Source organism: Phodopus roborovskii, unplaced genomic scaffold, assembly GCF_943737965.1.
Source record: "Phodopus roborovskii unplaced genomic scaffold, PHOROB, whole genome shotgun sequence".
Taxonomy (NCBI): Eukaryota; Metazoa; Chordata; class Mammalia; order Rodentia; family Cricetidae; genus Phodopus; species Phodopus roborovskii.
This window is the reverse complement of record NW_026126651.1, coordinates 863861-935177: the sequence shown is the minus strand read 5'-3', so window position 1 is coordinate 935177 and position 71317 is coordinate 863861. Positions and strand designations below refer to the sequence as shown.

Genomic DNA, 71317 nt, shown 5'->3' with positions numbered 1-71317 from the left:
CCAGAGTCACCCTGGAACATCTCTGACATAGTAAAACAGATTGGCATCGCATCCCAGCTGCAGGCTGTGGCAGCCAGGTGTAACACGAAACCCCACTCCAGTCATCTGTACCCCGTCATTAGGAACTGGGGCTGGAGAGATGGCTCAGTGGGTTGCAGCACTGGCCACTCTTCCTAGAAGATCTTGGTTTAGTTTCCAGCACTCACACAGTGGCTCACAAGCATGTGCAACTCCAGTCCTAGGGGAATCCAACGTCCTCTTCTGGCTTCAGTGGGCACCAGGAACACAGGTGGTGCTCAAACATACATGAGGAAATCACCCATAACCATAAGATAAAGATAACAATTATTTAAAAATTAAGACCAAAATCTTTTATTTTGAAACAGGTTCTCACTATGGAGCCCTGGCTAGCTGGGAGCTCACTCTGTAGACCAGTCTGGCCTCAAACTCAGAGATCAGCTTGTCAAGTGCAGGGACTCCATCACCACACCGGGTCAATTTGTTTTTGAGACAGGGTCTCATGAAGCCCAGAATGACCTCAAACTCACTATGTGTTTCTGGATGACCTTGAACGCCTAATCCTCTCCACCTCTTTCCCCTGAGTGCCAAGATCACAGACCTATGCAACCAAGCCCAGCAACAATTCCCACCCGTTCTGATTTCCCCCCAGGGTTAAACTGTACATTAAACAGACAGGTGCAGCCCCTTCCCTTGATTGTATAATGTTTATTCCAGGGTTTCCCAGCCCTGGCTCCACCATTGAGGTTTGAAAAAGTTCTCTACACCAACAAGTGTGGGAGCTTGGAGTGGTGAGGGAGATACATTGTGCTCCGAGGGTCAGAGAAGCCCCTAGGCAGAGCTGCATGGAGACGGGAATTCAGTTAGTTGTCCCTGATGACTGTTCTGATCCAGCGCACATATTTGCAGATCTTGGTATAGACCCCTGGAATGCCCTTTTGTCCGCAAGGGCCAACAGATCCCCAGGAAACCAGACCTTGAAGAACCCCTCCACACACTAGGGGGCCTCCAGAGTCACCCTAGAAGACAGAAGCAAGACAGCTACTTAAACTAGTGGCTCCAAGCCAGGTCCTGGGAGAAGGGAGTACGGCCAACTCATTGGGAGAGCATCGCACAAGCTAGCCAATAGGAAGGAAGATGCCAGACTGGTTCTGGTCAGTGAGTGAGGAGAATGCCATCTTCCATGCCCAACCCCAGGAGAGGAAGGCTGGACTATGAGAGTACAGAGTGCTCTGAGGGAATTGGTTGGTCTCTGGGACAACCAATTGGGTGACAGAGTGGCCTCCTCTAAGTTGCCCAAGAGACTAAGGGCACAGAATCACATGTTGACACAATCAGCTGGTTTACCCAATCCCTCTCTCTCTCAACATGGGGTAGCCGCAGCTGGTTGATGGTGTGGGGAAGCCTTGGGTACCCCAAGGGGCCCTGACATATCCCGTCCTGGCTAGTTCTCTGCCTTCCACTGCTTGCCTGATTCCCCTTCCTCTTCTCAGCCTCCTGTCCCTCCATCCCCTCCCTCTCCTGGTCCTCCATTCTAGGCCCCTCCCTCCCATCCCCGTCTCTTCCTCCCTTAGGCAGAGTCTCTCTTCCTGTCTAGAGCCATCTTTCCCATCCAATTCCTTCACCTCCATCTCCCAGGCTGTAGTGTGAGGTCAGAATCTAGCTGCGGCTTGAGGCAGCAAGCATCCTCTTCCCCTCACAGACACCAAAGGGCATTCTACAAACATACTGTCTTCCAGCCCCTAGCTAACAGAGTTCCAGGTGCCAGGATTCCTTACCTGGGAAGTGAGTTTATGTCTGAGTTAGTACTGGTGGCCATACACCCTGCTGCCATGCCCCTTCCCTGTCTTCTGCCCGAGAACCAGAGCGCCTGGCTGCAGGGGCTTGCTGTGAGACCTTCCCCACTCTCGGAAAAGCATAAAAAGTAACCCTCTTATTTTTCTCTCCAGAGTCCCATCATGCTCTCTGTCTGTCCACGGCATCAGGAACTCTATTAATAAACTCCTTACTCTGCACCCAGTCTAGCTCAGTGTCCCTCGTGAGCCTTCCGCCTCTGAAAGCTTTCATCGTCCTTTCTCCATTGCCTGCTCTCTGTCCCTGGTGGTCATCACCACCCTGAGTTGATTACCTGGCAGGCATCCTTCCCGGCTTCACCACCAGCACACACCATGTTCTCTGTCACTCTTCCAGGGAACACGGCTTGGCATGTGTTATTGGAGACGATGGAGAGGTGAAGGCATTGGAGCCGGTCTGGAAATGGGTCTGGGGATGAAAGATGGGTGACGTAGGTAGGTGATGTAGATGATGAGTGCTGTGGACCCTCTGAGAGTCCTCCTTTGAGACTACATTCTTCCCAAGGACATTTGATCCTAATTTATTCCCTCCACTCACCCTCACTGCCATCCTAAACACTTAGTTGCATGACTCAGTTCCATAGTGGCTCTTTCAAGGTCATAGGCCTGGCCCCTTGACCTCTGACCTCATTACCTTTTGATCTCAGCCTCACTTCATGTCTTCCATCTCCTGAACCCATGTCCTTGGTGTCACCTCAGACCCCAATTCCACATCTTCCAAACTTTCACTTACTTCATCTCAACTCAAAAAAAAAAAAAAAAAAAAAAAAAAAAAAAAAAAGTCTTCTGATTTCAGGTCATTTGACCACAGACTCCATGCCACAGAAACCCTGGTCCAAACCCTATGACTTCCAAATGTTACATGAGAAAGATTCTGACCAAACTGTGATTCTGTGACCTCAACTTCTCCCCCAAGTAGAGACAGAACCTAGGACATAGGGCCAGACCAGTGAGCCACATCTACAGACATTTTGATTTTCATTTTGAGACAGGCTCTTACTCTGTGGTGAAGGATGGCCTTGACATTTTACCCCCTCACTGCAGCCTCCACAGTACCTGGGATTAGAGCCCAGCAGATATCAGCTCTGTAATGACCTCTGCCATCTGAGCCATGAATCAGATGCCCCAATGACCCCTGGCATTATTCTGACCTCTGATCATAGCTCTAACCCTCTGATCCACATTCAATCTCTTAACCTCTGTGGCTCTAAAGACTCCCACTCACCATGACCCTGGACCCGGATGTTTACCTCCATACCCATACTCCCTCTGAAGCGAACAACTTGACCTCTTACCCTCCATCCCTCACTCCCAACCTCAGGACCCTCTTACCCCAAGGCTTGTTGGTGATACCCCATCCTGAAATATGACACTTGGTCCCCATTGGTGCACAGGAATTGGGCAGGGCCAGGGGCCTGACAGCATGGGTCAGGCGGACGGGTCTGCTCAGCCGCAGGAGTCGGAGATCATGCTCGTGGTTCTGACGGGCGCCCTGGTAGCTGGGGTGTGTCATGGAGAAGGTGGTGAACCTCAACTGTTCTGTCCAGTCCAGCTTGGTGAGGCTGTGCTCCCCAAGACGTACCACATACCTAAGGGTGCAGCCGGTCAATGTGTGGCAGATGGGTCACCCCTTACCTCCGTCTGTGTCTCTCTCAGCCTCTGGGCCTCTGTCCCCTGTCATCTATGCATGTTGGGTTAGTCTTCTACTTCCACGGCCTCTCTCTACTGCTCGTTGACAGCAGGTGTCATGGTCTCCTGCTATGCCAGCTGCCATTTTATCCCCATAGCCCCCACCAGCGATGTTAGCCGGGCTGTCGACGACTGAACAATGGGTAAGGGTACACCTGTGTCCTGCATGGGGCCTCACCCTGGAGACTGAGGTCCAGACAGTGACCGGGCAATGGTGGGCGGCACCGCGTCTTAGGCGGCTTAGATGTGCACATCCTTAGCCTTCTGTTTACCCTCCAGGCTCACTTCAGGGCCCTCAAGGTGGGCTAGAGGGGTCACCGGATCTCTTTGCCCTCTTCCCAATGGGGCCAGGGTGAGGGAGTCAGTCTCCTTTCTATTATTTCGTCTGTTTTAACTGGCTTCTCAAGGAAGCTTGGCTGAACTTGGCTTCTTGGGGTACAGGCCGTGACTCAGGTTCAGAGACACCCTGAGTCTAGCCGGGGTCAGGGGATGCCTGGGGCTGGTGATAAATGCTGTATAGGGAAGGAAATGGCACACAAGGAAACGGGAGAGGAACAGAGGCGCCGTCCCAACTCCTCCGCCCACTGCACCCTCGTCCCACCTGGCGGCACCCAGTTCCAGCCCCAGTCTTCTGCCTCCTACCCCCGACACCAGACACCCTCGGGAAGACCTAAGCTCCCCCTGCACCCGCCTCTGCTCACCCCGGGGGCCTTACTTGCCACTGCAGTGAGCAGCTGTCAGGACCCACTGGCTGTCCACAAGGACACCACCACAGCGCAGGTATTTGCCACGGAACAGCCCCACCTGCCAAGGCTGCGAGTTCTTCACACACTCCACACCATTAAAGATCTTCTCCCTGTCAGCCTGACTGAGACCTGAGGCCCCGCGTGGGCCAGAGAAATGGGGTTAGACGTGAAGATTGTGGATGGGAGGAGGTGAGGTGCAGGAATGTCAGGGAAAGAGACACTGTCTGAGTGTGTGTGTGATGGTCCATGCTTGCCATCCCAGCACCCTGGAGGCGGAGGGGGTCTGTCACAAGTTTCAGAAAAGCGAAACAAAACACACAAGAAGATGGGAGATGAAGAAGACAGAGGGTGGCCTGTATCATGGGGGAAGGGAAGGACACAATTGCAGGGCTGTCACCACCCCTCCCCCACCACTTCCCACCCCACAGAGGCTCAGAAAACTCACCCACAGCACACAGGAGCAAGAGGATGCTGGGTCTCATGATGGACTGCCTCCAGGGTCTGCCAGGAAAGGTGGGGTGTCCGAGTTCCCTTTCTCCTCTCTGCCCCGCTTCCCCCAGGCCACTCCCTCGCTGCCTCCACCTGACCCCTTCCCACCTGTTTGCCAGGTCTCGGATGAGATGCCTTCCTCACCCGTTCAGCCTGTCCCTCTGTCTCTCTCTCCCTGCCCACCTACCTGCCTGCCCTTTCATCTGCCGGCCACCTGAAAGTCAGCTGTCCAGCTGTCACACCCGATCCCTGTGTCTCAGCCCATCCGATTTCCGATTTCCGCGTGGCGGTGGGGTGGCAGAGGATGAGGAAGCCGGGGCAGGGCACGGTTCTAATCCTGCGGAAACTCTCTTCAGCTAATGACACTTAATTGAGCTTCATAGCCCGTGAAGACCCAGCCCCACTCCCCCAACTTCAACCTGCCCAGGGGATGGGCCCAGGGGACAATGACTCAAGGTGTCCATGGAGCTGGATTCTAATCCCCACTCCAGGCAGGACTGAGCCGGGAGGGTGGGGCCCTAGGACATCTTGAGCAGGGAAGGGCCCCGGGAAGAGGCTGGGGATAGAGGAGTATCCTGAGGGCTCAGCGGGAACTGAGGTTGGGGTGGGGGTGGGGGTGTGAAAGGGTGGGGGAGGAGGGGATGGGGGATGGGGTCGGGATGGGTTGAAGAGCAAAGGCCAGCCTGGAGGTTCGGGATGTACAACGTGGGCTCCTGACCTAGGCCTTTCAGGACTTGAATTCTAACTGAATTCCCCTCTAAAGAGGTTTTTCTTCTTTAAATCATTTTATGTGTCTGGGTGTTTTGCCTGCACTTATGTCTGCATACCTGTGTGCCTGGCACCGGTGGAGACCAGAAGAGAGTGTTGGATCCCCTGGAAATGACTGTGAGATGCCATATGCAGGCCAGAAACTGAACCTCAGCTCCTCCGGAAACAGCCAAGGCTCTTAACTCCTGAGTCATCTCTCCAGCCTCCTGAATGTCTTTTTGATCTTGTTGTTTGTTGTATTTGTTTTGCTTTTGAGACAGGGTCTTGCCAGCCCTAGCTAGCCCTGGTCACACACATGTGCCTTCACCCTTACCTGCTGATTAAATTCATTTGTGAGTGTACCTTGGCGAAGGCAGAGGCCGCAGGTGAGTGCCAGGTGTCACTCTGTCTCAGACTGACTTGTCATTTTTCAGCCCACGAATTCCCATCTGTTTCAGAGCTATGCCATTGAGTTAGCTTGGGTCTCCATCCATGCATGAATGGAGAAAGAGTATCTGCGCAATACACTTTGTTTCTGTTTTTCCAATACTCTTTATTTTTCTAATTTATTTTATTTCTTTGACAATTTCTTACTAAACTTGGCCATTTGACACATGCCTCCCACATTGCCCACTCCTACTAAAACAGCCTGTCGTTCCCCCCCCCTCCCTGTCCCCCGTCACACACACATTTTGGTGTCTTTAATCAAAGGGTGGGGTAATTTATTGGAGCACTCATCAGTGAGGGAATGGCTCCTCCTCCCCAGGAAATCCTTACTGCCCACAGTGCCCTTGAAGGCTGGGACAGGACTGTGCTCATCTGGAATGATCTACTGACAGGTCTCATGCAGTTAACTGCAGCAGCAAGTTCAAAGCAGTGGCTTCATAAGTACAATGGCCTTGTCATGTCCCGAGGACACTGTCCAGCAGCAGTCACCTAGCTTCTGACACTCTCTGTTTGTTTTTGTTTTTCAAGACAGGGTTTCCCTGTTGCTTTAGAGCCTGTTCTGGAACTCTCTCTGTAAACCAGGATGACCTTGAACTCAGAGATCCGCCTGCCTCTGTCTCTTGAGTGCTGGGGTTACAGCGTTCGCCACCACTGCCTCGCTTCTTAGGCTGTTGTTGTCTTCTCTTTTGCAATCTCTCCTAAACCTTGAATGGATGATATAGGCATTTCGTTTAGAACTTAGCAGAGTATAATCCACCCTATTCTTTTTCACACTTTCAATTTTTAAAATATATTACTATCTTTAAAGTGTGTGTGTGTTTCAGTCTGTCTGTCTGTCTGTGTATGGGTTTGTACAGGTGATTAGGAATACCCATGAAGACCAAAAGAAGGTTGGAGTTACAGATAGTTGTGAGCAAACCGTGTAGGTACTAGGACTCAAACCCAGGTCCTCTGGAAGAGCAACCAGATCTCTTAACCACTGAGCCATCTCTCCAGCCCTAAATTTCTGTAAGCGTCCTATAGGGTACCTCATGCATAAGTAAAGCCAACAAAGAAGAAAGACATGATGCTAAATGAGGATTAATCAAGGAACTAGGGAAGTCTGGATTTCGCTGGCAGTGGTGATTGTGGTGGTGGTGATGGTGGTGATGGTGATGGTGATGGTGGTGATGATGGTGGTGGTGATGGTGGTGGTGATGGTTATGGTGGTGATGGTGGTGGTAGTGGTGATGGTGGTGGTGGTGATGATGGTGGTGATGGTGGTGATGGTGGTGATGATGGTGGTGATAGTGGTAGTGATGGTGATGATGGTGATGGTGGTGGTGATGGTGGTGGTGATGGTTATGGTGATGGTGGTGGTGATGGTGATAGTGGTGGTGATGGTGGTGATGGTTATGGTGATGGTGGTGATAGTGGTAGTGATGGTGATGATGGTGATGGTGGTGGTAGTGGTGATGGTGGTGGTGGTGATGATGATGGTGATGGTGGTGATGGTTATGGTGATGGTGGTGATAGTGGTAGTGATGGTGATGATGGTGATGGTGGTGATGGTGGTGGTAGTGGTGATGGTGGTGGTGGTGATGATGATGGTGATGGTGGTGATAGTGATGGTGGTGGTGATGGTGATGATGGTGATGGTGGTGGTGGTGATGGTGATGGTGGTAATGGTGATAGTGGTGGTGGTTCCTCCCTAATCCATGTCTCCCTCTATCAAGATATCTCTTCCATTGCTCTCCCTCTCTATCCCTCCCCCAACTCTCTGTGAATATGGTGGTGGACTTCCTTTTCCCCATCTGAGAGCCTGGGTCACATCAATCAGTTCTGCTCTTCAGGCTGAGGCACCTGGCCTGGGCCCAAATCATTTTGGTTAAAGTAACCGCTTTACCGCTACAGCTCCCATGTACCAGGTTTCATCTTTTGTCATGACAGTTAAGGATGAGCACCTGCGGGCTGTCATTAGGCAGGAAGGCAGGAGGGTTAATGGCAGAGGTTTCTCAAACTGCTCTTGAGGGCACTCCAAGAATAGAGCCTGGCACTGAGTCATCCGGACGTTCGACAGCCATAATCCAGGTGTTCCTGAGAGGGGGCCTCGATGGATGGGGTGCTGTTAGCATAAGCTCTTGACCCAGAGTTAATGTGTTGTTTTTGTTTTTGTTTTTTTCTTCCGTAAACTAGCAGTAGAAACCATAGCTCTTGGATAGGTGAGCCATCCTGTGGGTATAAGGCCCAGTTGTTTGGACAAGTATGTCTCAGGGCATTCCCACGGCCTCAAAGTTGGGTTAAAGCCCCTTTTGTTTTTTGTTTCATGAACAAACAAATGAAAACATTTTGAGACATCTGGAAGTTTTAGGGCTCAACTCAAAACGAGGTGTTTTTAAAGCCTCAAATTAGGGGCTCAGTGCCTCCCCTGCTTCATGCTGGTGTATAGAGGCCATGCTATTCCACAAACTCTGGAATCCAAAGGCAGCAATACCTAGCTGTACCTAGGAACCTGTCTCTTAGTTTTTGGAGCTGGCATCTGAAGGATGTCTCCTACTCTGCGATGGGCTCCTTTTGCCTCCCCTGAGCTGGTGACCAAAATAGGCTATTCAAATATTATAATATATATTATTTCGAGACAGGATTTCTCTGTGTAGCTTTGGAGCCTGTCCTGGCACTCACAAAGATCCACCTGCCTCTGCCTTCAGAGTGCTGGGATTAAAAGTGTGCACCACCACCAGCTGGCTGAAGTTGGGCTTTCTTTGCTAACATTCTGTAGCTCAGTCCCTCAGTGGCCCTTTTATAATGCATTTTCCCACGGAAACTTCAAGTGGAAGGGCAGGGAGTCTGCATTACCAAGTTTAAAGATGTTATTTTTAAATCCTGGTGCAACCTGGTCTATATAAGTTGCCTGCTGTAACCTTCCTCTGGAACTGTCCATTTATAAGCAAAGATGGGTTGACCCCATCTTTCAGACAGTGTACACCCATTTCTCTAGAAGAATCAGACTCATGAGAATCAGAGGTCCTAGGTTTCTTCACAGGCAGGAGAGGTGGTGTATTCCAGGGTGAGGGGCGGGCACCAGGATACCCTTCTTTCCAAGCCAGGCAATATGGACTGCAATTCCCCCTTGTGTTTCAGAGTCTTCTTTAATCTGGATGGGGATGGCTGAGCTGGTTAGTTGAACAATTATTGGAAGTTGATGTTGGGCTAGTCCTGTGGGATGGTCTCTTCTGACAGGGTGCAGGACACCACAATTTTGCTGCATCTCACCATCAAAGAAGGTGACAGTGGCTTTCAGTTTATGCAGAAGGTCTCGTCCCAGTTAGTGCTCTGTGGTTAAACACCCGTTTAACTATTTCCAGCAACCGGGACTATTTATACCTTTAAAATTTCTAACTTTTCTAACTTTTTTCCCTAATATCTGGGGCTGACTGGGGGACAAAGAAAATGAGCAAACATTGTTTCAAGTCTCCTAGGTGATGGGAGATGTCATTCTGTATATATGTTTCTCATACTGGTTAATGAATAAAGCACTGTTGGCCAATAGGAAAGGAAGGTAGGAGGGACTAGGAGACAAGGAGGAAAGAGGAAGTAGGAAGGAGGAGTCAAGATGGAGAGTCTGAAGAGAGCAGGATGCCAGCTGGCTCTCCCGTAAGACCACGTTGAAATACACAGATTAGCAGAAATGGGTTAATAATTAAGGCAGCTAGCCAATAAGAAACTAGTACCTGGCCAATAGCATTATATCAAATACAGAGTCTCAGTGTGTTAATTGGGGCTGGTGGGGCGGTGGGACCAGACCAGCGGCAGGCGGAAAAACTTTACTCCTTATACCTAGGTCAGTCTTGGATAGAAAAGCGAATCTGTTCTGTCCAGGATGCATAGTTTGGTAGCGATTTCCCTTCCCTGCCTAAGAGTGGCTTTTTTCTACTTTTTTTTCCCCCAGAGAATTATGGGTTTTGAGTTCTTTAATTATATGGATCATTGGTTAAAAAGAGAGAGAGAGAGACACACACACACACACAAATACACAAATCATGGAAGAGAAAGGAGTGGAACTTTTCCTTTGGGCTTTGCTTCCTTGGGGCTGCTTAGAGAAGGCACAGGGTGGAGCAGAGGGAATGCTCACAGCGTTGAGGGGGAGCACACTAGTTCCCTGTCCTTGTTTGCACTTGGCTGAGATGGCAGGGGACTCTGGATGAGAGGCCTGGCCCCTCCTTACCTCCACACAGGGACTAATCCTGACCATGAGCAGGCACAATAAAACATGCAAGCCTTCCTGCTCCTAGAGTAGGACAGGTGGAGGTTTCTGAGGTTTCTTTAAGTGACCTGGCAGAGTCAAAAGGATTCAGGTCTCCAACAGGAGGTGGCACAGGTCTTAAGCCAGGTGTGGGGGGAGTCTCACATCAGAGAAAGCCATTAGTCAATACAATGAGGTGTGGCATTTGTTGGAGTAGGTGTGGCCTTGTTGGAGGAAGTGTGTCACTGTGGGGGTGGGCTTTGAGGTCTCATATGTGCTCAAGCCATGCCTGGTGTAGTAGACTTTTTTCTGTCTCACCTGTCAGTTCTCAAATCATGACACAGAGACTTATTATTAATTATAAAAACTTGTCTGATAGCTTAGGCTTGTCTCACTAGCTCTTATAACTTAAACGAACCCATTTCTATTCATCTACTTGTTCCCTCATGACTCATGGCATTTTCCTGTCCTCCTGCATGCATGTCTTGCTCCCTCTCTGGCTGGTGACCCCTCCTTCCCAGCATTCTCTCTGCCCCGAAAATCCTGACTAGTTATTGTGATTGATTTTTATTGAATCGATCGCAGTAACATATCTTTACACAGTGTGAAGGAATATTCCACAACAGCCCAGCGCCTCAGTCTACTTCCTTTGACTTCTGATCAAGATGTAGCCAGCTCCATGTCTGCCTGCACGCCACCATGATAATGGACTGAACCTCTGAACTGTAAGCTGTCACCTTTATAAGAGTTGCTGTGGTCATTGTGTCTCATCACAGCAATAGACCCTAACTAAGACACAAGGAAACAAAACTGATGGAAACGCATAGAAAGACACACAGAGACACACAGTAGAGACAACCAGGGGTGGTCACTACTCATCCATACACCTGAACAAACAGAGGGATCCAGTAACATCTCAGCTGGACCCCAGATTCTGGATCACTTTTCCTATGTGTGCAAACAAAAGGTGCCTTAACTGGACTCACCTCCGTGCAGGTGACAGACCAGGAGTTCTAATTTGTTTCCTTTCAGGGGGAGATGTCACAGCCCCTTGAAGTGTTAGGCAGCAATTGATCCAAGGGAGCCCTGGGGACCTGGGAGTGTACCTCCTAGAAGTTCCCATCTCCACACTCTCCCTCACTCCAAGATGCTCTGAGACACCAAGTGTCTCCAGATCTGTTTTCTGGGATCCCAGCGGGGCCTCCAAAAATGCTGTGGGTATTTGCCAAAGAAGACTGCTCCGACATTGGTTTAAGCCAGTAGAAAGTCTTTATTAGTCAGATGGCGACTACACTGGGTGTTTGGAATCTCAGTGTTGCCCCGAGTCCTTCTCACTTTTAACCACAAAAACCATGTTCAGGACTGAGATACTTTAGTTAACAAGAGCAGTTAGCCAGAAGCAGAACTGCAGAAGCCAAAAAGCAAGGCCAGTATATTTAGAGACTTTCCCAGAACTGTGGACTTGGGAGGGTTAGATCCTTGTTTTAGTTTTGGCAGGTGGCGTTGTCTACATGCTAAGTTTTACAGCCCGAATGATACTTCCATCATGGAGTCAGTTGTGCTAAGGTGTCAGGGCCTACTAAGTTTTGGGATCCTATTATGGAATAATGCCTCTGTATGCAGTGTTCTGGAACTAAATGTGTAACCTGAAAATCTTTTATCTGGGTTTAATATATATATATATATATATATATATATATATATATATATATGGGTTTACAGTGTTTATCTCTAGTTCATAAACAGGCTTTGGGAGCCCATTCACATTCAGCCTAGATACACAGGGGAGGGCCTTGGTCTTGCCTCAATTGATGTGACAGATTTTGATGATCCCCCATGGGAGGCCTCATCCTCCCTGAGGACCTAATGGGGGAATGGGGGTGGGAATAGGACGATGGAAGGGAGAACGAACTGGGATTGATATGTAAAATAAGGTTGTTTTTAATTTAAATAAAAAAATAAAAAAAAATAAATGTGTTTATGGGGCCAAAGCTGGTTCTGGTGGTCCATGAAGGTAGGGTGTGTTGAAGTAGTGGAGGCCTGCAGTGGCTCAGATAAGAGCAATGGCTGCTCTTGCAGAGGACCTGGCTTCAGATCCCAGAACTCAATGGTGGCTCACAGTGTTCTGTAGCTCCAGTCCCTGTGAGGCACCCGTGGGCACTGCATGAGCATGGTACATAGGCACACACGGGCAGACGCCTATATATACAGAATAACAAGATAGAATAATGGTTTGTTTGTTTGTTTGTTTTTTAAAGCAGAAGGGCAAATAGCCAGGCATTGTGGTACACACCTTTGATTTCAGTTCTCAGGAGGTAGAGGCAGGTGGATCTCTGAATTTGAGGCCAGCCTGGTCTATAGAGCGAGTTCCAGGACAGCTAGGGTTACATAAGAGAAACCCTGTCTTGGCCCTCTCCCCCACCAGAAATGATAACCTTCTGGTTTGATCATTTCTAAGAAACCAAATACTAGCTCAGTTCCTTCCCTGATTTTGACAAATCAGGTTTATTGATTCAACAAAATTCAGTCTTGACTGCAGGTAGGAACTGATGACAGGTGGCATGTATGGTGCTGCCAAGAGCTCTAACTTCCCAAGACTGGCTTGAAATTTTCAGTGATGGTGAGTCATTTGCTGACCTTAAAATAACCAATAATGAGCAGCAAGGTGGCCCACAAGGCAAAAGGCCCTTGCTGATAAGCCTGAGGACCCAAGTTCGATTCCAAGGGAAACACGGTGAAAGGGGAGAACTCTTTCCGGAAACGTCCCCTGACATCTACATGTATGCTGTGTCCCCACCCACAGAAGTTAATAAGTAAACAAATAAATGCCATTAAAAAATGAAAACAAAAGCAGATAAGTCGGACCTGGTAGTGCACACTTATCTCAGCACTCAGATGACTCAGATGAGAGGATCAGGAGTTCAATTCCAGCCCCAGCTACTTACAAAGTATGAGGCTCATGTGGGCTACATGAAAACCTGCCATAAAAACAGAGTGTGCGTGTGTGTGTGTGTGTGTGTCGTGTGTATGTTAGCACCGTGAACACAGCAAAGTCTCACCTCTTACTCTCCTTGTGCTTCATTTAGAGACGTAAAATTTACGTATCAGAAAAGTTAGTGTTTTAGCCAATTTAAAGCCAGTGGGGGATGTCTATCGTGGCCACAATTTCAAAGTATCCAAAAACCATCACTGCTGTTAATTACAGAACATCCCATCACTCCCCAAAGAAACCCCGTGGCCCATCACCTGAGGACAAATGTGGCACGTTGTTCACTAGTTTATTAGACAGACGAAAGGAATGATGCTGTGATATAAGCAATACCCTGAATAGACCTTGGAAGCATCACATGGTCTGACAAAGGACCACAGAGATGGTGAGTCTACGAGCACACAATACAGAACAGGCAAATCCATGGACACAGCAGTATGTGGTTACCAGAACACCAGGGAGAAGGAAGTAATGGCTCTCTTCCTTTTGAGCTCCATGCTTCTAGCTGATGGATTCTGGGTAAAGCTAACCCCTTCCTTTTTCAGGAGGAGTAAGGTCCCAAGAGGGTCAGGACTGGCAGGCAGCCGACACCTCTCACTCTTGGAGAAGCCTCAAGGGGCCCTCTGCTCCCACATCTTGTGCATCACCTAAAACCCCATCTGCTGGAGAGACGGCTCAGTGGCTAAGAGTATTCGGTGCTCTTCCAGGGACCAGAGTTCAGTTCCCAGCACCCACGTCAGGTGGCTTACAGCTGAATATAACTCAACCTCCAGGGGATCTTCTGGCTTCCACATGTTCTGCACTCATGTACACAAACCCATACACAGATACACACATGTGATTGAACATAAAACAAATTCTTTGTTTTTTATTTGTTTGTTTTTGAAGACAGGGTTTCTTCATAGCTTTGGAGCTTGTCTGCAGACCAGGCTGGTTTCCTACTCACAGAGATCTGCTTGTCTCTGTCTCCCAAGTGCTGGGATTAAAGGCATGCTCCACCACTGCCCAAAACAAAAAATAAAAAAAATTTTTTGAGATAGGGTTTCTTTGTGTAACAGCCCCAGCCATCCTGGAACTCACTCTGTAGACCAGGCTGGCCTCAAACTCTACTTCAAAACAGATTCTTAAAAAATTAAAAACAACAACAAAAATGTCCTTGCTCTTTACAGAGAATATGGACACATTACAGTAAGCACTTGGAGAGCCTCATTAAAAAAAGTAACTGAGCTTTGGTGCAGAGAAATCAGTTGTCCAACACCATTCAGCAGACAATTGGCCAGTCAGGAACTAGAACCAGAGCCTTTGTTCCTAGTCCCTACCCAAATAGATGAGTAAACAAGGGTTTACTCATGAGTCAGTGAAGAGGTTTGTCAGGCTTTTAGAATCTCACAGACCCCCCCCCCCAACCTTCAGCTGGACTCCTCACTCACCAGAGACCAGAGTCTCTCTCTACCTCCCCTATCTCCCCCAGGCTCAGCTTGCTTATATATGAGCACCCTCACCCTCTTAAGAACCCAGGACACAAGAGAGCTGAAGTTAGATGGCATGACATGGTCCTTGTAGGCCCGTTGTCATGGCTACTGGGGAAACCGAGGCAGGATGATTACAAATTCAAGGCTAGCCTGACCTACAGAGTGAGCTCAAGGCCAGCCTGGACAACTTAGTGAGAGCCTATCTCAAAATAAAGAGTAAAAACCAGGCAGGAGATATATCTGAGTGGCAGAGTTGGCCTAGCATGCTCTGGGCTGGAGGTTCAAATCCTAGTCAGGGATGAGTGGGTGGTTAGCTTACTAGAGATATTACCAAAATGGACCTTATTCCTTAGGATTTATTTATACAGTGTTCTGCCTGTACACCAGAAAAGGGTACCAGATCTCATTACAGATGGTTGTGAGCCACCATGTGGTTGCTAGGAATTGAACTCAGGACCTCTGGAAGAGCAGCCTGTGCTCTGAGTCATCTCTCCAGCCCTATTAGGTTCTTTAAAATGCTTTGTTTTGAGACAGATCCACATGTAGCCCAGGCTTGCCCTGAACCCCTTATGGAGCTAGCGGTGACCTTGAATTTGCTAGCACCAGAAGATATCTTTAAATTCCTGATCCTCCTGCTTCCACCTCCCAAGTACTGGAGTTATGGTGCGTCCTGTAAGCCTGGTTTAGTACTGGCGACTGAACGCTGGGATTTGTGCATGCTAAGCAGGCACTCTGCCTACCGGGCCGTATCCTCAGCCCTCAAACAGCTTTAAAACAGTCACTCGTAGGCTGCCCGCTGGACCACTCAGCCCACAGACAGCTGAGTCGCTGGGCCCATACTCCACGGGACATCCTCAGAGGCCGATGGGAAGTTCTTTCCACCATGATGACGACCTACACCCACAGAGTCCCAGTGAGGAGCTGTCCCTGCTGTTCAGTCTGCTGATTCCAAGGGGCCCCAGGGTGTCCAGTCTGATGGCTAATCTCCTTTGTTAATTTGATGGTGTATCTGTGAAGGCATTTTATTTTTTTCTTTACCAAAAAAAAAAAAAAAAGTATTGTTTGGGGCTGGAGAGATGGCTCAGGGATTAAGAGCACTGGCTACTTTTCCAGAGGATTTAGGTTTAACTCACAGCCCTCTCCCAATGGCTGTTCACCACCATCTGTACCTCTAATTCCAGGGAATCTTTACAGGCACTGCATACATGTGGTACCCAAACATATGTGCAGGCAAAATATCCACACAATAAAGTAAAACTAAAATGATTTTTTAAAGAGAAAGAGAAAGTCACCTTTTCAAAAATTTTTAAATGCTCTAATTTTCTGAGAATTTCATAGTGTATTTTAATTATGTACAACCCCTCCTCCAGCTCCTCTCTCTCTTCCCTTCCCACACAAGTTCGTGCTCCACCCCTCTCTCTTTAAACATGATAAGTCCAGATTGTACTGGCTGAATACTCTGTACAGGAAGGTGGCTGATATACCAGGAGTCACCAAAGAAAACATTTCATTTAAAACATTACATCAAACGCTAACAGCGCCTCAGTAGGAGTGGGATTATCTTCCTCCTCCCTGTCTGGCTTGAGCCTGAGCGGGTGCTGAGCATGGGTCACAGGAATCCGTATGTGAGGCCACTCTAGTGTGGCTGCAAAATTGTTCTCTTGAGGTTATCTGCATCTCTGGCTCTTTTGATCTGTACCAGCGGGCTTATGTGCAAGCAGGCCATTGTTTCAGCTTGTAGGGTTCACGGATGGGTAAGACTGATGGCCACTGCTCTTTTCCAGCAATGTGCATAGCTCCTCCCACATGATGAACACCAGCTGGTAGGGACCAGCTTGATTCCTTCATGTTGCATGATTCAAGTGTGTGGTGTCTTTAATTATAGCATCTAACTGTCAATCAAGTTTGGGGGGAATAATCAAAAGCATTGGCAAATAGTATATAACGTTTGAAGCATCTAGGGGACCCAACTGGCAAACAACTCAAAAAGAGGTAACTCTTTCTTAATACTTGTATTTTTAGTTGCTGGCAAAAGGTGTCCAGTTGGGGTATTAGCTTCCCATTTCAGGGCAACACTTTTTGAATATAAGTATGTATGGTTTCTTCAAATGTCCTATTCCTTCTCATATTCTCATCTCTACTCCACCCTCCCATCCCCCAGTGTACTTAGCCCTTCTTGATAATTTTTCCCTTTCTCCCTTTATGGCACTATATTTTATTTTCCTTTTCTTGAAAGAGCCCACCCTGTTAAGGTATCTACTGGCTAATTTTTGTGTCAATTTGACACAAGCTAGAGTTATCTGAAAGGAGGAACCTCAACTGAGAAAATGCCTCCAGAAGATCTGGCTGTAAAGCAATCTGCTAGTCTCTGATGGAAAAAGAGATAAAGTAAATGCTGGATAAATGAGACTGAAAGCTGGGGGTGTGGCTCAGTGGTAGAGACCCTGCCTAGAATCCCCTAGTGAGAGGTTGGGGTATGGCTCAGAGGTAGAGCATCTGCCTAGAATCTCCCATTGAGGGGTTGGGGTATGACTCAGTGGTAGAGCACCTACCTAGAATCTTTCAGTGAGGGTTTGGGGTGTGGCTCAGTGGTGGACTATTTACTTAGCTTTCATGAAGCTCTGAATTCCATACCCAGTACCCAGGTAAAAACAAACAAAACAAAATAAACAAAACACAAAGAAATCTGTATGCTCTGTAGGGTGGATGACTCCAGCTGCTAAACATAGTTATCATTGTATGACGGTGAGAGCATTTGCAATCTCCTTCTGGCTTTCCTCAGTAGCTAAAGTCAGCATTCTGTACAATGGAGTTCCTCCCTCTAACTTTTAAAACTTTGATTTTTAAATTGTTTGGTGACTGGATACATGTTGGGGTGGGGTGGCCGCCTCTGACATGCTTATATTGATACTTTCCTATTTCTCTAGTTAACCCCAAGTCAGTATTGTCACAATTGTCACCTCTCACAGCTGTGGAGGATGTATTGAATTCGGGGTTCAGTTACATTTAAATTTCCTGGCCAAGTGCTGTGTGACTTTTCTGGAATACACTGGGATGAGGCAGCAGAGGCATCTTGTAGGGTCTCAGTAAACCATCACCCTCTGAGGACTTTGACCTTGGTCTGTGACATAGGTACTGCCCTTCAACAGTTGTGGCCATGGTATCTTATGACTTTTCCTAGGGAGACACCTCACACACACACACACACCACACACACACACACACACTCACACACACACAGACAGGAAACCCACAACAGACCAAAGTAAGATTGCACCAAAGTCCAACTTGGCAGACCAATGAATAATGGGTTATTTCCCAGAGTAGGGATGACTTAGAGATAGCTTCATCACCCAGCTCTGCTATAACCCTGGATCTCTCTGCACAACTTGCAGGCAACTCCACAGGCCAGAGTCTCTTTTCTGTGGCTGGCCTGGTGTGTGCTTGCAGTGGGAGGTGAAGACAAGCCCCGCGCAGTCAGACTAGCTTATCTGTCAAGTCTAAGACTACTGAGAAACTGGGTGTGGTGGCGCACACCTTTAATTCCAGCACCTGGGGAGCAGAGGCAGGTAGGTCTCTGTGAGTTCAAGGCCAGCTTGGTCTACACAGTGAGTTCCAGGTCAGACAATGATACTTAGTGAGACTCTGACTAAAAACCAAAAGAGAACAATAAAACAAAAACAAAACATAAGATGGGGTAATTAAGATGGGTACCTAAAGTGCTTGAGGACCCAAGTTTAATTCCTGGGACCCACGTGGTCAAAGGAGGGACCTGAGACTTGAGATCTGACCACCATGTCGCCCACTTCCCCAAAATTAGTACAATTAAAAAAAAAAATTTGAAAAATGTAAGGTAAGTGGTGTTAGGAACTAGCAGCCAGTTGATCCCCGCCCCGACGATGGATGATGGGCGGGACGTTCATGGCCTTGTCACCGCTACCTCAAGCTTTACCTGGCTGCCAGAGGACTCAGTTACGCATGCGCAAGCCCCCCTTTTAAAGCAAGCGAGCCAAACGTGCCTATCTCTCTTGCCCCCTCTTGCTCACCCCTCTCTCCCTCTCTCTCCTGCTTTCGGTTGGCCACCAGCTACCCCCTCTTTCTCTCCCTTCTCTCAATAAACTCCATGTGGGCGCTGAGTCTCATGTTTGTGTTTCTTAGGCATTAGCTGCAGCAAAAGAACAAGTGGCCCTTGATGAATGACACCTAAGGTTGTCTCCTGGCCTTCACATGCAAAACATTCTTAAACACACACACACACACACACACACACACACACACACACACACACGCACGCACGCACGCACGCACGCACGCACGCACGCACGCACACGTGTGGTAATGCATGACTGTAATCCCAGCACTCAGGAGGCTGAGGCAGGAAGAGAGAGACAGAGCATAGGTTTTACAGAACAAGATCCCAACTGGAAAAAAAAAAAATCCAAGCAGCCAGGAGGTAGCAGAGGCAGAAGTGGCAGCTCACGCTTTTAATCCCAGAACAGCGGCAGAGGCAGACAGATCTCTGAGTTCAAGGCCACTTGGTCCACTGATCGATTTCCAGGACAGCCAAATCTATTCAGAGAAACAATGTCTCAAAAATAAATTAATTAATAAAATTAAATAAAATCAAAATGAAATTAAAGGAAACCAAAACAAAGATACACACAGAATGCACAGGGTGTCTAGCCAAGCAAGACCCAAGGGCTCCCTGTCGTCCTACGTCTTCTAAATTCCCTTGGTTCAGTCTATCCCAGAGAAAACTGCACAAAGCACCTGGGAGCATCTTCACACAACACAGGGACCTGAGGTGACCCTGCTCAAAGCACCCCACGGGAGCGTTGCTGGGCTCCTGGCCATCTCCAGACCCACCTCTGAGATAACTTTGTAAACAGTCTGGCAGGAATGAAGATACTCTAAAGAGACACTGAGCTCCTCCCTTTGGCTCTCAGGCCAAAGGGCAATGGACCTCAAGAAACTTGGCATGCCCAGGAGTCTCCTGCTGGGAGAAGGAAGGGGAACCCTGGTGCAGACAGAGGCAAGCTTGACTCTTGGAAACAGATTAAAAAAAAAAAAAAGACTTATTTATTTTTATTTTACTTGTATTGGTGCCCTTAGAAGTCACAAAAGAGTTGGGTGGTAGTGGCATACACCTTTAATCCCAGCACTCAGGAGGCAGAGGCAGGTGGATCTCTGTGAGTTCAAGTTCAGCGTCGTCTACAGAGCTAGTTCCAGGACCATCAGTGCTACACAAAGAAACCCTGTCTCCAAAACCACAAACAAACAAACAACAACATCAACAAAAACAAATCAAAACAAAAGACTACCAGATCCCCTAGAACTGGATATATAGGCAGTTGTGAGCCACAATGTCTGTTCAGTTCAGGGAAATGAACTCTGGTCCTCAGTGAGACCAACCAGTGCCCCAAGAGACTTTTACATTTTTAATTGTGTGTATGTGCATGGGCGTTCATGTCCATGTGGAAGTTAGAGGATAGCCTTGAACAGCACTAACCTTGGCTTTTTGCCTGTGTTTGAGACAGAGCTCTCATTGGCTTGAGGATAGCTAGCCAATGTACCCGGGGGATCAGTCTGCACCTTTCCAGCTCAGGGGTTGCATGGGCACCACCTCTGCAGGCTTTTTATATGGGTTCTGGGGATGGAACTTTGGTCCTCACAGCAAGTGCTTTACTGACTGAGCCACCTCCCTGAACTGATTTCACACAGTTCTCACAAACTGTCAGAACACGCAGGCCTGGAGCACAGACTACAGGAGACACAGTTTTGGGAGGGGTGTACTACTCAGCTACGAACGCCTCCTGTCCTCTATTAAAGCATAAACCTCACATCACCCGGGAGGGGGTGAGTGTCATGGAACCCTTTGTCCCTCTCCCCAGGGTGGATGCTTTTCCCATGACTTGTGTACTTTGAGAGTAATCCTAGGACCTAGGCTCTGACCTTCTCGGCCTTCCTGGTTTCCCCAAGTCTCCTACAAGCTGGATGTTTTTCTTATCTTCTCCTGACCTCTTAAAATGGAGCCATGGACCCATTTTTCACCTCTCCTCACTACCCCTCTCTTGACTCTTCTGTCTAAAAAATGTTGTGGAATGTGACCCCATTAACCTTGATGGTCCCAGGCGGAACCTTCCTTATCCTAGGCTGATCCTTCAGCAGAACAGGGACATGACATCTCACCCTTGGGAGAGAAAAGGAGAAGGGCTTCTCATGCTGTAGGAGCTGGACACGTGCCAGGAAGTGCAGCTACCCTTTGACAACGCCATCTGGGAGGAAGTCTTTCCAAGTTTCTCTTCCTCTGCCTCTTTGCAACTCTCTCTAGGTTCCAACCTCCCCTGTACAGGCTCCCTTTGTTATTAAAACTCCCTTGGGCAAAAACAGGAAGAGGGAGGTTCGGTGTCTGTGAAACTCTTGAGAAGGAGGTAGGAGGAGGAAACCTGTCACTTGGCCGTCTCTCCAACTTACCTATGTCCTTATTTTCTGTTCCACAAGAAGGATTTGGGCGGCTGCCTCCTACTTGCTCAAATCCCCAGCTGTCACTCATTGCTGCTGGCTCTGGCCCTGGAACCGTGGAGACATTGGCATCATGGCAATTAAATCCATAAGGGCAACTGCTACAATAACAATAATGATGACAGCTACCACTTACTAAACAGGCACTCTGTGCAAGGCGTTCTCTGTGCTTTCCACACCATAATAGTCCAACTAATCCTCCCAGCAACCCTCTGAAATCTGTGTTATTATTTTTTTCCAATTAAAAAAAATCTACAGAGGGTGTGGTGGTTTGTACCTGTAGTCCTGGCTACGATGGAGACCAAAGCAGGTGGAAAACCAGAGCTCAGAAATTGGAGACTGGCCTGGGGAAACTAGCAGCAGAGACCCCCATCTCCAAACAAGAGCAACAAAGATGATTTATGCATCTGTTTTGTTCAGGGCTAGCTGCTGGCATTCTTTGTCATTAGTGACAGTGCTAGAATCTTCATTTATATTGTTGCCCTTTATCTTCATTCGATACTGCCTTTATCATTGTGTATCTTTCGCAATGGCCTTTATTAGTGTGTCTCCCTTGGTATTGTTTTTATTAGCCTTGACTACTTATCTTCATTACTGTGTATCTTTACCTACCTTGGCTTGGTGTCTTTCTTTTATTAAGATGTGGGCTGGGGCTGTAGCTTAGTATGTAGTGTGTTTGCCTGTCATCCAACATCCGGGTTTCAATTCTCACCACTGCATGAACCCAGTGCGCTGATGTGGGCCTGTGATCCCAGAACTTGGAAAGCAAAGGTGTGATAATCAGTTCAGTTATCCTTAGCTGAGGTCAGCCTGGGCTACATGAGTGTCCTGGTTACTTGTATGTATGTATGTATGTATGTATGTATGTATGTATGTATGTATGTATGTATGTAGTTACCTGACACAAGCTAGAGTTATTGGAGAGGAGGAACCTCAATTAAGAAGTACTATCTCTGACTGACCTGTAGGCAAGACTGTGGGGCGTTTTTTCTTGACCAGTGACCGATGTGAGGCCCAGCCCACTGTGGGCGGGGCCAGCCCTGCTCAGGTGGTCCTGGATAAATAAGAAAGCAGGCTGAGCAAGGCATGGAGAGCAGTCAGTAAGCAGTGATCTTCCGTGGCCTCTGCGTCATTTCCTGTTTTGATGTTCCCGCTTGAGTTCCTGCCCCGATTTTCCTTACTGTGTGTGACCCAGATGAGTGAGCCAAATAGACCTTTTCCTCCGGGAATTGCTTTTGTTTGTGGCATTTTACCACAGCAATAATACCCAATTAGGACAATGAGACTCTGTCTCAAAAATAGCAATTGAGGTTAATTTCACCTAAACTGTTAGCAAAACCCTAGGTGGTTTACATTTTCAGTTTTTACTTCTGTATGTGTGTGTGCATGCACAGGGAGGCAGAGATCCTTGGAGCTGGGGTTACAGGTGATCGCGAGCTATGCCAGTACCGGAAACAGAACCAGATCCTCTGCAGGAGCAGTGCCGTCTCTCCATCACTGCGATGGCTCTCTAGTCCAGTTTGTATGTTTTTTGTTTTTAAGATTTACTTGTTTATTTTTATTTTGTGGGTATGGGTGTTTTGCTATAGCCCAATGTACCTTGTTTTTAAGAGTATGCTTACAAATTGCACATTTTCCCCCAATGTGTGTATATTTTAAATTTATAGCAATGATGGTAAGGCACATAGTTTTCTGTATTTTTTTTTCATCCAGGTTTGTGGTTTTTATTTTATTTATTTAAAACAATTTAGATTTCATTTTACATACCAATCCCAGTTCCCCATTCTATCCCCACACACCTCCCACCCTTCCCACCCCCATCCACTCATCCACGCCTCAGAGGGGGTAAGACCTTCTTTGGGGCAGTTGAGGCAGGACCAACACCCCCTCCCCTGCCATCACACCAAGGCTGATCAAGGTATTCCACCACCGGGAATGGGCTCCAAAAAGCCAGTTCATGCCCTGGGATAGGTCTTGGTGCCACCGCCAGACCCCCTAACAGATCAACTCTCATAACTGCCACCCACATTCAGAGGTCCTAGGTCTGCCCCATGCAGGCTCCCCAGCTGTCAGTCCTTAGTCCATGAGCTCCCTCTAGCTCCAGTCAGCTCTCTCCGGCTTTCCCTATCATGATCTTGATCCCCCTGTTCACATGATCCCTCCTCCCTCTCTTCAGCTGAACTCCAGGAGCTCAGCCCAGCGCTTGGCTGTGGGGCACTGCATCTGCTTCCATCAGTCACTGGATGTAGGTTTTATGATGACAATTAGGGTAGTCACTAATCTGAGTAAAGGGGAAGGTTCAAGGCCCCTTCCAACAGCCTCTCCACTATTGCTAGGAGTCTTAGTAGGGGTCATCTTTTTTATTTTAATAAGTTTGTATTTACAATTAAAAAAATGCTCTGATCCATTTTAGACCATGCTCTTATCTGATGGGAGATGTCATTCTGTAAATATGTTTCTTTTATTGGTTAATGAATAAAGCCCTGTTGGCCAATAGGAAAGCAAGATAGAAGGGACTAGGAGACAAGGAGGATTCTGGGAGATGTAGTAGGGAGATTCATGATGTAGAGATTTGAGAGAGAGAAGAGGTCCAGACCCTCAGGTAAGATGAGACCACGTGAAGACACTTAGATTAATAGAAATGGGTTAATGTTTAAGACAGAGCTAGCCAATAAGATATGCTAGTAACTGGCCAACAGCTTTATATCTAATACAGCATCTCTGTGTGTTATTTGGGGCTGATGTGGCTGTGGGACCAGGCTGGGCAGGAAAACAGATCATAACACTTGTCAAAGGTGTGACAGTGCCCATCCCAACCTCATTGTTAAACAGTCCCCTCCTCACCTGGCTCTAGGCAGCCAGGGGTTTACTTTCTGCTTGTCATGTTTTGAACCTCGCATAGATGCTAGGCTTCCTTCTCTAGCCTTGTGCATATCTGATCTGTCCATGGACCTGCAAGCATCATCTGCTGCATGTTCTCTCTTTCCTGTTACTAGGCATTATCCTGATGCACAGCCTTCTGGTTTAACGTGTCTGTTCATGGGTCAGTTGTTGGATATTTTGAATGGCTTTACAGTTTCTGATTATTAGAAATAACACTGCCTGAATGAACATTCAGGTAGGGATAGTTCTGTTTTCTTTCCCCTTTGATAGGCACTAAGCAGTGATGCTTAACTATTTAAGTGCATGTCTTAGCTATTTAGGAGATCGCCATGTGCTTTCCAAAGGAGTCCTCCCATGTTTTCGGTTGCCGCCAGCAGCATGTAAGCTTCCTATTTCCGCCAACCATTGGCATTTCTACCTCTGTTGTTGGTAACACCAGACCATTAAGATTTGATTCATGAGACTCATGTGGTGGTACATGCATGTCATCCCCACACTCCAGGAGACTGAGGTGGTGGGAAGATGAGGCATCTGAGGGCGTCTGGGCTATATGGCAAGACCTTATTCCCAACAACAAATACCAACAAATGTTACGCCAAATATTTATTTATTTATTTATTTATTATTTTTCTTTTTTTCCCCATAATTAAAACTTTATTGAAAAACTGACACCAAAATAGGAGATCATTGTTGTATACTTTATAAAATCAAACATAGTTACATTGTCTTGGTAGAGTACTGAACTTGATAAGGCTTTCTGTGAAAAAACGCCAACTCAGGAACATGTATAGACGATTAGTGTTGCTTTCTTCTAAAAGAACAGCCTTCTGTGAGCCTGGTTTTCCTCCTGTGGGCTGGCACAGTACCGTTGAACAACCTACACAAAGAACCACTGTCTGAGCATGGCTGAAAACTGTAGTAATCTTGTAGCAACCTGGACATTTCACATCCATGAAATAAGAATTTGGGCTCTGAACCAGCCGTTTCTTCTTATGTTTCTTCTTTTCCTCTTCCAAGGAAGGGTGTAATAGGTCTCTAGCCAGAGGCATGGTGACGGCTCGGCCAGCACCGGCGATCCAGATCTCTGAGGTGAGGTGCTCGCTGCTGAGTGCTCGGCTACTTTTTTTTTTTTTTTAAGATTTTATTTTATTTATTATGTATACAGTGTTCTGCCTACATGTGTGCCTCCATGACAGGAGAGGGCATCAGATCTCATTATAGATGGTCGTGAGCCACCATGTGATTGCTGGGAATTGAACTCTGAACCTCTGGAAGAGCAGCCAGTGCTCTTAACCTCTGAGCCATCTCTCCAGCCCTATTATTTTTCTTTATGCATGCCTATCCACCGCTTGCATGCCTATGGAGGCCAGAAGAGAGCATCAGACCTTCTGAAACTAGAATTACAGATGGTTGTGAGCCACCATGTGGTTACTGGAAATCACACCCAGATCCTCTGAAAGAGCAGTCAGTGCTCTTAATCATGGACCTAAATGTCCAGCCTCTATTTTTATCTTATTTTATTTCCCCAAATATTTTTTGTCCTACACACCTATACACACATGCCATGGCACACATACACATGATAAATAAATGTGAATTACACAAACTGGGGTTGGAGCTCAGGCTATCCCACCTCAGACACGGGATCCTTGGCTACTTTGTCATGTGCTCCTATGATGTAGATAGTCCTCAGTGAGACTCTCTGTCAGGATGATTCTAGATTGTGTCAAGGTGACAGAACTAAATATCATCCCATCCCTCAGTGTCTGAGGGTGGCATGTTCTAAGGTATGTGCACATGGAAGTCACTTGCATGAAATAGTGCAATATTTGCACAGAATCTGCAGATAGCTCTCAATCGCCTTAGGATTTAAGTAGTATGTAGCTGACTCATTTTACAGGTAACACAAGGATGTGGTGTGCATTGGATAGTTTGCTGATTTCTCTGTGTGTATGTATATGTGTGTGTGTATTCATGTGTATTTGTGTTTGCATGTGTATATATGTGTCTTTCATGTCTGTGTATATATGTGTGAATGTGTGCATGTTACAGTGTGGGAGCACCCGTCTGTGTGTATGCTTGTTCAGGTCAGAGGACAACCTCTTGGATCATTCTTTGTGACTGTCCACCATATCTTCTGAGACAGAGTCTCTCATCCAACGTGAAGTTTGATTAGACATTAGAGTGACTGGCTAGCCATCCCCTGGGATCTTCCTGTCTCCTGGAGTTGCAGGTGTGTTCTACTTCCTCTGGCTTTTGATGTGAATACTGGAGATCTGAACTTAGGCTCCTGGGCTTACATGGCAAACTCTTTATCAACACAGCCATCTCTCTAGCCCTGTTCGTAAAGAGATTAGTGTGTGTGTATGTGTGTGTGGGAGCATCTCTCCAGCCCTGTTCGTAAAGAGATTAGTGTGTGTATGTGTGTGGGGGGCATGGATGCAGAGATCTGAGGTCACTTTGAAAGAGTTGGTTCTTTGCTTTCACAATGTCTGCTCTGGGGATCAAATTCAGGCCATCAGACTTGCCGGCAGGGTGACTTTATACACCAAGCTGTCTCTCTGGTTCCTAGTTTGAGAGAGGCTCTCATTGTTTTAATGAGGTCTAGCTCACTCAAAGCCAGGATCCCATTGTCTCAGTGTCAAGACTGCAGCACCACACACAGCCAAGTTCCTACACTTCCGTGTGCGCGTTGTGAGTGTGTGTGTGTGTGTGTGCGTGTTGTGAATATGTGTGGGGGGTGCGCACGTGTGTGTGCGTGTGTATGCAAGCGTGTGTGTGATCCCACTCGTCACATTGCTCTACAGACACGCTGTGATGAGCTGTCTAATGGCATTAGAATAAGAAGCCTGTAGTGTGCATCAGAGAGGAGCACACGTCAGATGAGTCTCTTCTAGTCTGAGTTACAGAGCCTTGGGCTCTGGGTCTTATGTGACCAGATGACAAAATATATCCGGTAAGTTGTCTTTCAGCAGAGGCATGTGGAATCCTGTATTTGGGCAGTCGACAAATGATGCTGTGGCTTTCAGGACCCTAGCCCTACTTTCCCGCTTGAGCAAGGCTCAGTGTTTGCTGATTGGATGTTCAGGGAGGTTTTATACAACAGACCCACTATGAAGACCAAACTGACTGTATTGCCAGTTTCTTTGCTTTTACTGCAAAGCTTTTTGTATGTGTTGTGAAGTGGGTGTCCTGTAAGTGTGTGCATGTCTGTGGGGGCCAGCCGTGGTGGCCAGAGGTCCACATTAGGTGTTCTCCTCAATCACCCTCCCCCTTAGTTTTTGACAGGGTCTTTTGCTGAGCCTGAAGCTCACCAATTCCATTAGGCTTCTGGCCAGCAAGTCCCAGGGTTTCTCCTGCTGCTGCTGCTGCTTCCCCCGCTCTGGGATTTCAGGTGCACACCATCACGCTTGACATTTGTACCTGGATTCTCATCATCAAATTCTCATCTCAGATCCTTGTGTTTGTACAGAAAACACTTTACCATGGAGGAGGAGCTATCTCTTCAGCTCTACAGAGCTGCTTCCCCCCCCCCCTTCGATTTATTTTCATTCTGTGTGTACTCCTGTTTGCATGTGTGTATTCATGCAAATCACGTGTGTGCCCTCAGAGGCCAGAAGAGTGCATAAGATCCCTTGGAACTAGAGTTACAGACAATTGGGAGCCACCCAATAAAGGCGCTGGGAACTGAACCTCGGTCCTCTGCAAGAGTGTTATTAACCACTCTACGTCCTGCAAAACTTTTTAAGAGGTTTTAAAAGGTTTTCTTTGAATCCCCCTACATCAGCACCCTGTGTTTAAAGCATTGCACCACCCTGTCTCCCAATCCTCTTCAGCTCCTAATGGGCCCAAAGCTGTCCGCTTGCCTGGCCTGGCAGTACAGAACTGTCCACTCATCTGTGTTTCCCATAGTCCTTGCCTCCCTCAGCACCCAGAATGGTGCTGGACCTCAGAGAAGGTTCTCCCATGACTGGGGTCTCCCCAGTCTTCTCAGTGCACCCTAAAAACATTTTGCATATTTGGCCTCATGGAGTCTTCCAATGCTCTGTTAGGTACAGGCAAAAGCAGACTCTATGACTCTTACACTTGTGTCGGGGGAGTGGATAAAGTCCTGAGTGACAGGAGCTCAGCCATGTCAAGGACCTTTCAATGCCTCAAGCCCATGGGATGACAAAACCTCCTCAGATGATTCAGGCTCAGAGAAATGACAAGGCTTCCTCTTGGTCCTTGTGTAGATGTTGACAATGTGGACAGAAAATGTCAATGACATCTTTCTCCCCCTGGGTCTTTACAGCCCGAGACTGCTTGCATACAGAGACCTCCCTACTGAGATTAGCTCGACTTAGCTTCTGGTTCAGCTGGCTGCTGCTGTTATTGAGTTCCCATCAGAGTGCATCATGGCCCACCCAATCCCAGCTTTCCTGTATGTGCCTGTGTCTTAGTTACTCTCCTAGTGCTGTGAAGAGACACTATGACCAAGGAAACTTTTGTAAGTTGCTTGCTTACAGTTTTAGAGGGCAAGTCCATGACCCTCATGGTGGGAAGCCTAGTGACTGGCAGGCAAGCGGCTGGAGCAGTAGCAGAGAGCTTACATCCTGATCTGCAAGCGGGGTGGGGGGAGGGGTGGGGGAGGGAGGGCCCAGTGGGGTGGAGGAACTGAGGGGGCCTGGGCTTGGGTTTTAAAACCTTAAAGTCCATCCCCAGTGACGCATCTCTTCCAATGAGCCCACATCTCCTAACCCCTCCTGAACAGTCCCCCTGAGGACCAATCATTGGAACAGGGAGTCTCTGGGGTTCATTACATTCACACTACTACGATGTCTGTACTTCCTTCCTTCCCTGTCACCCTAGTTGGGCAGTCCCTAAGCCATGCATATAGTGCCATGCTCACTCAATGATAATCATTCCAGAAGACGTCTGCCTCCCTCAGAAGATGGAATCACCCCTCCCCACTCAGTTCTGCAGTCAGTGCCAGCGGTATATTGCATTAGTTGTCGTATTTCTTATCTTTGGCATTGCTGTGACAAAAAACAGCTTGAGGGAGTTCAGGGTAGCGAAATCGTGGCAGCGGGAAGTTGAGAGACCGGGCCACACTGCATTTGCCATCAGAAAGGGATGGATGCTTTCTCGGCTCACTTTGTATTCAGTAGGGAGCCCCAGGCTCTGGAGTGCTGCTGCCCGTGTTCAGGATGGATCCTCTCACCTCAGATAACCTAGTCTGGAAACCTCAAGGATGTGCCTAAAGGTTTTTCTCCAAGGTGATTCTAGACTGTCACATTGACAGTATATATTTACCTGGAAACAGCATGAAAGCCACACGCGTCCTCCATCGAAACCATACAATTGCAAGATCAAGGTTGTATGTGACCAGGTGACTATAGACCGGGGGTTCTGGTTTTATTTCTGTCACTGTGACAAATACCCTGGCCAAAAGAAGGCGTGTACTTGGCTTATAGTCAAAAGTAGAGAGAAATGAGTGCACTCTTACTGCTCCTCATCTAGCTCTCCCTCGTCTTGCACAGTTCAGCAATCCTTTGCTTAGGGAATGGCACTGCCCACAGTGAGCTGGGGCGTCCTACATCAATTAACCATCAGCTCAGTCCTCCAGAGACAGGCCCACAAGTCAACCTGATAGAGACAATTCCTCAGCCGAGGCTCTCTTCAGGTAAGTCCAAGTTGTGATAAATTGACAGTGAAAATTAATCAGCACACCGGGCTTATGTGCACGTACTTCTGTAGTATGTTAACTTGAGTCCATTAGGCAAATGCCCAGGAGTGGTACACTTGGGCCATATAGGAATTCTGCTTTAGTTTCCCGGGTTTCTCACCATCTCCTGGCTTGTTAGAACAGTTCATGAGGTTCATGGAAGTACTACATTTACTGGATTATCACAAAGGATATTTTAATGTCAGCTTATGTCTATTGTTACAAATTCATTATGACATTTTGACATTCTGTGTGCCTCAATTGGTCTCAGGCTCCATTTTTGTCTCTCATCCCCACTCCTGGTTCTTTTTACTTCAAAATACTCTATTTCCACGTCCTAGTTCCATATTCCAACAAAGCCAGCTTTAAGGTAATGCATGGTGACGCATGCCTTTAATCCCAGCGCTTAGGAGGCAGAGGCCACCCTGGTCTACACAGCAAGTTCCAGGACAGCCATGGCTACATAGAAAGAGAAACAACACAAGAACCTTTCAGAGGAAAAGGGTTTATTCAGCTCACAGTTCCAGGTTTGTAGTCGATCGCTGTGGTTGTGGGGCAGTCAGGGCAAGAATTTGAGGCAACTGGCCGCATCCACAGTCCTAAGCAGTAAGAAAAAGCATGCACGCATGCATGCCTGCACTCTGCTCACCTTTTCCTCTTTTAAACAGTCCAAACCCAAACCTGGAGGAGTTCTGCCAGCAGCAGACTGGGTCTTCACATCTCAACTGATGCTATCCAGATACTTCCCTGAAGACATGCTTACGAGACAACTTTGGACAATCCCTCACTGAGACTCTCTTCCAGGTGACTAGGCTGTGTCTTTCTAAGTCTGGCTTACTTCATTCATTTTCCTGCAAACGGGGTGATTTCATTCTTTCCAGCTTAACAAAAAATACGATGAACACATTTATCACATTCTCTTCATCTGGGTGGACTATGAGGTTAATCCCACACCGAGGCTGTTAGGAATAAATGTGAATGGGCAGGGCTCTCTGTGGTATGTTTTCTTAAAACCCTTTGGGAATACACCCAGGATTTAGGTAGAGTGGGATCAAATAGTAGTTCTAATTCAGTTGGTCTGCCCGCCTGCCTCCCCCACTCCCTTCTCTCTTCTTGTTTATGTTTTTGAGACAGGGTCTCATGTAGCACAGCCTGTCCTTGAGCTTTCTATGTAGCTAAGGACCACTCTGAACATCTGATCCTCCGGTCTACACCTCACAGGTCTACAGAATGAATACAGGTGCGCGCCCACATCCATTTTCTACTGTGCTGGGGCACAAGCAAGCCCAAGGCTTCTAGGATGTTAGATGATCATTCCATCTACTGAGCTTCATCCCCAGCCTGAGGTTTTAACTTCTTCAGACATCTCCACACTGATTTACACAGTGACTGCTACCTTCCCTCCAGAAGCAAAGAATACACAAGATCTCAAGCGAAAGCACCCCTTTCTCATAGAGTTCCAATAGTTTCCTCACACTCACCTTTGGGGGGGGCTTTCAAGTGTTTGGCTACCTGTAAGCTTGGTTGTTAGTGTGGGGGTGGGGGGTGGGGGTTGGGGTGGGGGGTGTATGGATACTTGACTAGGTGTGATTGGCGTGATTAAGCCATTGGTGATCAATTCCTACTTAAACCAGAAGTTTCAGCCTTGAATCGGGAGGCTTGTTCCTCTGATAACTAATCTTGTCCCCACCCTGATTTTCTAGAGACTTTTCACGAGCCTCTCTAGTAATGTAACTTGAGTAATGTTGAAGCTGGGTGTGGTGGGGTACACCTGTAATCCCAACACTCAGGAGTTAGAGGCAGGGATATTAGGAGTTCAAGACTAGCCTCTTCTACATGATGAGTTTGGGGTCAGCCTAAACTACCTAAGGCTACATAAGACCCTGTCTTATGTAGTGTGTTGGAGAGAACTTGTATGCATATTTCTCCTGTGTGTTATAGCTAATAGAGGACATCTTCAGGAACCAAGAATAATGGGATAAACACCTTAAGAAAATCTATTTTTATAGATATGTTCAGGTAGGAGATGCCATGGTTTTAGGTCTCCATGAAGCAGGAATCATAGACAAAAATAAGACAAAATACAAACCGGGTATGGTGGCACAGGTTTATAATCTCAGCTGAGGCAGGAGGATTGCTCCAAGTTCAAGGGCTGCATATGTGAGTCCAAGGCCATTTTGGGATGTGTGGTAAAAACCTATCTCACAAAAAGAAAAGAAAGCCAAAATATATACACCATAATATCCTATATCCCCAACCTGCCTCTGTGTCATTGTTCTGTAGTCATGTCACACTGGTCATCTCTTGGTCCCAGAACAGCAGAGTTCTAGTACTTTCTCAGAGATATAGTCCCCACACTTTATAAAACCAGCCCCCTGGGGCTGGCAAGATGGCTCAGTGGTTAGAAGCATTTGGTGCTTTTTCAGACGATCAGAGTTCTGTTCCCAGCTCCACAATTGCCTGCTACTCCAGCTCTAAGGGATCCAATGCTCTCTTCTGGTATTTGTGGTCACTGCACTCATGAGCACACACACACACACACACACACACACACACACACACACAAACACACACACACACACAGAGAGAAACATAAATATAAAATATTTCTTTTTTAAAAACCAGTTCCTTTTATACTTGGGATCTTTGCCCACGTGTCTCCTACTTGAAAAGTTCTCAACTCACCTTATTTGAACCAGCTTTCCCCTAATTCCAGAACAAAAGTCCTGTCCTTATTCTTTGCAGAATGACATATTTCATGATCCCATAGAGATTATCACAACACATGGCATGTGGGTACAGCTTTCCAGCTGAGTGTCAGATGGTATTCAAAGCAACAGCCTGGAATCTTCTCCCCCACAGATCGGCCACTCCTGTTTGGTTACACCAGTTGTTATTGGCCACTCAACTTTTAGCCTCCCTCGTGCTGCTGGGAAAAATTTTAGCCTTGAAGCAGGTGGCTGGTTCCTCTGGAAACTGATACAACCCTTAGCACACATCAGGTTTTCTAGGGACTTTCCAAAAAATCAACTTAATGTCATTATTATTTGCTATTATCTCTTTTCTTTTTTTGAGACAAAGTCTCACCTTGTAGCCCTAGCTGTCAAATTCATGGAGATCTGACCACCTCTGGTTTTCAAGAGCTAGAATTAAGGGTGTGAACCACTATGCCTGACTATCTTTTTGTTTTTTTAAATTAGGTTTATTTTAGGTATATGAATGTTTTGCCTGCTTTCATACACTTGTACAGTGTGAATGCCTGTTGGATCTGTTAGAACTTGGGTTAAAAATCAGTGTGAGTTGGGCTGGAGAGATGGTTCAGAGGTTGAGAGCATTGACTGCTCTTCCAGAGGTTGTGAGTTCAATTCCCAGCAACCACATGGTGGTTCACAACCATCTGCAATGAGATCTGGGGCCCACTTCTGGCATACATGCAGGCATACGGGCAGGTATACATGCACTGTATACATAATAAATAAATAAGATAGAGAAATCAGTGTTAGCTGGAACTAGGGTCTTCTTGTTCTCCACTGAGCCACCCACTAGCCCTTCTTTTAAATGTATGTGTGTGTGCATGCCTGTGGGTGTGTGTGTGCATGCACGCATGTGTACGTGTGAGTGACAGGTGTGCACCAGGACACCTGTGTGGAAGTCAGAGGACAACTTGTAGAGCTGGAGCTCTCTTTACATCATGTAGGTTGTAGAGACTTGAACTCGGGCTGTCAGGCTTGGTAGGAAATGCCTTTATTGCTGAGCCATCTCACTGGCCTCTGCTATTATTGTTTGAGACGGGTTTTTGCTTTGTAGCTCAGGCTGGTTTCAATCATCATCCTCCTGCCTCAGTCTCTCAAGATGTGTGCCACCACATTCAGGAGCACCTCCCATTTTGGGAAATGCTTGCTCTCTCTTTCTTGCGGCTCAGAATTTACCCTTGTAATAAGGCTCTCAGGGTAAATTATGAACCCATTTTAAAGGCAAGAGGTAGAGAGCTGGATGTGAGTCACAGACATCTGTCATACTGCAGGGTGAGGCAGGATGATAGTCAGGAGGGTTTCAGGCCAGCTTAGGCTGCCAAGCAAGACCATGTCTCATGCAAAATAAAACAAAAAAGCAAGCAAGGAAGTTTTGAGTTTTATGACTTATTCAAAGCAGGGATTAGCATTAAGCAGATGCAGGGTCATAGGCGAAGATATGAAAACAAGGACTATTGAGTAAGAATATTCATAGAGGAGATAAAGGGAGACTCATGGGGGTGATAACCTAGAAAAAGAGGCCTTTGGCTCCTGTAACTGTAGGGACCAGAGAGCTGTTGATCTGTGGTGGTAGTGACTCAGAGAGGGGCAGAGTTGACAGGAATTGGGCCTTGTAGAATGTTGGATATAGTTTGTGTCAGGATATTGGAGTAGGAATGAGCTAGGCAGAGGGTCTAAAGTAGCTGTGGTGAGTCACCTTGAAGTGCATAGGATGTGGTCATGGTAGAAGATTCTGGACAAGAGAGACTTGCAGAATGAAAGGAGTCTAGAACTTTCTTGAATATAAAACCAACAGTGTTGTCAGGGGGTAAATATTTTGACGGTTCCAAGAAGCTGTTGGGTAAGGTCTATAAGCAAAATGCTACTGAGATGAGTTCATGAAGTGCCTGAGTAGCATAAAATGAATTGGGATATGCAAGATATCCAGTTCATGGTGAACACGATGTTGTAGCTGAGGACTTGGATGGTATTTGGGTTGGGATACTCAAGTTATTGATGTATTTCAAAGCTAGTAGAGGGGTGTAGCTGGTAGTGGATGTGAGTCTGAGGTTCTAAAGGGACACGTAGGGCAGAGGGGACAGAGAAGGAGGAATGCACAGTGTGATAGGCACAGGAGGGGAGGAAGACAGGCAAATTAACCCAGTTTTATTGTGTGCTCTTTGTCCATCTCTGCTTTGGAGTATTTCTGATGGTCTCCCAGATCCAACGCAGATATTTTGAGACTCGTGTGTAGACACCAGGTCTGTTGGGCTGTCCACATGGAAAATCTCCCCACGAGATGATGCCATAGAGTTTGCCATTGCAAACCAGTGGACCCCCGGAGTCACCCTAGGTTGAGGAAGAGAAAGAAGGACTCTTGATAAAGCTGAACAGAAGGTAGAGATGGGGGAGATGTGGGGAGGAGAATGAAAGATTGAGAGAGACAGATGTGGAGAGTCAGGGGGTTGGAGAGTCAGGGAGATGGAGAGTCTGAGGGATGAAGAATCAGAGGATGGAGAGTCAGGGAGATGAAGAGTCAGAGGATGGAGAGTCAGGGAGATGAAGAGTCAGAGGATGGAGAGTCAGGGAGATGAAGAGTCATAGGATGGAGAGTCAGGGAGATGAAGAGTCAGAGGATGGAGAGTCAGGGAGATGAAGAGTCATAGGATGGAGAGTCAGGGAGATGGAGAGTCAGAGGATGGGGAGTCAGGGAGATGGAGAGTCAGAGGATGGAGAGTCAGAGGATGGAGAGTCAGAGGATGGAGAGTCAGGGAGATGAAGAGTCAGAGGGGTGGAGAATCAGAGGGATGGAGAGTCAGAGGGATGGAGAATCAGAGGGATGGGGAGTCAGGGAGATGGAGAATCGGGGAGATAGTCAGGGAGATAAGAGTCTAGGGGATAAAGAATCAGAGAGATGGAGGATTAGAGGGGTTGACGGCCTTTTTTCAACATTCTCCATATCTCACCTCACAAGAGTCCTTCCCGCCTTCTTTGGTACCAGCACAGAGCATGTTGGCAGTGATTTTCCCAGGATACACTTGCCGGCACTCCTCATCTGAGCGCAGTTCAATGTTGGCACACTGCAGGGTTTTAGGATAATTCACTGGGGGGGAGAGAGACCATCTGAGGAGGCTTGTCCTGGATGTTAGAGAGTCGGAGTGGGCAGGAAATTGAGATGGGATAAGATGAAGGGAAAGATGAGGCAGAAAGTAGTAAAGAGACAAAAATATGGACAGACATGTGAAACAATGAAGATAAAAGGGGGGGGAGGGTGGGAGGGCTGTGGCAGGGGGAGACAGAGATGGGGAGAGGTAAGAGATCTGAAGCTGGGGTACTGGGGAGCCACCCTAGTCTGTGGGAACATGAGGACCCAACCAGAGTTCAGATCCCTAGAATATCTAAATTTTGGGAGCCGGCAAGGTGGATTGCCTATAATTCCAGCTGGTTAGCAAGGCCAGTCTTGCCGGCAGGTTTGGGTTTGATGGCGATACCCTGCCTCAGTGAGTAAGGTGGGAGGGTGGTCAAGGATGTCCCAGCATCAACCTTGAGACTCCACATGCACTGGCACACACGTGTGCCCACACACAAGCAAATGTGCATACACACAGGCACACCACGTGCGTGTGGAAATAGAAGAGGGGGAGAGAATTGGAGCTGGGTAGGGGGCAAGAGGAAGTGAGAGACCGGGTGTGGTGTTGGGGGAGGGAGACGGGGCAGAGCGAGGCATTCCTGTGGAGATGCCTGCTGACATATGTCATGCTTCATGTTAGCCACACGTGAAGCACATTCTCTACTGCTACTCTGCATCCTCAACACTTCTAATTTTATTTTGCTCTTTAAAAATTTTGTGTATGTGTGTATGTATGCTAAAATAGGTGTGAGGTCTGGGAACAACTCTTGGAGGCCAGTCCTCTTCTTCCACTAGGTGGGGGACTGAACCCAGGCGCCGGGTGGTGGCAAGCCCCAGCACCTTTATCCCCGAGTCCTCTGGCCAGCCCTTTTTACTTCTTTAAAAAGAAATCTTGAGACAGAATTCTCTGTGTAGCCCAGGCTGACTTCTTCTCTATAGCTTTGGCTGGCCCTGAACTTGTGATCCTAATGACTCAGTCCCCCAGGTAGCTGGCACCATAGGCCTGTGCCACCAGGCCAAGCTTATTATATAATCATTTTTCTGAGTCTGAAGAGATGGCTCAGGAGAAAAGAGTTTGATTGTCAGCTCTCATGTTCGGCAGCTCACAACTGCCTGTGATGCCAGCTCTAGGGGATCTGACACCCTCTTCTGGCCTCTGTGGGCACTGCACTCACAGGCACAAACACACACACACGCAGAACAAAATTAACTGTGTGTGTGTGTGTGTGTGTGTGTGTGTGTGTATTTGCAGTACTTGAGAGGCTGAGCCAAGTGGATCTCTGTGAGTTCCTGGCCAATAAGACTACATAGTAAGACCTTGTCATAAAATCCCAAACTCTCTCTCTCTCAACATATATATGTATGTATGTATCTATAAAAATACTCATATATTTGTAATATTAATATTAAGAAGATACATGATATATGTCTTCATTTATGTAAACTTAGTTTTATAAAGGGACTGGCAAGATGGCTCGTTGGGTAAAGGTATTTGCAGCCAAACCTGAAGACCTGAATTTGATACCCAGAACCCAAATGGTGGAAGGAAAGGACAGGAATCCTGCAATTTGTTCTCTGGCTTTGTTATATGCACCTTCCTTCCAGCACACACCCAAAACCAATACAAATGTAATAAAAAGAACCCTCCTCTGACTTCCCCTGCTTGTTGCTGCCCCAGATTCCTCCAGCAGCCAGTGCAGGCGCTTACCCTGGGGGCTGGTGGTGGTGCCCCAGCCAGAAACGCGACAGCAGGTGCCAGTGGGTAGGCAGTCGTCCGGGGAGAGTGGCAGAGTACGGATATGGCTGCTAAGCTGGACTGGGGACTTCAACTCCAGGAGCATGATATCATGGTCGTGGTTCAGGTGGGTGGGGCTGACCTGGTATTCAGGATGGGGGATAGAGCGGACCACCTCCATTGCCTGCTCGCCGTTCTCCACACGCCCCAGGGCATGCTTGCCTAGGTGAACTGTGTACCCACTGTGGGTGCAGGAAGTGGTGGGAAAGAGATGGATGAGCCCAGGTCTGTCCCCGCCCCAGCCCCAGCCTCTTCCCCACCCTGCACTCGAGGCCCTACGTACTCTTTCCTGCAGTGAGCTGCTGTGAGTATCCATTTGGGGTGAACCAGAACACCTCCACAGAGAAGCCGTCCATGGACTAGGAGAGCTGCCTGCCAAGGCTGAGAGTGGGGGAGGCAGGTGTAGCCACCTGGGAGAAAACCGTTGGTCCCATTGGTACCATTGAGAATCTTGGGATAGTCCCGGGAGATTCCTGTCAAAGACAAGAAACGGTTAATTAATTTGTCTACCCATCAATCCATCTACTATCTATCCATCCACTCACCCATTCTTCCAGCTATCAACCCCCATCCTTCTGTTGATCAATTCACCAGACATCCATATACATACCTTCTCATACATTCATTCATCTACCCACCCACCCATCTATATATCGACCAACATGCCCACCCATTCATCCATTCACATGCCCATCCATCTACCCATGCATTTACGTATCCATCCATCCATACAGACATATATACATACATCTATCCATCCATCTACCCACTAATCTACCTAGCCACCACCCCATTGATTCACATGTCCACCCATCTACTCATTCATCTATGTATCCATCTATCCACTCACACACCCATTTCCATATGTTCATCCACACATGTATATATCTATCCCTCTATCCATCCATTCATCCGCCAACCTACCATGTATCCATCCTCTTAACCACCAATCCATTCATCCATCTCTCCATCCATCTTCCATATCCCACCTATGTATCCATTCACCCACTGCTAATCCATCCAACCATCCACCTAGACTTTCAACACATACTTACTTTGGTGCTTTTCCAGTTCTACAGACCACCTACAAGTAGCCATGCCCAAATTCACATTTCCAACCCCAACCTTTGCAGCTGGAAGCTCAAATGCTATCAATCCAAACACCTCTAGAAATTGATCTTTCTCACCCCAACCTGTTCCTTCCAGTCCTTCTCATCTTGATGCTTAGCCCAAACTTTGGGATCAACCCTTGCTTCCTTCCTTCCCTTCATTATTCACAGTAGTCCAGTCTATCTCCTAAATATTCAGTTTAAAATGTTTAATATTTATCTATTTTATGTGTGTGAATGTTTTGCCTGCATGCATGTATGTGCACCATGTACATGCCTGGTGCTCAAGGTGTTAGAAGACATCAGATTCCCTGGAAATGGAGTTACAGATGGTTTGAAGTCACCATGTGGGTGCTGGGAGCCAAACCTAACCCTCTGCAAGAACAGCCAATGCTCTTAACCACCGAGCCATCTCTCCAGTTCTCTGATGTCCAGTTTTTTTTACCAACTTCCTGCCACCACCTTGGAGGGAAGAGCAGGTTGCCTGTAATCTCAAAGCTGGGCAAGCAAAGACAGGAGGATCCCAGGGGTTTGCTGGCAGCTGATACAGTTGAATTGGAGAGCTCTAGGTTCAGTTGGAGAGATTGTCTCAGAAAATAAGGTGGAGAATGATAAAGCAAGACACCTGATGCTCACTTCTGGCCTACACACATGCATGCGCACGTGCACACACACACACACACACACACACACACACACACACACAGAGAGAGAGAGAGAGAGAGAGAGAGAGAGAGAGAGAGAGAGGCGTGTCCCCTGGAAGTCTATTTGGTCTATTTGTCTGAATCTCCACCTCTCTCCTCTTGGACCACTCTGCTGTGGCCTCGTACACCTGTTCTCCCAACACACTGGAGCCTCTCCTAGTACCTGCTGCTCCCTCCTTCTGCGTCCTTCTTCCTTATGTCAATCATAGACCCACATGTTTCATTATGCCAGTCAGAGCCACATGTAGGTCTTGAAGACAATTAAAATAAAATCCAAGTCTCGGTTCCTTGGGGACGCCACACTCATCTCAGATATTCGTTTATCCACATGGCCAGACATAGCACGTGGTGCAGGCAGGGAACACTTGAGCTGGTGCATGGAGAACCCAGAGGCGCGTGGCAGGGTCCTGCTTCCCTGTGAGATGTAAGTCTGTATATTACTTCTTCAGCAAAGCCTTTTGGGACCCCCGGTCTAAGGTTCCCCTCCTGGGCCTCAGGCATTCTGTGAGGATGCTCATTAAAGCCTCAGCTCTCCATCCATCTCTGCAGGCTTGTGGGTAATTCCCTCTCCCTACCCCATCCCCATGTTCCCTATTCACTCCCCTCTCTCCTCTCCTCTTTCTTTCCTTCCTCTTTTTCTTCCCTGTTCTCTGCACGCTGCTCTCTCCCCTTTGACTTTCTCTTAGTTCCCCTACCTTTTGTCCCTCTCCCTCCGTCTTCCTTCACCTTCACCACAAGCTGCACTGACAACAGCCATCTGAACTCTGTTCAACAGTCTCATTCCTAGGACCTAGCTAGCATATGTGGCCACAACAGACACAGCTGTGGGCGGTGGGGCAGATCATCTAGACCCCAGTGGGCTACTTTTTTTTTTTTTTTACTTTGCTGTGTCCTGCAAATGACCAACCTCAGCTTCCCTCTCTGTCAAGTAGGAAGAACACAGTAGCCCCTCTGTGTCTGTGGAGAACTGTTTCTAGGGCTCTATAGGCATTGCAACCTAGGAATGTTCAAACCCTTTACATAAAGCATCATGGTATTTACATATAACTTCTACACATCTTTCCATCCCATTAAACCACCCCCTGATGATTTTATAATAGCTAATAAAAGCCAAATACTGTATAAACAATGACTACACCTTATTTCCCCAGGAGTAATGTCATAGTGGGAAAGCCAACATGAGCTCAGCACTGGAAAGAATAGATTTTTTTTCTTTTTGCTGCTTAGTTGGTTAATCCTCAGAAGAGGAGCTGTGAATACAGCTGTGGGGGCTAATCACAAATGGATTCATTAAACTTCCAGCCTAAGCATCTTACAAATGCTTAGCTACAAGGGAGGCCCCTTGTCTGACAGCCTGCTTCCTCGCCTGCAGGGGATGGGCCCCATAATTTTGAGAGTTAAGGGCAGAAATAGAGGGTCATTTTAGGTGGGACCAGAAAATGAGACAAGGGTGACATTAAGAGGTAGATACAGGAGGATGAGAAGTTCAAGGTCATCCTTGGCTGCATAGCAAGTTTGAGGCCAGCCTGGGCTACTTGAGACCCTGTCTCAAAAATGAAAAAGTGAATAAATAAATGGTGAACTCAGAAGCTGAATTATGGCTCAGTTCCCTTTTAACTCTGGGTGTGTCCGTGTAGAAGACTCATGAGGAGGCTGGACAGATTGAAACCCCCACTCTCATCAAATTCTCTCTCAGTACCAGGGGAAGCAGATCCTTACCCTGCACCTGGACTTGGAAGGTCCCAGCATCTTTAGTAGCTATTTTACAGAAGACAAAAAGAGCCAGTTAAGCCAAGCTTGGTGGCATAGGCCTGTTAGCCCATCTCCTTGGGAGAACACAGGGGGATGGCAAATTCAAGACCTGCCCGGGGTACAGAAGTTCAAGCTTGTCTGAGGAACTCAGTGAGATTCTATCTCAAAATAAAACGTAAAAAGAGATTAGTGGTAGAGAATTCCTTAGCTCTCATGGGGCCCTGAGATTGATATGCACATGCAGACACACACTAAGGATCTAACCTTTCCCCTTTTTCAGTTCTAAGGATTGACCCTAAGGCTTCAAACATGCTAGAAAAGCACTCTACCCCTAAGCTATATCTCCCGCCAATAAACTTTAGTTTTCAGTGTGCGCACAGGTGCAAGCACACACACACAAATCAATCAGTCAGTCAGTCAGTCAGTCAATCAAATAAAGTAAATAGAAAACATCAGGAAAATGAAGCAAAAGAGTTGAACTGTAAAAGCCCTTTAGGTCAGAAGTTATGCAGGCTTTCCGATGGACTTCCAGAACAGGGCACGGTGGACCGGGTAGACAGCCTGGATTAGTGTACTGACTCAGGTGTGGCAGTGTCTTTGGGACAGGATCCTTCTGTCCCTGAGTCCTGGGAGTAATTGCAAAGCACCTACCTACTTCACTGGGCTCTGGAGGGTTCCACAAGATGCAACATGTGGGGCTCCTGGCCCTGGGCAAGGCACCAGGAGGGCCAAGGGCGTGGATCCTAGGTGTGGTACCAAAGCAAGGCAGCCACCCCACCTCCAGGCAAAGGCTGGTGCAGGGTGCTAGGCTCTGTGACCCTCCTCCTCTAAATCAGAACAAAGCCCCGGGGAGGTCTCTGGAAGCCTCCATTACTTATCTAGGCTCCTAATAGTGGCTCACCTCATAGTGGCAATTAATTATTAACTAATTATTTGGATAATTGTTTCAGTAGTATCTGCACAGTTCCCCCACATCTGCTGTAGATGCCACAGGCAGAAGGCATGCAGTGCCTGGTGCTTGTCCCTGGTAGAATAAATGAATGAGTGAATGAATGATGCATGCATACATGGGTTTTCTAGAGAGCGTGTTTGGGAAGGCAGAGAAAGGGGCTGGGCTTGTAGCTCAATTGGTGTTTGCCTAACATACATGGCCCTGGGTTCCACTCCAACACCCCATAAACAGAGCCTGGTTGGCACACACTTGTAATCTCTGATGCTGGTAAGGCACAGGCAGGAGGATTAGGAGGATTAGGAGTTCAAGGCCATCCTCCGCTACATAATGCGTTTGAGACCAACCTGGTCTACAGGAGACCCTGTCTCAAAAAAAGCAAAATACAAAGCTACTAAAATACCAACTAAGAGCCTCGGATTATGGCCCAGTGATTAAGAGTACTGTGTTCTCTTACAGAGGACCTGGGTTCCAGTCCCAGCACCTACATGGCAGGTCACAGCTATCTGTAACTCCAGGGATCCTGACTTTCAGAGTCTTTTCTATCAGACATACCCTCCTTTTCTTATCCCAAACAATCCATGTTGCAGAAGAAAACAATTGTAGGCTCAAGTCTTGCTCACAGTACCATCTCTTAACATTTGAACCTGCTGAGCCTTCTGAGAACCCCGCCCTCGGGTGTGTGGTAGGGGGGTGGTGCTGCTAGGAGCCAAAAGAGTGGGGGAGGGTTGGGGGCTTCTCTGAGCTGGGCCATCTCTGGGATCAGAGGTTGGTGTTGGTGGGTTGACCCTAGCTGGGAAATCAGGTCACCCAGCGACCTGTGTGAAGCTATCAGCGTGTCCTCCCTGGTCCTGAGTGGGTGGGTGGGGGCGGAGCACGGGTCCCCCCCTACGCAGTGGCTTGATCCTTCCCACCATTGGGGTGAATGACCTCCCTGCCTCCACCCCTGGGCCGGAGTACTCACCTCCGGACAAGGCCACGGTCAGGCAAGCGATGGCAGCCACTAGGGGCCACATGATACCTCCGGGATGGGGGTGGGCAAGGTGGGCGGGGCCTGAGTCGAGAGGCTGAAGTGGGTATTGCAAAGCAAGCCCGGAGACCGAAACTCTCTGCGCTTTGCAATCTTGAATTTTCTGGCTCTATTCACTTTGAAATCCCTGACCCTTGACTCTTGCCAGCCCGTAATTCCATCCGCAGTGCGTGTGAGACACCCGAAAGCTGGTCGAGGGACAGCGACCACTCCTCTGAGCTCCAGCGTCTGCCATCACTTCCAAGAGATCACCCTTTCCTACCCTGCACTCTGAGCCCTGGGTCCAGGCAACATTCCCTCGCCCATCACTCCTTCCCCGCCTCTGACCCCATTCTCCCCTTTCTGGGCCTGTCCCGGACCCTGGGTCTCCTCCCTGGCGTCTAGTCTTTCTGCATGCTGCAGGTTTCTGTCTCCACCTGCGCCTCACGCTGCTGACTCAGCTACCCTGTATCCCCTTTCCATCCCTCCTCTTTTCTCCTCCTCCCTGTCCCCCTCCAATGCCCCTTTTTGAGGCCTCTACCCCTCTCCCACCCAGGGACCCTACCTGAGGAGGGGCCCAGGTGGCCAACTTCAGCTGCCAGCTGCCTAGAAACTTCAGCTCCGACCCATGGCTTTTAACCCCTGAGCTCCCTCCCCCAGCGCGCGCACCATTTCCCGGTGCTGGCTCCCCCTCTCCACCCCCAATGGCTCAGCTTGATGTTGACAGGCACCCCCCAGCCTGGGTTCGGCCCTTGTCTTGGAGGCGGAGCTTCTGGGACAAGCTGGGACCCAGATCTGGCCCCGCCCAAGCCCGACTTGAACCCACTGTGAACCTTCTTGTGGCAGGACCACGGAGAAGGGGAGAGCCCACTTCCCTTCTCATACTCCTCCTGCCTCCATACTCCTGGCCACGCCGCACCCCACTCCTTTCCTCACCTCTGCTCTCACCGTGTGCGCACCCCTAGTCTGCCCCAGCGGTCCTTTACCCCCGCCTTTACCATAGGGATCACCCTGAGCCTGTGCCTCAACGCCTGTCGCTTCACCAGCAGCGACCCAAGCTGCTCTCTCAACGTGAAAGCCAGCACAGCCAGTGGGAGTCTCACCTCCAGCCTTGTTTCTTCTGAAACTCAAGGTGATGCCCACATATGCTCATCACCCCCTTCCCAAGATACACACCACCATAGGTGCCTGGCCAACAGAGTGTCCAGTGCCCCTGGGCTTGTGTGGGGCAGAGACTGAGCCTGGGAAAGTAGTTTGGACTAGGCTGCCTCTCGGAAGCGGTTGGTGAGGTGAGGGAGTGCATGGCCCGGGTGGGTGGAAAGCAGAGGGCTGGGCTGTGTATGGGGGCAAGCTGGGATGGGGTGGGGTGGAGGAAGAGGAAGGAGGAAGGGATGGTGTTTGAGGAATGAGTAGGTGGCTTCTGGAACTCTGGCTGGGTGGGGCACCATGAGTTAATCCCAGGGGGTGGATGGGGCAGGATTAGGGATTAAGAAGGACAGGCGTGGGGTCAGAATTTGAAAACAAGCCAAGGATGGGGAACCGGTGAAGTTTGGAAAGAGGGAGCTAGTAGAGATGACATCATTAAAATATAGGCTGGTGGGGTGAAGGATCACAGAATGGGAGGTACAATATTAGGGAATGGTATAGCACAGACCAAGGGAGTTAAGGTTTAAAAATAAGGCATTGAAGGGCTTTACCAATAGTAGTTCAATTGGTAAAGTGTCTGCCTGGCATGCAGGAAGCCTGTGTATGTTCCTTCCCTGTATAGGGGTATGCACCTGTAAGCCCAACATTAGAGAGGTAGAGGCAGGAAGACCAGAGTTCAAGGTCATCCTTTGCTACAAAATGAGTTTAAGGTCAGTATGGACTTTTAAAAACGAAGGGGAAAGCCCATAACATATAGCCATTAAGGAATGCTAATATGAACTGAACCAATCAATGCTTTGATCAGCACATTGGTCCTTGCTGATATTTCCACCTGGCAAGTTTCATTTTTGTGGGTTTAGAGAAGAATATTTGCATCGCTATCAGATGCCTGCAACTTAAAGTTATAAAGTAGCACTGAATATCACAGGGCCTTACTGTACAGTTCTGTCATCCTAAACACCTGGAGAGGCTGAGGCAGGAGGATGGAAACTTCAAGGTCAGCCTGCATTGCACGGTGAGTTCAGGACCAGCCTGTGCAACTTAGGAAGACCTTGTCTCACAAAGCAAAATATGAAGAGGACTAGGGGCATAACTCGGTTGTAGAGCCCTGCTTAAAATCCCCCAGTAAGGGGCTGGGTGCATAGCTCAGTGGTAGAGCTCATGTCTAGCATGTTCAAGCCTTAGTACTGCTCACTGTGGTAAGCACCACAAAGATACTAACATAGATGCAGAGATGCTCAAAGTAAAATAACCTATCCAATTTCCCACTGAAGGACCTATTGAGTCTATTATCTCAGAGTCCTTCCTTGAAGAGAAGTTTGGTTTAATGCAAGAACTGAAGAGGTTTGTTTAGAGTTTAGTGATTCTGATGAGCTCACAGGAAATGCAGTGGGGTTGGGAAGGAGAAGGGTAGTGTGATACTAGGTTATGTTTGGGGATAGGGTTGGGTTGCAGATGGGAGGGTCATGGAGATAGAGGTGCTGATAGGGTCCTGTTGGGTTGGGGTGGGTTGGAGGACAGGATGGAGGATGGAAGGATGTTGAGATTGTTGGGATTGTGGATGAACACCAGCGATGGGAATTAGACACAGGATGAGCATCTGTGATGGGGTAGGTTTTGGTAGGGGGCTGGGTCATGTCTGTGAGTTCCTGTTAAGGTGACTGAAAGGCCAGTGTCCTTCCCCACCCTGGACTTCCTCCACCTCCCTGGGCAGGGCTTGGAGTGGGTGCTGAGCCCATTCCTTTCCGGTAGAGTTGGGTTCAGGTGGGGTGGCAGGAGGGAGGATGCTAGGTGAAATGAGGTGACAGCTTGTGTGGGAAGTCGGGGTACCTGTGCCCTCTTGTGGCCCAGGCTCAAGCTTCCAGTAAAGCTTTCTCATTTGGGAGGGGCTGGAGCCAGGAGTGGGGGCGGCTGGTGTTGGCATTTGTTGAGGGGTGATTGCCAGGTCAATGTTGATATTCAAGGTAATGATTGGCCAGGACTCAGGTAGCCTACCTATGTTGAAGTGAGGTCATGGACCCACCAAGGGCTGGGTGCCTTCCACCCCCTCACTTCATTAATAAGGCAACAAGGAGCCTATGGCTGATAATTCACACTGGACCAAGTCCAGGGGTACCATCTCACGGCGCATCATCTTTCTGTGCATTGGCAGCCTAGCTGGAGGGAGAAAACAAAACAACAACAACAAAACCCAACAACTGGAAGAGTCAACGTTCCTAGTAGCTCAGAACTTGACACAGACACAGGCTAGGTGGTTGCTCTGTGCCTCAGTGTCCCCATTTGTAACATGGCCTCCATCCATAGCACTTACCTCCTAGAAAAAAGCTAAGTGAATTAATACATACAGGTATCATGTGGGTCTCAGTGTACTTGTTAAAGAAACCACAGCTGGAGATGAAGGCAGTCCCAAGGTCTCCAAAGGGGGCCCCGCCCTAGCTTGGCTTCAAAATAGGATTCTTTGTCAAGCATAAACTGGAAGTTCTGGTTGGAAGTGTTGGTTGGAACAAGAAAATCTGCCCCACACCCAGAGTCTGATGTAAACACAAATTGACAGAGAGGACACAGAGGGAAAAAAGGACTTGAAGAAGAGTTGACATTCCTAGTGGTTCACAGCTTGGGTACAGGTGATGTAAATACATGGGAAGCAGGGGTAGGAGAGAGGACAAAAACGTGGGGAGAAAGGCCGCAGTCCCAAGAAGACAGCAGACTCTTGGAAGACTGGATGTCCCACCTGGGTCCTTATCACTGGGAATGCTAAGATCAATCTCCATCGTCCTCATTCTTTGCCACCAGAAGAGAGAGTTCAAAGTTTGCCTTACCACCTACCTGATTCTATCTTTCTGCACCTGTGGGTGAGACAGACCCCATAGGATCCTGTCCCTCACAACAACTCAAGGGTGCTGTTCCAACATCCTTTTGACAGGATCACCAATATTTTTCTTCCCCACAAAATGTCCCATTAGCATAAAATGGTAGAATTTCTCCCATCTATCATTAAGAAAATAGCAATGGGGGGCACACCTCCTTTTTCCAACCTTGGCATCCCCCTTCCACTGCTGGCTCATCTCTGCTCCCATTTGAGTCCGTCCTGTCTCTAAACTATTGGCTACGCTCCTAGTGTGCAGTCCCCCTGAGCCTATCCCATGAGCACATCCTCCCTGAACCCCATTAAGGGCACCGGTGGCCTCCATGTTGTAGAATCTGAATCTCTTTCTTCATGGTTCATCTTACTCGAGTTATCAGTAGAGTTCAAAGTCCATCACCCCTTGTCCCCAGAATTCCTTTCCTTGGCTTTCTAGGACATGGTGTCTCCTTATGTCTCTCTTGCTGGAGGCTCCTCAGCCATGTCTCACTGCCTGGAACCTCTTTTCATTTCTGGCTCAACCCTCACTGACCTCATCCTTTCACACGGCTTTAAATGTTATCTACAGGTTGACAACTACTTCCAAATCTCTGGACTCTTGCCCTGAGTCTTTCAAATTTAACATCTGCCTGCCCAGTCCCTATCGCCATGTTCTGCTCCTCTTGACCCTCTTTGTCAGTGGTCACAGCGTCCTTCCCTTACTCCGTGGTCACAGCATCCTTCCCTTACTCCGTGGTCACAGCATCCTTCCCTTACTCTGTGGTCACAGCATCCTTCCCTTACTCCGTGGTCACAGCATTCTTCCCTTACTCTGTGGTCACAGCATCCTTCCCTTACTCCGTGGTCACAGCATCCTTCCCTTACTCCGTGGTCACAGCATCCTTCCCTTACTCAGCCAGAACCTTAGTCTTGACTCTGTATTCCTTTTCTCACATTATACACCGTTCTGTTACCAACCCTCTCAGCTTTACTTTCAAAACAGATGCAGCTTGACCAACTCTCACCATCCTCCTCCCTACTCCCTCCATGACTTCCAGGACTCCACTTTCTCAGATGGCTTATTTCGAGTTCCCTGTGTGGTGTCTTTGCTTCTGTCTCTGTCCAAACTCTGTATTTTAAATATCTCTCTGTGTGTACACCTGTGAATATGTTTGTGCTTAACAGTGGAGACAGGAATGGACCAGGGTGAACCTGTGAAGGTCTGAAACAATCTTGGTTGATGGTCACTTTTGTCCACATTGTTTGAGACAAGAGTTCTTGTCGTTTGCTGCCATATACACTGGGGTATCTGGCTTGTGAGCTTCTTCACCTCTCACCTCACTGCAGGAGCATTAGGGTTGCAGATGAGTGCTGCAGCGCCCAGCTTTTTGTGGATTATGGAGATCTGAACTCATGCTTACATGGCAAACACCTTACCCACTGCACTGTACCGCCTTGACAGTCCCTATCCATAGCCTGTTTTCAACATACACAGATGTGGCTTAGCCGCATGAACCCAGATGAACAAGATGCTGTTAGCAGGCAGAATAGGCCAAGGACTTAGAGATTACCTCCCGGGAAAGAACTGTTACGGGATTTCCTGCCTGGTTTTGCAGCCACCTTTGAAAGTCCCAAATAAACACATAGATGCTGTTTTAGTTATAAAACTGTTGGCCAGTGGTTAGGGATTTTTATTGGCTAGCTATGTCTTAATTATTAACCCATTTCTATTAATTTAATTAAGTATTTCCACATGGTTTTATCTTACTGGAGAGCACCTGATTGGTCCTCTCTTCCCCAGGCTCACATTATGACTCCTTTCTGCCTACACTTCCCAGAATTCTCCTCCTCTGGTAGCCCCGCCTATCCTTCCTTCCTGGCCACTAGTGACACAGTGTTTTAGTCAACAACAAATAAGAGAAACGTATACACAGAAGGACAACTCCATCAAAGAACCTTTTTCCCTTGTGAAGTTCAGGGTTCAAACAACCCAGGCCTGCCACAGAGACCTCTCTATTTTCCTTTCTTTTTGAGAGTTATTTGTTTTGATTTTATGTGTATGGGTGTTTTGCCTCCACACCGTGTCCATGCAGTGCCTGAAGACAGCATTACATCCCCAGGAACTGGGGTCACAGCTGGTTGTAAGCCACTGGGTGGGAACTGAGAGCCGAACCGTGTCGTCTAGAAGAGCAGCCAGTGCTCCTAACCACTGAGCAGTCTCTCCAGCCCCCTCTTCCCCAGAGTGACAGCTTACAGAGAAAATCAGAGCAGGCCACTCCTGTTCCCCAAACTCTGGGACCTCAGAATGAACTCCATTTTTACTTATGGATGGTAGGCAAGGGTTTAGATCGCCTGTGGCCAACGTTCCTGACATGATCTGATGTCCTCTTCTCTCACCGGTTTCTCCTGCCAGATGCATTTCCACTTCAGAACAGTCTGTTTGCTTTTCCTCACTGCCTGGGACCCTCTTTTCTCCACCATGTCTATGGTCTCATCAGCCCTCGCTATCTCCATGAAGATGTCTTTGGCTACAGAGATGCCACAGGCCCAGTGAGTTACTAGAGGGACTGACTCATAAACTCAGAGAGGTGTTATGCTCATGGGTTTTGTTGGTGACCATGAAAAGCTACAGTAACAGCTGGTGAGATGGCTCAGAAAGCAGAGGTGCTTGCTGCCAAATCTGAGGATCCCTGGGATCCACATGGTAGGAACAAAGAACGGACTCCCGCAGGATGTCCTCAACCGACCTATGTGCTGTGGCATCTGCACAGGGACACTCATGCATCCACACCATCCCCACCCACCCTTACCTACACTCTCCCCCTAAAGAAGCATCTGGAGTTGGGCATGGCAATCCTAGTACACAAGAAGTGGAGGATCAGACCTTAAAAGTCTGAGATATAGCGAGTTCAAGGCCAGACTTGGCTACAGAAAATCCTGAATGCTCCCCCCCATTTCCACAAGGCATAAAACAAAACAAAAACCAGTCTGGAGAGAAGTGCTTTCCTTACAAGTACCAGACCTGAGTTCCACTCCCCAGAACGCACACAAGAGTCAGATGTGGGGGCACACACTTGTAGCTCCCTTGCTAGGTAGGCAAATCTCTGGGGCTCACCAGCCAATCTAACCTACTATGGGGAGCTTCAGATGAGTGAAAGACATCTATGTCCAAAAAAACAAAGGATGTGTAGTGAGATATCCATCCCTGTTGCACTGACCACTGGGGTGTGGGGACAAATGTAAACGTGACCTGTGGGGTGTAGGTCTGGGGTCCTGGACCCCAGCTAGCTCTCTTACTTCCTGGTTGGAGACGGACAGCATCTGGGGGCATCCTTGGAGCAGGAACCCACAGCAGTCATCTGTTTCTGGTGTAAATGATTTCTCCCCAAATAAACATCAGCCTATATTGTGTCCCAGAATCTTATTTCCCATGCAATAACCCCCTCCACATGGCATCTTCCTGTCTTTCTCTCTCAGTGTGCTTTTTAAAGTTAGAACAGTGAGTAGGATGGGAAGTATGTAGATGAGGGAAACAAGCCTCAGGGTAACACATAGATTCATAGAAATGGGTTAAATTATAAGATCTTTAAAAACCAGCCTAAGCTATCTGTCAAGCATTTATAATTCTCTGTTTTTTTTTTTTTTTTTTGTTTGTTTGTTTTTTGTGAGTTGGCAGCCCAAAGAAAAGTCCAACTACAGGGATGGTCTAGAGATATGGTTCAGTGGTTTCAAGTACTCATTGCTCTTTCAGAGGACCTGAGTTCAAACCCAGCACCAGACTCTCTCTTCTGACCTCTTGGTGCACCAGGCACACATAGATGCACATACATCCATGAAGGCAAACACTCATGCACATAAAATAGAATAAAACAAACAAAACCCAAGGGAAGTCTGAAGAGATGGCCCAGTGATTTGGAAGACACTGTTCTTGCGGAGGACAGGAGCTCTGTTCCCAGCACCTCAGTCCCCTCTTTTTGGCATCTTCAGGCACTGCACTCATGTGCACAAATCCATGCAGGCAACATGTGTGTGCATACCTCCCCAACGTACAACTGCACACACAAAAGAGAAAAGATTACGAGTAAGAAGCATCAAAGGGGGGCTGAAGAGATGGGTCAGTGACTAACAGCATCAAAGGGAGGCTGAAGATGGGTCAGTGTTTAGCAGCACTTGTTGCTCTTCCAGAGGACCCAGGTTTAGTGCCCAGTACCCACATGCTGGTCAGCAGCGTCTACAATCCCTGTTCCAAAGGACCCGATGCCTTCTTCTGGCCTTCACAGTCACTGAACTCACATGGTACACAGACATACTTGCCAGTGAAACACCCACATACATAAAATAAAAATAAATAGATCTTTTTTTTTTTAAATCATAGAAGAGGTGTATTGGGTAGAGTCCAGAAGGTTCCAGACAAGAGCTTCCATCTATCCTCTCCCCGTGAAGTCCTCTGGAGAGTTATTCGCTGTCTCAACAATGATGCAGGACACCAGATATTGAGGTTTAATAAGGATCAGGAGAAACAAATAGGCCGAATAGATATTTATTCAGGGAGAAATAACTCACAACATAGACAGATGAACACCAACAGGTTCCTGGCCCCAAGGATGCCCCCGGATGTGCTCCTATCCCCATGCTGCAAGCAAGAGAGAGCTCTCCAGCCCCCTCCTCAGCCTTAGTTCCCCCAGGTCACGTCTGGCCCTGTCTCCACCCCCAATGGGTGTGGTCTATGCCACAGGTGCGGACAAGGTGAGTATCTCACTACACAGGACATGTATGGAGTGCTGCTATCGAGGGACACTCACAGAAGTGTGGATATCCAGGGTTTGTACTGGGGAAGTTGGTCACACCACATGGCTGCCCACCTGTGTGGTGCTTTCAGTCTCTTTTCTCACTGTCTGAGGCCAAACTGATACACATCCTCACATTCCCTACTGCCAATCACACACAGCATTCGTATAGAGCAGTGGTCTTCCACCTCCCTCATGCTGTGACCCTTTAATACAGTTCCTCGTGCTTAGGTGACTTCCAACCATAAAATTATTTTAGTTGCTACTTCATATCTGTAATTTTGCTACTGTTATGAATCATAATGTAGATAACTGTGTTTTCTGGTGGTCTTAGGCAACTCCTGTGAAAGGGTCATTTGACCCTCAAAGGGTCACAACCTACAGGTTTAGAACCACTGGTATAAATGATATGGTGTAGCCAAATTCCCCGAGGTAAACAAAGACACTGTCATCAGTTAGGACTTTCCAACGACTTACAAAACCCTAGTGAAAGTCAGAAGTCTTCATTGATGACGATAATGGTGATGGTGGTAATGGTGATGCATGTTTGGAGAGTCTATGCATGTGGAGGCCAGAGAATAACCCCAAATGCTGTTCCTCAGATGCGGTCCACCTTTAAAAAAAAACTTAAGACAGCATCTCCTATTGTCCTGGAGTTAACCTAGCAGGCTATTCTGGCTAGCCAGCAAGTCTTAAAGATCTGCTTGCCCCACCTCTCCACCAATGGGATTAAAAGCACACACCATCACACCCAGATTTTTACATGTGTTTCCTGGGGAGATGTGAACAAATATCTACTCATCCCAGACAGGGCACCAATGACAGACCAAAGAAATCACTCCACTAGAGTCTAAACATAGTGAGCCAATGAGATTATTGGGGTTACTTCTAGGAGCATAGATGTCTCAAAAGCAACTGCATCACCCAAAAGCTCACTCCAGAATGGGTAGCAATTCATGAAAATTGCATCCCTGAAACTCTCTCCAGGACTTGCAGGCAACTCCACAGATTAGTCTCTTCTCCTCAGCAGTCCCTACTGCTTGTGGGTCTTGTAGGTTTCTGGGACTCTCTGAGACTTATGAGTTGGTTACATCCTAAGTTTTAAAAGAATCACTTCCCAGTATTGAAGTTTTCAATTTGAAGAAAATTGTCATACAGTCTTGCTTGGGATAGAACCCAGGTCCTCATGCTTGCAAGGCAAGTCATGAAGTAACTGAGTTATCTTCCCAACCTCAAATATCTTCTCTGTGATATGCAGCACTGGGACAACCCAGGCTTGGTAAGTTCCATAACCACCCAACATAACATCTAGCTCTCCAAAGGCATTCTCTTTCCCCAGCTTTCCTCCTTTTTTCTAGGGTACTTACTCTCATCTCTCATGCTTCATGTTTTGTTTATTTATTTGATTCTCTTTAGCTTCCCTTCTAGAATATGAAGTGAACTCGTAGAAGGCAGAAACGTTTAACTCTTTTATTTATTGAATGGCACCTATCACATAATAGGACTCAATGAATAGTCACTGGATGAATGAATAAATCACATATATTATTGAAGATGAGAACTTTTTTATGGAAAAATAAAAACATTTTTAAAATTTATTTTTAAAACTTTTTTAAAGAATACAAGTGAGTCATTAGACATACTTCATATTGATCATACGGTTGGAATTTACTATCTAAATATGAATTCATATCAAGTATAACTCTTGTATACATCCCTCTATCATCTCAAATATGTGAACTTTTATTTCCTGGTTGGAGTGGGGTCAACTCCTAGTATCTGGCAAAATTGATTAACTGTATGACGTTAGTTTTATTGATCTTTTGTTTCCATGATGATTCTAAATCCCATCAAATTGACCATCAAGGCAAACCATCATATGGCTGAACTGTTGCTTAAGTAGTGGATATAGCCTAATTGTCCATCACTTGTAGACAGAAGTTTCTGTCCCACCTGGTGCCTCATCCATTTAGCCCCAAATAAACACACAGAGGCTTATATTAATTATAAATTATTTGGCTCAGGCTTCTTATTGGCTAGCTCTCAATTATTAACCCATTTATATTAATCTGGGTATCTGCACATGGCCTTGGCTTACCAGTGATGCCCAGATCTCTGGCTCCCTCATCAGCTACATGGCATCTACCTAGTGACTCATTTCCTGCCTTCCTCTTCCTCAAATTCTCCTAGTCTAATAGCCCCACCTATGTCCTGCCTGGCTACATCCTGCCTGTCCATTGGCTGAAATAGCTTTATTCATCAGCCAATAAAAGAAACATATATTACAGCATACAGAAGGACATCCCCCTTCATCCGCTGGTAGGTGGGTCCCTGAATATTGTGGATGCACACTACTGAGCAGTGCCTCTCAAGCCTGAATGTCCCGAGTGGCTTCTGGAGATTCTGTAACATGCTGTCAGTTGATCTGAAACAACATCAAGGCTCCACATTTCCAACAAGTCCAGGCATGTCCCACAATTTCTTGGACATCGGTGTGAGAGGAGAGGGTAAAAACTCCTAGGGACCTCAGAACAACTGTGCATGTGTTGTTCACTGTGACATCACTAGTCGGGTACCTAAAATTGACTGTGACTAAGCAACGCAATTTTAGTATTCATCTAATTTCAGCTAATTTTAATAAAACATTAAATGAACTCATGAGGCTGGAGGGGTAGCTCCTCAGTTAAGAACAATAGTGTTTACAGAGGACCTGAGTTCAGTTACCAGCACTGGCATCTAATGGCTTACAACAGCCAGCAGTTTTAGCTCCAGGGGATCTAGCCTCACTGGACACTGCATCCCCACACACTCACACACAATTAAAAAAACATTAAAAAAATAAATGAATTCACATAATGAACTTAATGTCTGTTTATCGTGTTGGCGGTTGTAGACATGGCTCAGTGGTTAAGAGTACTGGCTGGACTCAGGCTTGATTCCCAGCACCCATATCATAGTTTACAACTGCCTATAACTATAGTCCCACTCTTCTGGTTTTTGAGGGCATTGTACACACATAGTGCCCAAATACACATTCAGGTAAAACTCCCATAAGCATAAAATAAAACAAAACAAACAATTTTTAAAAAAGAAAAGTCCAGCCCCTTGTTTAATGCTGCAACCTGACATCCCCAGCTACACTTACTTTCCTTTATGCCTTGTTAAATATATGGCATTGATTATATTTGAGTTATTTTGTAAGTCACTAAGAAAGACTAAGAAGCTACCATCTGGATATGGAATAATAGTAAGACACGATGCTCAGTTAATTGTGAGATGCTGTCCAATTTGAGAGATACTAAAGTATACCATATGTTGGACAATTGTAAATGAGTACACAAAAGCCCAGAAAAAGGGAAGTTAGGTATACTGGGGAATCACTCACAAATGGCAAAGCATGGTGGAGAACCCCTGAGGTCGTCTGCCTTTAGCACCGGATGCTGCCATCTGCCTCTGACTACCACCCAAGAGAGCACAAGCGCTTGCTCTCAGCCCACAGGCCTCTGAGCCCTGCCCAGAAGAGGCCGGTCCCTCAAAGACTATTGGCTGAAAGAGTTCCTACAACAATTCCCCCTTTTGTCTAAATAGGAGGATTCTAAACCCAATGTGAAACTATATACAATACAAACAAATATCAAGTATTTTCCAGGAGAAAGAAATGGTAAAAAAAAAACAAAAAAACACAAAATTAGAACTACAACCAAGAACATTAACAAGCAAGAAACATACACTAAATGTCCAAACTATATATCATTTGCAAATAAAAGAGATCATTCCAACAGCTGTCCTATCCTAAGGAGTATAAATCTTGTACCTAAAATGTCTAAGCTAAAATAGGATAGGATAGTAGCTGAGACTATCTTGTCTTCAACCCAATCAAACACCTCAGAAGGAAAAAAAATATTACCCGAGTAAGCAGGAAGTGTAAGTTCCCAAAGGCGCAAGAAATGACAGAAACAGCTACCTGAACAGTCACCCAGAGTCTCACAGAAACATTGAGGCAGCCAACTTTGATTAAGGCCTAGACTATCTGACAGACCATTATCAGAAACAGGAAGATTCGAAAAACTGACCTACTCTGTCTTGGCAAGATTCAGCAGTATCCTTTTGCTTGTATCCTGCTTGTCCAGTTTGGACAGCAAGTCCATTGTCAGCAACGGAGGCAAAGGCAGTTCTTTGCCCAATATGCCAGTTTTACCAAGAAGAAAATTAACTCCAAGTGGAGTGTCTCTGGTGCTCATCATACTCTTGGGAATAGCTTGGTGCTGCCAGGAGCAATTGTGTCTCATGTCAGTGGAGTTCCAAATTATCAAAACATTTAAATACCGTATTCTGTAGGTCTTTGAAGTATTTGATGATCATATACCTATGTAGAGTACATCTGTGCAACTAGAGAACATAACTAGATATGAAAAGCATGGGTGACTTTAACCTATAATTCTTAATATCTATATAACTTAAAGACTAAACTTCACGTATAAAAAATAAACAATCTTTAAAACAGACGTGCAGCAAGTGTGTGTGTGTGTGTGTGTGTGTGTGTGTGTATCTTGATCAGAGGTAGAAATCTGTAGTGCAATGTATAAAAATATCCTAAATAGCCTCAATAAACAAAATATCTTAAGCATATGTAGAAACATACATACAATATGGCAAAATAATTTTACATTAGTGTGTAAAAACACTGTAAACAGAAAGAGGAACACACACACACACAAACAAATATAATTCAAGTTTGTATCAATATACAAATTATCTTAGACAGGAATACAAAAATAATTTTGCATATGTATCAATGTACCAGAATCTGAAATCACTATAAACTGTCTATAACTAATAGTTGCTGAAATAGTTCACAAGTAGATACACTAATCTACCTATTATCCCATCCATTCCACCCTATTCTGAGTCTTAACTTCATATTCCACCCCAACCCTAACAACTTATAACCAGCCCTAAATAGGTGGTAATTATCCATAACCTGGGGGTTGGGGGGGACACATCTAAGCCAACTGTAAGGAAAGGGGGCATCATTTTCTTAACCATTTCTTAACCATTGTTTTAGGTTTTTACAGTATCCCATCTTTGCCCCCATGACAGCTGGAAGTAATTCTAAGAGGACTATCTGTAACATTTGTAGATGGTCTCTGAGTATCAGGTAAGGCTTAAACTGAAGCTCTGACCAGAGTGTTGTAAGAAGGTGAACTATCTTAGCTAGCCAATTTGTAATTGTCTTAGCTGTTTAGGTCCAAAGCCAATCCTGAGTTGTGTTTATTGGGTCCAACGTATAGATAATGTAATAGGTAGAATCGTTGTGAGGTCCCATCTTTTTTCTGTAAACTTCAGAGATTGCTGTTAGGAAAATGTATTTTCACTGTGGAAAACTTAAAGGTTATTAGTAACAAAACAGAAAGTTTAAATTTTAATAGACATAATGAAGGAAAGGTACCAAGAAAGACAAAAATTAAGTATGGGAGAAGTAGAATTTTTAGAGGAGAACCAGAGTTTTGACAATATTAGTTTGTGGAATTATATTCCTTCTGTTCCATATCAGGAGGCTCTTCTGATATGACACAGAAGTTCTGCATTTTTCTTTTAACAACATGCTTGGATTGAGAGGAGAGAGCCCTGCTCCAACTCCAAAGCCAGCTTTGATTATTAAGTGAGTCAGGCCAACCACTACACTGAGAAGCGAGGAGATAGAAATGTTTGGGTAGTGAGATTTTGCAGAGGATATTAGCATCATAAGTCAGGTTTTTCTTTGCTTGGTGATTCTTCCTGGATAACTATCCTTTCTTCTTTATGTGTCTATATGTCCAAGATCTTTTGACTTCCTGAAGATGGGCGTTTTTATTTTCCTACAAAGACAAGAACAGAATCCTGCCCCTATCTTTGTGAGTTTTCCTTACAGCTTGTAGGATTATCACATCAGTGGATGAACTATCTGTTTTTGTCATCAAAAGGTTTCTCTTGTTCAAATTGAATCTTGATTAGTTCTGATGATCTCCATAGCTTTTCTTCTCCTGTGTGGGGTGGGAGAAGAAAAACCCCTTCCCCAACGTAGCACATATCCTGGTTTCCATTCTGAGGTCAACACACCCTTGAAGTACACGGGCTGATTTAACTCAGAACATTTTTATATTGTCTAATTTCTCTCCACAGCTGTTGTTACTTTTTCATTGGCATTGAGAAACTTCAAAGTTAATAAAGCACTATGCAATCTACTTCTGGGGGTCTTTATCATCCATTTCTGTTTATTTAGCACATCCTTTAGAGTTCGATTTGATCTTTCTATAACTGCTTGCCCTGTAGGGTTGTGTGGTATTACCAGTAATATGCTTTATATTACAATAAGCAAAGAACTGTTTCATTTTCTTAGAGACATATGCTCGAGCATTGTCAGTCTTTATTTGTGCAGATATACCCATCATGGCCATGACTTCTAGAAATGTGTGATTGCAGAATCAGCCTTTTCCATCAGGTGCCCATTGAAAACCTGAATAGGTATTAATGGCATGCTGTATATACTTTAATTTTCCAAATTCTATACAATGGAACATATCCAGATTTCATTCCTTTGAGTACCATTTGGGTTACTTCCTGCAGGTTTGGTTATATAAAGAACAAGTAGGACATTTCCTTATAACTTCCTTAGCTTGTTGCTAAGTAATGAAGTCTTTTTTCAAACCTTTACCATTGACATGGTGTTTTTTATGAAATTCTAAGGCCTTTAGCAATTTACTATCAATAGTTGAACAATTTCATCATTGTCATGTGCTAGAGGGCCTGGCAGACCCATTTGGGATCAGATGTGATATGTATGTATGTATGTATGTATGTATGTATGTATGTATGTATGTATGTATATTCCTGTTCCGATTATGTCTTGTAACTGAATAAATAAAATAAAGTCAATTCTGTATCATCTGGTGGATTCCTTCCAGACTAATGTGGTTTGATCACACCAGACCGCCTGAAACAGAGTACAAGCTGATCCTACATTCCAAACAGCTGGACAAAACAGCCCTACAGACTACAGCTAGGATATCTGAATCTTCTTCGAATCCCCCTTACCAGCAGGAAGTAGTTTGGAAAGAACGACGCCCAAATTCCCAAATATTGTGTATAAATGTTTGTTTTCATTTAATTGGACTTTGTTATATAAAATTAAATAAAAAATACTCTATATGCATAAAAAAAAATTCTGTATCATCTGGTATAAATTCAGTGGTTTCAATATGTAAAACAATTCTTTCTGCATATTGTGAATCAGTAACTATGTTGAGAGGTTCTTCATGATCCGTTAACTGCATAAGAATAGCATATAATTCTGACTTTTGGACAGAATTATAAGGACTTAGATCCACTTTACTTAAATTTTTTGATTTGTAACCTGTCTTTCCTGATTTATTTGTGTCAGTATAGAAATATGGAGACTCCATTTATTGGTGTTTCCCATACAATGTGATGAAGGATCCAGTCAGTTTGAGAACCACCCACTCCAGTGGGATATTCAACACCACTTGGACATCAAAGGAGAAACTTTAATGGGTGGGCTACCAAATCCTCTAGCTTCTGCTGTATGAGATTGCATGGGGACCAGAAATATCCCATAGCTTATATAGAGTCAGACATTGTCATAATCTTGTTTATGGGGCCATCCTAAGCTGATCTTTCCATCCCCATCCCAAAAGAGAATTTTCTCTGGAACTACCAAGTTTTACAGCTGAGGTTTGGACAGTTTTGTCTTTAGCAAACAGAATGTGTTGTCTGTGCTACCCCTGCCCCAGGAAAAAGAGGCAGAGGCATGCAGGCTTACAGATTTTGTAGATGGAGTTCCTTATTCTTGTGTAACTTAACATTCCCCAAGTTAGTAAATTCATTCTATTCTTATTTTGATTTTTAAAAAGTGTATTAATCTTTTCTTCTCTTTAAAAAGGGCTGGAGCTGAGCATGATGGCACATGGCTTTAATTTCAGCACTTAGGAGGCAAAACAGGATCTCTGAGTTCAAAACCAGCTTGATTTACATAGTGAGTTCCGGGACAGCCAGAGCTACAATAGTGTCACCTTTCTCAAAGGAGAGAGAGAGGAAGTGAGGTGGGGAAGGATTAGGGATATAGGTTAGTAGTAAACCACTTGCTTGTCATGCAGAAAGCCAAGAACTAGGAAAGAGAAAAAGAACATATTAGAATCAATAAAATAAGGTGTTTAACTACCAAAGGTGGATTGGTGAGTTGAAAATCAAATTAAAGCCATCTTCAATATAAATTATTTTTGCTTAGCTTTGTAGAAGAATGCAAAATGAGAATTACAGGGTGAACTTTTTTGTAATAAGAAATAATGGTCCATTTTCAAAAGTGCATGAAGTCTGCTCAGGTCCTGCTTCAGACAAGCAGACTCCTGAACAGACAGACAGTGGACCCTAGTTAACCTCTGGTTATTTATCTATTTTATGTATATATGCAACATTCGTGTGCATAAACGCATACATGTCTTGTGCCCAGAGTTAAGAAGAGGGTGTGGAATCCCCTGAAATTGGAGTTACGGATGTTTTTGAGTCACCACATGGGTGCTGGGAACTGACTTCTGGTCCTCTGCCAATTCTTAAACACTAAGTCATCTCTCCAGTACTTATTTTTATTTGTAAGTGTGAAGTGTGTGTGTGTGTGTGTGTGTGTGTGTGTGTACCACACAAATACAGTGCCTACAGAGGTCAGAAGAAGACACTGAATCCCCTGGAGTTGGTGGTTATAAGCCCTCCAAAGTGGGTGCTAAGAACTGAACTCATGTCTCTGTATAGGCAGCAAACACTCTTAACCACTGAACCATCTCTCCAGTTCGGCCCCCAGCAGTATTTTGGGTTGCTTTAATAAAGCAGGTCTAAGGCTTGCCACCTGAGAGCTTCCAAACACCATGTTGTCTCCTACATGAGGCCAGCCTAATAACTTCGTATGTCTGAACTACATCATATCCAAGACACACAAAGACCATGAGATCATTCCCGGCAGACATTTCCATGGCTGTGCTGGTAGAGGTTTGATGCTGACTCTCTGAAAACAAAGCTGTGCTGTTTGGCAATTACTGTGGTGTAAATAGTCCTACCTTGTCTGATCAGGCTACTGGTGTGTTTTAGTTTCACATTTTTGTTGTGAAAAATAGCATAACAAAAGCAACTTATAGGAGGAAAGGGTTTATTTGAGCTCACGAGTTATAGTCCTACGTTGAGCGAAGTCAAGGAAGGAACCCATGGAGGAACCTGAAGGAGAAACTACTTGTTCCTCTGCTCATGGTCAGCCTTGGACAATCTGTCTAAGGAACAGTGCCCCATACAACAGCCTGGGCCCTCTATCTACATCAATTAATAATCAATACAGTCCCTCACAGAGATGCCCACAAGCAAATCTAGTCTAGACATTCCTCAATTAAGACCCCTTCTTAGGCGACACTAGGGTATGCAAGTTGATAAAAAGCTAACTAGGAAAAAAGCATTAACTCACTGGGATGAGATATGTAGCTCATTGTGATGGTTAGTTTTGATTGTCAGATTGTTTGAATTAAGAAACACCTACAGGGACTGAAGAGATGGTTCAGTGGTTAAGAGCTTTGGCTGCTCTTCCAGGGGACACAGGTTAAATTCCCAGCACCCATACACTGGCTCACGACTGTCTGTAACTCCAGATTTAGGGGATCTGATGCTCTTTTGGCTCTATAGGCACATGGTTCATAGACATATAGGCAGGCAAACCACTTATACACTTAACATTTTTTGAAATGAAAAAAAATTACAGAAATTCCTAGGGGAGCTGGTCATATATCTCAGTTGATAAGACCCGATTTTCATCCCCAGAACTCACATTAAAAAAAAAGAATATTCCTTAATATCAATGGTCTTAATTTGCCTATAAAAAGACACAGGCTAACAGAATGGATACGAAGACAGAATTCATCCTTCTGCTGCATACAAGAAACACATCTAAGCTTCAAAGACAAACATTACCTCAGAGTACAGGACCGGGGAAAGATTTTCCAATCAAATGGACTCAAGATACAAGCTGGTGTAGCTATCCTAATATCCAACAAACTAGACTTCAAACTGAAATTAATCAAAAGAGATGAAGAAGGTAATTTCATATTCATTACAGGAAAAACCCACCAAGATGAAGTCTCAATTCTGAGCATCTATGCCTCAAATATAAAGGCACCCGCATTCATAAAAGAAACATTGCTAAAACTCAAATCACATATAAAACCCCACACACTTATAGTGAACAGTACTACTAGACAGAAACTTAACAAAGAAATAAAGGGACTAACAAGTTATGACTCGATTGGGTTTACAGACATCTATCTATAGGACATTTCATCTGAATACAAAAGAATATGCCTTCTTCTGAGTACCACATGGACCCTTCTTTAAAATCAACCACATACTCGGCAACAAAGCAAACCTCAACAGATTAAAAAAAAAAAACTGGAATAACCCCCTTTATCTTATCAGATCATCATGCCTTAAAGTTAGAATTCAACAACACAAATTGCAGACAGCCTACAAATTCATGTAAACTGAACAATGCTCAATTGTATCATTCCTGGGTCAGGGAAGAAATAAATTCAAGACTTCCTAGGATGCAATGAAAATAAAGGCACAACATACCTAAACTTATGGGACACTTTCAAAGCAGTTTTAAGAGGAAAGTTCAAAGCACCAAATGCCCATAAGAAGAAACTGGATGAAGCTAGAGACTTAATAGCATACCTGAAAGCCCTAGAAAAAAAGAAGCAGACTCACTCTGGAGGCATAGATGCCAGGAAATAATCAAATTGAGGGCTGAAGCCAATAAAGTAGAAACAAAGAAAGCAATACAAAGAATCAATGAAACAAAGAGTTGGTTCTTCAAGAAAATCAACAAGATAGACAAACCTTTATCCAAACTAACTAAAGGCAGAGAGAATATGCAAATTTACAAAACCAGAAATGAAAAGGGAGACAGACGCTGAGGAAATCCAGAGACTCTTCGGGTCATACTTTGAAAACCTGTACTCTACAAAATTGGAAAATTTAAAGGAAATGAACAATTTTATGGATAGGTATCACTTACCAAAATTAAGTCAAAAACAGATAAGCACTTTATGTAGACCTATAACCCCTAAAGAAACAGAAACAGTCATCAAAAGTATCCCATCCAAAAAAAAAAAAAAAAAAAAAAAAAAGCCAAATCAAACCAAAAAAACCAAAAACAAACAAACAAACAAACAAAACAAAACAAAACAAAAACAAACCCAGGACCAGATGGTTTCAGTGTAGAATTCTACCAGCAATTCAAAGAAGAGCTAATACGAATACTCTTCAAATTGTTCCACACAATAGAAGCAGAAGGATCATTGCCAAACTCTTTTTATGAGGCTACAGTTACCCTGACACCCAAACCACACAAAGATACAACTAGTATAGAGAATTACTGACCAATATCCCTCATGAACATCGATGCAAATATACTCAATAAAATATTGGCAAACTGAATCCAAGAACACATCAGAAAAATCATCCATCATGATCAAGTAGGCTTTATCCCAGAGATGCAGGGATGATTCAACATTCAAAAAAATATGTCAGTGTAATCTACTATATAAACAAACTGAAAAAGAAAAACCACATGATCATCTCACTAGATGCTGAAAAAGCCTTTGATCCCTTCATGATAAAGGTCTTGGAAAGATCAGGGATAACAGGAACATATCTAAACATAATAAAGGCAAGATACAGCAAGCCAACAGCCAACATCAAACTAAATGAAGAGAAATTCAGTGTGATTCCTCTAAAATCAGGGATAAGACAAGGCTGTCCACTCTCTCCATATCACTTCAATATTGTACTTGAAGTTCTAGCTAGACCACTAAGACAACAAAAGGAGATCAAGGGGATCCAAATTGGAAAGGAAGAAGTCAAACTTTCACTATTTGCAGATGATAAGATAGTTTACATAAGTGACCCCAAAAAATTCTACTGGGGAACTCCTACAGCTAATAAACAACTTTGTTAAAGTGGCAGGATACAAGATTAAATAAAAAAAAAATCAGTAGCCCTCCTATACACAGATAATAAATGAGCTGAGGAAGAAATAAGAGAAACATCACCCTTCACAATAGCCACAAACAACATAAAATACCTTGGGGGGTAACTCTAGCCAAACAAGTGAAAGACGTGAATGACAAGAACTTTAAGTCTTTAAACAAAGAAATTAAAGAAGATAATAGAAAATGGAAAGATCTCCCATGCTCTTGGATAGGTAGGATCAACATAATAAAAATGGCAATCTTACCAAAAGCAGTAATAAAAATGGCAATCTTACCAAAAGCAGTTTACAGATTCAATGCAATCCCCAGCAAAATCCCAGCAAAATTCTTCACAGACCTTGAGAGAACAATACCCAGCTTTATATGAAAAAAAAAAAAAAAACCCAGGATAGCCAAAACAGCCTTCTACAGTAAAGAAACTTCCAGAGGCATCACCATCCCTGACTTCAAGCTCTACTACAGAGCTATAGTAATGAAAACAGCTTGGTATTGGCACAAAAACAGACAGGTATACCAATGGAATCAATTTGAAGACCCTAATACTAATTCACCTATGAAAACTTGAATTTTGACAAGCTAAAATTATACAATGGAAAAAAGAAAGTGTCTTCAATAAATGGTGCTGGCATAACTGGATGCTGACATGTAGAAGATTGCAGATAGATCCATATCTTTCGTTATACACAAAACTTAAGTCAAAATAGATCAAAGACCTCAACATAAATTTATTCACACTGAACCTCTTAGAAGAAAAAGTGGGAAGTACCCTGAACATATTGGCACAGGAGACCACTTCCTGAACATAATGCCAGTAGCAGACACTGAGATTGACAATAAATAGGACTTCCTGAAACTGAGAAGCTTCTGTATGGCAAAGGACACAGTCAACAAGACAAAACAGCAGCTCACAGAATTGGGAAAGATATTTACCAACCATACATCTGAGAGAGGGCTTATCTACAAAATATACAAAGAACTCAAGCTAGTCACCAAAACACCAAAAATCCAATTAAAAAGTGGGGGTACAGAACTAAATAGAGAATTCTCAATAGAAGAATCTCAAATGACTGAAAGTCTCTTTAAAAAGTGCTCAACATCCTTACATATCAGGGAAAAGCAAATCAAAACAACTCTGAGATACCATGTTACACCTGTCAGAATGGCAGTTTATGCTGGAGAGGGTGTGGAGAAAGGGGAACACTCCTCCATTGCTGGTGGGAGTGCAAACTTGTACAGTCACTTTAGAAATCACTATTGTTGTTTCTCAGGAAAAATCTCAAGATCCAGCAATTCCACTCTTAGGTATATATTCAAAGGATGCACAGCCATACCACAGGGACATCTGTTCAACTATGTTCATAGGGTCATTATTTGTAAGAGCTGGAACCTGGAAGCAATCTAGATGCCCCTCAACCAAAGACTGGATAAAGAAAATGTGGTACATTTACACAATGGAGTACTACTCATCGGCAAAACAATGACACTTTGAAATTCTCAGGCAAATGGATGGAGCTAGAAGAAACCATCCTGAGTGAGGTAACTTAGGCACAAAGAAAAACATGGTATGTACTCACTCATAAGTGGACAGAGCAAAGGATCACCAGCCTACAATCCACACTGCCAGAAAAGCTGGGAAACAATGAGGACCCTAAGAGAGACATATATGGACCCCTGGAGAAGGGAAAGGGACAAGATCTCATGAGCAAATTGGGGGCATGGTGGGGAGGGGAGAGGGACGGAGGGAGGGGAAAGAGAAGGGGAGAAGAGGAGGGGGAGGAAAACATGAAAGATCAGAAAGGTCGAGTTGGGGGAAGAACAGAGAAGGAGAGCATGGAAAGAGGGAGCCATTATGGGTTTAACGAGAAATCTGACTCTAGGGAAATCTTCGGGAGTCCACAATGATGACCCCAACTATTAATCTAAGCAATAGGGGAGAGGCTACCTTAAATGGCCTTCCCCTGTAATGAGATTGATGACTACCTTAAGTGCCATCCTAGAGCCTTCATCCAGTAGCTGATGGAAGCAGAAGCAGAGATTCATAGCTAAGCACTGAGCCCAACTCCTAGAATCCAGTTGCAGAGAGGCAGGAGTGATGAGCAAAGGGGTCAAGACCATGCTGGAGAAACCCACAGAAACAGCTGATCTGAACATGGAGGAGCTCATGGACCCCAGTCTGACAGCTGGGGAACCAGCATAGGAGCAGACTAGGCCCCCTGAACATGGGTGTCAGATGGGGAGGCCTGGGCAGTCTATGGGGCCTCTGGCAATGGAACCAGTATTTATCCCTAGTGCATGAATAGACTTCGGGAGCCCATTCCCCATAGAGTGTTACTCTCTCAGCCTAGATACATGGGGTAGGGCCTAGGTCCTGCCCCAAATGATGTGACAGACTTTGATGATCCCCCATAGGAGCCTCACCCTCCCTGAGGAGTGGATGGGCATGGGGTGAGGAAATGGTGTGGAGAATGGGAAGATGGGAGGGAGAGGGATCTGGGATTGGATGTAAAATAAGATTGTTTTTAGTTTAAATAAAAATTAATTAAAAAAAAAAAAAAAAGATGGGTGGTGGTGGTGCACACCTTTATTCCCAGAGGCAGACGGATCTTTGTGAGTTCGATTCCGTCCTGGTCTACAAAAGCTAGTTCCAGGACAGGCTCCAAAGGTACACAGGGAAACTCCGTCTCAAAAAACAAAAACAAGCAAGCAAACAAACAGCTGGCGTGGTGGCATGTACTTGCAACCCTGATCTGAACCTGGGGTTTATGTTCTAGATAGCCTACCTTCATCAGCATGCTTCCTCTTGACCAGTGAGAGACTCTGTCTCAAATAACAAGGTGAACATCTCCTGATGAATGACACCTGAGGTTGACCTCTGACCCCCACATCCCTCACACACATGCGTGTACATGCCTCTGGGTAGAACATTTCCACCACGGAAGAAGGCTTCTTAAGGCCCAGGGCATTTTAAATTGAAACATTCCCTCTGTCCTCCAACCCTTCCTCACCAGGATGGTGAGCTGAAATAAACTAAAACCTCAGGCGGCTTATATCACCCATCCTGTAACAGCAAACAAAAAAATGGACAGATAGGCTGCAGTACTCACAGACAGCTATTAGCTTGAAGTGGAAATGCTGTTGTATGGATTGATTCATTAAAATGTATTTATTTGTGTGTGTGTGTGTGTGTGTGTGTGTGTGTGTGTGTGCATTGTGTGCATGTGTATTTGTGTGCCATGTGCATTCCGTGCCCACAGCAAGTAGAAGACAGTGTCTGACCTCCTGAACTGGAGTTCCAGACGGTGAGCCTACATGTGGGTGCTGGGAACTGAGCCCATGTCCTCTGCAAGAGCAGCCCAGCTCTCAACTGCTGAGCCCTCTCTCTGGCCCTTTGATTTTATTTTTCAAATTGTTCCCTTGCAAATTTATGTCAATGAATTTTGACAATGGTTGTGTTTATCAACCAGCTCTTAAACGCTTCAGGCTTCTCCAGTTGTTTTTTGTAAGCATCAATGGCCACTGCCCTTCAGCCGAGTTGAATGGCCTTCTTATTCACGGGGACCTCCTCTTGACTTTTATAGTGTTTACTATTTCCTTTGGGCTGCCCACAGCCAGAATAGAGGTTGCATAAGCAGGGATTTGGGATGGACTCTTGAATGCTTCTTCTTCAGCTATTACACTGAGGACTGCACAGTAGGTATTCAAATAGACAAATGACTGCTCATAGTAGGCGTCCAATAAATAGTACTTGAGGAGAAAAAGACAAAAAGAGAAGGAGATTCATGACCTAAGAGTCTTGGGGAAGTTAGGGATGGCTTGCACGAGGCCAGCAAAATCTGCCATCTCTGAATCATACTCATGTTCTGTGTCTAAGGGAGGAGGGCTGGGTCCAGACCCTGGCATTCAAGATCACTTGTGTCCTGCCTCTATGGGGCTTGGAGCCAGGGACGAAGATTGGAAATGAACAGGCAGAATGAGACAGGCTTTGCTGGGACTTGAACCCAGCTGTCCTCCTCCTGTTCTGACGAGCAGAAGGAAGATCCTCTGTGTGCAGTGACCTGGGAATGAGACAGGTCAGAGGTAGGGAACCCAGCACAGTGGATGGACTGTGGTGGGCAGACCCCAGGGAAGAGATCAGTGCCCCAGGCAGCCCCTTTCACAGCACACGCCGTTCCAGGGAACGGACTAATGAAGAACAGAAAGGAAAATTGGGATGATTCCATTTTTGTTTTTATTTATTTGGGTTTTAGAGACAGTAGGAGTTTTGGAAGTAGCCTTTTTTCGGATATGGATGCTGGCCCAGAGTATTTGTACTCCAGCTTCTGGACTCAGTAAGTCTCAAACTGTGACAAAAAGCTGTGAGAGATTGCAGAGTCAAGATCCTGGGAAGGAAGGGGGAGCCTGGAGTAAGGGCAAGGATAGTGGGTCTGAGGGAGGAGGCTGGGGCCTGGGACCTGGGTCTGAGGGAGGAGGCTGGGGCCTGGGACCTGGGTCTGAGGGAGGAGGCTGGGCCTGGGACCTGGGTCTGAGGGAGGAGGCTGAGGCCTGGACCCCTGGGTCTGAGGGAGGAGGCTGAGGCCTGGACCCCTGGGTCTGAGGGAGGAGGCTGGGCCTGGGACCTGGGTCTGAGGGAGGAGGCTGGGGCCTGGGAGCCTGGGTCTGAGGGAGGAGGCTGGGCCTGGGACCTGGGTCTGAGGGAGGAGGCTGAGGCCTGGACCCCTGGGTCTGAGGGAGGAGGCTGGGCCTGGGACCTGGGTCTGAGGGAGGAGGCTGGGGCCTGGGACCTGGGTCTGAGGGAGGAGGCTGGGGCCTGGGACCTGGGTCTGAGGGAGGAGGCTGGGGCCTGGGAGCCTGGGTCTGAGGGAGGAGGCTGGGCCTGGGACCTGGGACCTGGGTCTGAGGGAGGAGGCTGGGGCCTGGAACCTGGGTCTGAGGGAGGAGGCTGGGGCCTGGGACCTGGGTCTGAGGGAGGAGGCTGGGGCCTGGGACCTGGGTCTGAGGGAGGAGGCTGGGGCCTGGACCCCTGGGTCTGAGGGAGGAGGCTGAGGCCTGGACCCCTGGGTCTGAGGGAGGAGGCTGGGCCTGGGACCTGGGTCTGAGGGAGGAGGCTGAGGCCTGGACCCCTGGGTCTGAGGGAGGAGGCTGAGGCCTGGACCCCTGGGTCTGAGGGAGGAGGCTGGGCCTGGGACCTGGGTCTGAGGGAGGAGGCTGGGGCCTGGGAGCCTGGGTCTGAGGGAGGAGGCTGGGCCTGGGACCTGGGTCTGAGGGAGGAGGCTGGGGCCTGGGACCTGGGTCTGAGGGAGGAGGCTGGGGCCTGGGAGCCTGGGTCTGAGGGAGGAGGCTGGGGCCTGGGACCTGGGACCTGGGTCTGAGGGAGGAGGCTGGGGCCTGGAACCTGGGTCTGAGGGAGGAGGCTGGGGCCTGGGACCTGGGTCTGAGGGAGGAGGCTGGGGCCTGGGACCTGGGTCTGAGGGAGGAGGCTGGGGCCTGGGACCTGGGTCTGAGGGAGGAGGCTGAGGCCTGGACCCCTGGGTCTGAGGGAGGAGGCTGGGCCTGGGACCTGGGTCTGAGGGAGGAGGCTGGGGCCTGGGGGCCTGGGTCTGAGGGAGGAGGCTGGGGCTTGGGTCTGAGGGAGGAGGCTGGGCCTGGGGGCCTGGGTCTGAGGGAGGAGGCTGGGGCTTGGGTCTGAGGGAGGAGGCTGGGCCTGGGGGCCTGGGTCTGAGGGAGGAGGCTGGGGCTTGGGTCTGAGGGAGGAGGCTGGGCCTGGGGGCCTGGGTCTGAGGGAGGAGGCTGGGACCTGGGTCTGAGGGAGGAGGCTGGGGCCTGGGGGCCTGGGTCTGAGGGAGGAGGCTGGGGCTTGGGTCTGAGGGAGGAGGCTGGGCCTGGGGGCCTGGGTCTGAGGGAGGAGGCTGGGCCTGGGGGCCTGGGTCTGAGGGAGGAGGCTGGGGCCTGGGTCTGAGGGAGGAGGCTGGGGCCTGGGTCTGAGGGAGGAGGCTGGGTCTGGACCCCTGGGTCTGAGGGAGGAGGCTGGGGCCTGGGACCTGGGTCTGAGGGAGGAGGCTGGGGACTAGTCTTAAGTGGGGGGAGAAAAGCTGAGGAGGCTCCTGAGTCTGACGGAGGCAGTGAACGTTCAGGGACAGCTGGACAGGGACAGTAATGGATGGTCAGTTGCCCCGCATCGTCCTCTGGATCCAGTTTTGGTAATTGCACAGGTTTGTGTAGACCCCTGGGTAGCCAGGCATGGCACACCGCTCCATTCCCCAGGACACAAGACCCTGGAGCTGTCCTCCACATACCAGGGGTCCTCCAGAATCACCCTGCGAGGAGGGGGCGTGGGAATAGGATCAGTCACAGGAGGTAAACGAAGGCCCCTCTGACCTCTGACTCAGGCCAGGGCAGTCCCTTCCCTGTGCGTGTCACCACCGCAGGCTCCCTCCCTGGATCTGATGCCCCCCACCTCGGCCATATCTCCAGACTACTCTGTGTCTCTTCACACCCCCAGTCTTGGCCTCTCTTCCACAGTGTACACTCTATGCCGCTTCTGCAGGCCTAGGAAGTTCCTGGACAAAACAGGAAACTGAGGTATAGTAGGGCTAAGTCCAAAGGAGCATATGGCTACAAGGCAAGGCAGCTGGGTGATTGCTGTACCTCTGTACCCCTGAGGTCTCTTTCCAGCCACAGCCTCCGACTTCTCTGTTATTGAGATACTGTGGTACTCAAGACCAAGCCCCAAACTGTCCCAGATACAAATCTGGGCCTCACCTGACAGGAATCCTTTCCACCGCCAGGAACCCCGGCACAGACCATGCCAGATGTGATGGCTCCAGAGTATGCTCGACGGCACACCTCCTCTGACATGATGTTGACATTCACACACTGCAGAGCATTGGGGTACCTGGCTGAGGAGGGGCACAAAAGGGTCCCAACTAAAGAACTGTGGCTCCAGGGGTCCAGGGTCAGCCTCCTCCCTCAGACCCAGGGACCCAGGGTGAGGGTTCCTTACCAACGGGGCTGGCTGTGGTCCCCCAGCCTGACACCCGGCAGGGGGTCCCTGGGCTGGCACAGACCCTGGCCACATCAATGGTCCTCACTGCTCGCCCAAGCCGCACTCTCTTCTGCAGCTGAAGCAGCATCAAGTCATTGTTATGGGCCCGGGGTTGGTACTGGGGATGCGGTACCTGGCGAACCACACGCACCACCTGCTGAGTCGCTTCCCACCGTCTTAGGTTGTGCTTGCCCAGGGCTGCGTGAAGAACCCTGTCCCCAAACCCCAAGAGTAAACGCTGCTTAAAGTCTGACCACAGAGCATGCTCCAGCCCCCATTTTCTTCTGTGGTGATTAATTTCACGCAGAGTCTAACCCATGTCCCTCTAGCTGAGGGCTGAGCACCTCTGGCCTCCCGTGTCTTTCCCTTCTCGTGGCTTAGGCATTCTCTCTTTGCCCAACCTCATCTGACATTCCTTCCTCTCATGGGCTATCCTCATGAACAATTTGGAGTTCTTCA

General features: G+C 46.8%; 3 protein-coding genes across 3 annotated transcripts in view; all 3 read right to left on the bottom strand.

The window, feature by feature from the left end:
* Nucleotides 1-881: 881 nt before the first annotated feature.
* Klk12 (kallikrein related peptidase 12) lies at nucleotides 882-4832 on the bottom strand. The gene is made up of 5 exons (XM_051174355.1): nucleotides 4752-4832; nucleotides 4276-4435; nucleotides 3204-3460; nucleotides 2147-2280; nucleotides 882-1037 (listed from the first exon to the last, which is right to left on the bottom strand). The coding sequence occupies exons 1-5, from the start codon at nucleotides 4786-4788 to the stop codon at nucleotides 882-884; spliced, it is 744 nt and encodes a 247-aa protein (XP_051030312.1). The 5' UTR covers nucleotides 4789-4832.
* Nucleotides 4833-34656: 29824 nt separating this feature from the next.
* Nucleotides 34657-43005, bottom strand: Klk13 (kallikrein related peptidase 13). The gene is made up of 5 exons (XM_051174346.1): nucleotides 42920-43005; nucleotides 37725-37914; nucleotides 37355-37623; nucleotides 35483-35619; nucleotides 34657-34865 (listed from the first exon to the last, which is right to left on the bottom strand). The coding sequence occupies exons 1-5, from the start codon at nucleotides 42969-42971 to the stop codon at nucleotides 34683-34685; spliced, it is 831 nt and encodes a 276-aa protein (XP_051030303.1). The 5' UTR covers nucleotides 42972-43005; the 3' UTR covers nucleotides 34657-34682.
* A 26972-nt stretch (nucleotides 43006-69977) lies between these two features.
* Klk14 (kallikrein related peptidase 14) overlaps nucleotides 69978-71317 on the bottom strand; it is a 3526-nt gene continuing 2186 nt past the window's right edge. The window contains exons 3-5 of the mRNA XM_051174282.1: nucleotides 70817-71070; nucleotides 70576-70712; nucleotides 69978-70130 (exon numbers count right to left, since the gene is read on the bottom strand). Coding sequence (XP_051030239.1) covers nucleotides 69978-70130; nucleotides 70576-70712; nucleotides 70817-71070 — 544 coding nt within the window. The remainder of the gene's footprint in view (nucleotides 70131-70575; nucleotides 70713-70816; nucleotides 71071-71317) is intronic.

Coding starts and splice junctions, on each gene's coding strand:
- Klk12 (XM_051174355.1), bottom strand. CDS start 4,788: ATGAGACCCAGCATCCTCTTGCTCCTGTGTGCTGTGG. Junction 2,281..3,203: donor TATCACCAACAAGCCTTGGG/GTAAGAGGGTCC, acceptor TTTCATCCCCAG/ACCCATTTCCAGACCGGCTC. Junction 1,038..2,146: donor CCGGGAAGGATGCCTGCCAG/GTAATCAACTCA, acceptor TCTGTCTTCTAG/GGTGACTCTGGAGGCCCCCT.
- Klk13 (XM_051174346.1), bottom strand. CDS start 42,971: ATGTGGCCCCTAGTGGCTGCCATCGCTTGCCTGACCGTGGCCTTGTCC. Junction 37,915..42,919: donor GACCGTGGCCTTGTCCGGAG/GTGAGTACTCCG, acceptor TGTCTTTGACAG/GAATCTCCCGGGACTATCCC. Junction 37,624..37,724: donor GCAGCTCACTGCAGGAAAGA/GTACGTAGGGCC, acceptor CTGCACCCACAG/TGGGTACACAGTTCACCTAG.